The sequence below is a fragment of the Eretmochelys imbricata genome, chromosome 10 (assembly GCF_965152235.1).
Source record: "Eretmochelys imbricata isolate rEreImb1 chromosome 10, rEreImb1.hap1, whole genome shotgun sequence".
Lineage (NCBI taxonomy): Eukaryota > Metazoa > Chordata > Testudines > Cheloniidae > Eretmochelys > Eretmochelys imbricata.
In genome coordinates this window covers 32,886,409-32,951,736 of record NC_135581.1, presented here as the reverse complement: position 1 = coordinate 32,951,736, position 65,328 = coordinate 32,886,409, and the positions used below count along the sequence as shown (strand labels likewise).

The 65,328-nt window shown below is 46.9% G+C and overlaps 1 protein-coding gene across 1 annotated transcript; it reads left to right on the top strand.

Moving 5' to 3' along the window:
• Positions 1-27,172: 27,172 nt before the first annotated feature.
• Positions 27,173-64,687, top strand: LOC144271194 (uncharacterized). Its single transcript, XM_077828373.1, has 3 exons — positions 27,173-27,293; positions 32,484-33,661; positions 63,830-64,687. The coding sequence occupies exons 2-3, from the start codon at positions 32,543-32,545 to the stop codon at positions 64,685-64,687; spliced, it is 1,977 nt and encodes a 658-aa protein (XP_077684499.1). The 5' UTR covers positions 27,173-27,293; positions 32,484-32,542.
• The last annotated feature ends 641 nt before the right edge of the window (positions 64,688-65,328 follow it).

The following is a 65,328-nucleotide window of genomic DNA, read 5'->3' as shown; positions in this document are numbered from 1 at the left end:
ACGATCTTGAGTGGCTCTCTAAACTTAAAAAGAAAGGAGTACTTGTGGCACCTTAGAGATTAACAAATTTATATGAGCATAAGCTTTCGTGAGCTACATGCATCCAATGAAGTGAGCTGTAGCTCACAAAAGCTTATGCTCAAATAAATTTGTTCGTCTCTAAGGTGCCACAAGTCCTCCTTTTCTTTTTGCGAATACAGACTAACACGGCTGCTACTCTGAAACCTCTCTAAACTTAGATTGTCCTTGTTATACAAATTGTCTTTGTTATGCAAAGCTTGGGAAGGCTGAGAAGAGCCACACGGGAGTTCGGATGCTTAGCATCTGTGTACTGTTCCCTTTCATCTGCTTTTGGATTAGCTGTGTCTTGTACATTGTGTTGCGCTGCATTGTGCTGTGACCTTGGTTGCTGTTATCCTCAAAACCAGCGGCAAACCAGTTTCCCTTGCTTGGGTGTCACATGCCTTCCTGAACAAATACAGTTGCATGGCCCAGTGTGTTGGCCCCATTGCAGACGTGACAGTACAGACAGGTTAAATAGTTAAGCAGCTGTGAGGATATGTATGCTGTGGCTTTAAATCTGTAACAGGAAGCTAGGCAAGGGAGCAGGGCTGGGTAAGATTCTAAGTAGAAATTCAGCAGGGAAGCAGAGAGAGAGAATGGCTTTAGGGATAATACTGTTTTCCTTGTTCTAATAAAGTTCCTTGTTCAGCGTTGGGAGAAATCAACTCTCTCTCTGATTGGTTACCACTGTCACATGCCAGTTCCTTGTTCAGTGTTGGAAGAAAGGACTCTCTCTCTCTCTCCTTTACCACTGTCACATGATGAGGGTTGTTGCTGCAGCTGCCTGTTTTCTTCCCAGGAGCCTAGACTGAGCAACTGCTGCTTCCCTCCTCTCCTCTCTACACTATCTGCCTTATTTAAAGAACCTTCTGTTACTAGCCATGCTGGGGACTGTCTCCGACTGTAACTAGCCTCCTAGGGGAAGCTCCGGACTCTGCAAATGCTAACTCCTGAGATGGAAATTCCAGGTAATTGAGAGAACTTGGGGAAAGTGATTCTGTAAAAATGCTTCACCTCCCCCATCTCTGCTCCATGTGTGTCTGTGAGTCACAGATCTGCTGCTTTATTGGCACACACAGGCTCTTAGCTGATCCAGATATTGGAGCGAGCATGTATGCAGAAATGGAACAATAACCAACTCTCCCAGCTGGAGGGGGAGGAGAGAGAAAGGAAGGAGATTGAAGGGGATAGGAAAAATAAAAAAAGAGCTGACGAGGTCCAAGAATAGTGCTGCCCAGACCCGTTACTGCCTCATCCCTGGGCAGATTTAGTCTAACAGGAGTGAGACTAAAAGGCAGTGCCCTGTCTCTGCCTAATAATGATGCTGCTTCAGGGACACTCCCCACAGTGTAGCTGTTTATTCTTCTCTTTGACAGTGTTTAGTTCAGGCTCTGTTAAAGGGACATGATACACATGTCTGTGCATTTAGTGCTGGTGGAAGGTGCTGGGTCTGCACCATAGTAAAGGCACCAAGCAATTCCCAGTGGCAAAGTGTAGATTTTTGTACCCAAGCTGGTAAAGCAGAGCTCAGAAGTTTGACTCCGCCACTGCCTGAAAGTTAATGGACCTGTGCCATGAGCTCAAGCAGTAGAGGCTCGTGCCCTTAGCTTAAGAGGTCTTGGGCTTGATCTCCCAGCTGTGGTGTTGTTACGAGCAGCAGCCTCATAAATCCTGTCGTGGGGGACAAAGACCCACATGGGGTTACTATGGGTCACACATGGACACACAGTGGGCACAGGATGGAGCTATGAAGTGTGTTTTCTGTAGGCTGCTTCCTTCTGAGTCGTTATTGACAGGGAGAGAGCAGCAGTCTGTATGGGGCGAGGGAAGTGGGTCTGGAGTGTGGGCACCCTGGGTATAAAGGCCCAGCTGGGAATGATGAGTCTAAGCCAGGATTCATGGGAGCTATTATTGTTCCAGGGTGCATAAGGTAAGGGAATCTGGGCCAAACCTGGGAGCCCCTTCCCTGCCCAGTGGAGTTGAAGCAGGCAGGGAGCTGGGGATACTTGTTCCAGCTGCCAGCATTTGAGGAAGTGGTCATGTCTTTCTCCTAGGCAGAAAGGGGCCCTGAGGGTAACTCTGCGGGGACACTGCAGGAGAGTGACGGGTTTCCTCATGAGTGTTAGGAACTTTGTGGTCTCTGAAGCTCCCAAGGTTGCTTCTCTGGCCCCTGGCCCTGGCTGGTGGAAATATCATATGCATTCTACTTCAAGCAACCCATAAATGCTCAAGTAATTTCTGGGCTGGGAGGGGTGTCAGCCCCTCTGTGGGGGGCTGGGGCAGTTGGGCTCAGAGGAATTCCCACTGCTGCCCCATTCTAGGCAGATGTTCTCCGTATTCTTGCTGTGCTCTGGTAAATACTGTGTTCACCAGGGAACTCCCTTTTGCTCCTTAGTGCTCTCCTACCATCCTTCCCTTTTCCCTTATTTTGCTCTTTCCCCTCTCTCATGCTGCTGTCTCTCTCCCTCTCCCTTTTCTTTCCTTCTCTTTCCATCCTCCCTTCCTTCCCTGACCCAAGCTCTCTCCCCCCTCCATTCTTTACTATCATCCTCAGCCCTGGCCAAGATTTTCTCCACCTCTTCCCCAGCCCAGTCTCTCACTCAGCCTCCCAAAATCACCACTCTCCACTCACACCCCCCCATGACGGTCACATCCCCCCCCCCCCCCCCCCCCCCGCAACTCCTATACCAGGTACCTTGTCACTACAGACCAAACCACTCACACACTCGTCATCCCAGCACTCTGCCCTACATCTCCCACACAACATTCACCTCCCCATTCACACCCCCAAGTCACACTCCAGCCCAATGCCCTTCCTGCCCAGCAGCAGCTTCCATTGAGGTTGTTCCCAGCCCTCCCCACCACATGGAAGAACTGGAGTAGCCGAGAGAGTCTTCCCTGACCCCCATGTGGGGAGCAGGAACTGGCCTCTCTCCCCCTCCCCATGTTGAAGGGGAACTCTGAGTCCCAGATCATTGTCTTTCTCCCTGTGGTGGGGTAAGGGTGGAGGCAGTCCTGCTAGACAGATAAGTGGGAGCAGGCAGTGCTAGTAGAGAGCAATCACTGCTCCTGCACTGCTGCAGCCCCAGCCAAGGGGCCACCTGTTGGGGCCCATTCCAACCATGCTTTCTGCCCTGATGGCCCCAATGCCTTTGTCACCTCCCATACCGTCCCTCTGGGAAGGAGGTTGAGAGACATTGCACTGCTGCTGATCTCCCTCTGCTCAGGGCTTCCAAGGGGGACAGAACTAGGACATTGTCCTGCCTGGGGTCCCTCCGCCCCAAGGGCTGGTTCTGGTCTCTAATAGGCCTGGTTAGAGATGTGCAAGTGGCTTGTTTTTGCTTTTTGTCAAGTCCCTCAGTGTGTGGAGATCCCTGAATTTTGTATGCGGCACAACACACTTCCCAGGAGGTATTTCCTTTCTGTGCAGGTGAAATGTTCCCTCAGCAAAGAGAGGGGCTGGGTTTTAAACCCCAGAGGGATCTGTGTAGCAAATCTGTGGTGAAGAGGTGACAAGCCCTGATCTTGCCCATTTCTCCTCCCCTGAGCAGGATTTCCCATTCCCAAACAAGACATGATCTCCAGCCGGGAATGAGAGGAAGAGCTGCGGGTCCCCACTCTCCAGAGCTACGATGAAAAGGAGATGCTGAGTGGCACCTGTGCAGGTGAGGAATAAACTAAACCATTTGGGAACTGTCAGTGAATGAGGTGAAAATCTGGGTTTGCCGAAGTGCTGCCATGAGCTCCCAGCATCCCAGGTGAACAGGAATAGCAAACGGGCGATTCAGAGGGTGTAGCTGTGGAGTCTGTGCTTGTGTGTAGAGGGACTAGATGAATGGTGCATTAAGTCTGCCTATTTCTGTTCTCTGCAAGGGTTGTGTGGCTGGGCCTTGAGGCCATGAATAGGCCAGATGAGACTGGGATGCTTGTGCCTCAGTGAGAGCTATGTGGCTTGGACTTTTGGGTCTGTGTTCAGCCTCAGTGGTTGAAGTCTCTGTGGGGTGAATATGTCACTGGTACTGAGAGCTGGCCAGTGAGGCTTAGGTGATAAGTCAGATGCCAAGGGGAGAAGGAGGGGGAGGATGGGGTGGGACTTTTGAACTGATGAACTGGAGCAGCAAACAGGGGTGTTTTGGAGGCACAAAACTAAAATAGTCAGGCAGCCTTCAGTTAGTTGTGGCCCCTTCTCCACAGGGCCGTCTTTATGAAAACATAGGGTGTCCAAACAGAACAAAACCTGCCATAGCGAAACAAAGACGGAAACTGCAACCAATGGTCTCCCCATGTAGACCTCAGGGTGGGACTCCAGCTCAGACCCAGCTGTTCCCCCATCTCCCAGGCAGCCCTTTATATGTCCCTTGCTCCCTCTAAGCAGCAGGGTTAATTGGCTGCTGCATTAACCTGTTAGGGTCTCGGCTAGGGAGTGCCTTTTTACCCTGTCATGCACTCCTGCAAGTGTGGCAAAGGGCACGCTCTGTGAAAACGTCACCTGCCCCTTATGGGGAAAAAAATTGGTGTTTCCATGTGCTGTGGTGCACCAAGAAGTAAATGGCTGCAGGGCGTGAGTCTGGGGTTGTCATCTTTCATAGCCTGCAGCTATTTAAGGGGGGCCTGGTCCGTGACCAGGGTGAAGGGTGCTTCCAGGAGGTAGTATCATAATGTCTTCACTGCCCACTTCGCTGCAAGACTTTCCTTTCCTATATTGGAATAGTTCTTCTTCTGTGGGAGAAGCTTCCTACTGAGATTTAGGATGGGGTGTTCTCCATCCTCCGTCACCTGCAATACAACCATCCCAAGTCCCACCTCAGAGGCATCACTTTGTAGTATGACTCCTTTTGTAAAATCTGGACTCAGCAGGTCCAGTTTACTACACAAGATGCGCTTGACTGCGCCAAATGTACCTGCACAAGCCGGTGTCCATTGGACATTTTGAGGGGCTTGTCCTTTAGGGGGTCTGGGAGGGGTGCTGTTAGGGGAAAACCTGGAGACAAAGCATCTGTGATACCCTGATAACCCCAGGAATGTCTTCGCCTGCCTTTTGGTGGGCAGGGATTGGGAACTCTAGCGGGACTTTCACTTAGCTGGCCAAGGGTCAGATTCACCCATTCTCCAAGGTCTAAGTGTTAAATTTTGGTACTACTCACCTTGCACTTAGGCCTGCTTCCCTTAGAAACTTCAGCAATCCTCTGGAGATGCTCTCCCCATGGACTAGAATAGATTACAGCATTGTTGAGCTAGGCAGCAGCATACTGCCGAGAGGGCCGTAATGCCCTGTCCATTAGCCACTGGAAGGTGGCAGGCACCCCACAGAATCTAAATGGGAGGGTTCAGAACTGACATAGGCCAAAATGGGGTAGCAAATTTTCTATGGATTCTGGTGCCAGAGGAATTTGCCAGTAGCTTTAGTATGGTCGAATGTGGTCATGAACTGGGCCCTATCCAGCAACTCATCTACATCAGCATGGGATTTGAGCTGAACTTTGACATGGCATTAGAACATAAGAATGTAGGAACAGCCATACTGGTCAGACCAATGGTCCATCTAGCTCAATATCCTGTCTTCTGACTGTGGCCAATGCCAGGTGCTTCAGAGGGAATGAACACAACAGACAATCATCAAGTGATCCATCCCCTGTCACCCATTCCCAGCTACTGGCAAAGAGGCTAGGGACACCATTCCGTCTTGGCTAATAGCCTATCCTCCATGAATTTATCTAGTTCTTTTTTGAACCTTGTTATAGTCTTGGCCTTCTCAACATCCTCTGGCAAGGAGTTCCACAGGTTGACTCTGCATTGGGTGAAGAAATACTTCCTTTTGTTTGTGTTAAACCTGCTGCCTATTAATTTCATTTGGTGACTCCTAGTTCTTGTGTTATGAGAAGGAGTAAATAACACTTCCTTATTTACTTTCTCCAAACCAGTCATGATTTTATAGACCTCTATCATATCCCCCCTTAGTCGTCTCTTTTCCCAGCTGAAAAGTCCAGTCTTCTTAATATTTGCTCAAACAGAAGCTGTTCAATACCCCTAATAATTTTTGTTGCCCTTTTCTGAACCTTTTCCAATTCCAATATATCTTTTTTGAGATGGGACTACCACATCTGCACGCAGTTTTCAAGATGTGGCCATACCATAGATTTATATGGAGGCAATATGATATTCTCTGTCTTATTATCTATCCCTTCCCTAATGATTCCCTTTTGTTCGCATTCTGTTCGCTTTTTTGATTGCTGCTGTACATTGAGTGAATGTTTTCAGAGAACCATCCACAGTGACTCCAAGATCTCTTGAGTGGTAACACCTAATTTAGACCTCATCATTATATATTAACTGTTCTAACATCAACACAAAACATGAACGCTATTGTCTGACTTGGGAACTAGAACAATTGGGCTGCACCATTCACTTTGCAACTCCTCGACTACCCCTCGTTCTAACCTATTTTCTATCTCCCTCTTGAAAATCTCCCATGTTCATTCAGGGATTTAGAAGCCTCTCTTCTGTGCACTGACTCCTGGGATAATTTGTATGTGGTGCTCTAGGAGGTGAGTGTTCACAGGCCTGGTGGTGAAGACATCATTAAAGTTCTGGACTAGCTTTCAGGTTTACTCTCTCTGCTAGCTGCAGGTTAGTCTCCCAGAGTTAGACTTTAAGGTCAGAAGGGACCATTATGATCATCTAGTCTGACCTCCTGCACAACGCAGGCCACAGAATCTCACCCACCCACTCCTGTAATAAACCCCTAACCAATGTCTGAGCTGTTGAAGTCCTCAAACCATGGTTTAAAGACTTCAAGGTGCAGAGAATCCTCCAGCAAGTGACCTGTGACCCACGCTGCAGAGGTAGGTGAAAAACCCCCAGAGCCTCTGCCAATCTGCGCTGGAGGAAAATTCCTTCCCGACCCCAAATATGGCGATCAGCTAAATCCTGAGTATGTGGGCAAGACTCACCAGCCAGATGCCCAAGAAAGAATTCTCTGTAGTAACTCGGATCACACCTCATCTAACATCCCATCATAGGCCATTGAGCATATTTACCGCTAATTGTCAAAGATCAATTAATTGCCAAATTTAGGCTATCCCATCATACCATCCCCTCCATAAACTTATCAAGCTTAGTCTTGAAGCCAGATATGTCTTTTGCCCCCACTGCTTCCCTTGGAAGGCTGTTCCAGAACTTCACTCCTCTGATGGTTAGAAACCTTCGCCTAATTTCAAGTCTAAACTTCCTGATGGCCAGTTTATATCCATTTGTTCTTGTGTCCACATTGGTACTGAGCTTAACTAATTCCTCTCCCTCCCTGGTATTTATCCCTCTGATATATTTATAGAGAGCAATCATATCTCCCCTCAGCCTTCTTTTGGTTAGGCTAAACAAGCCAAGCTCCTTGAGTCTCCTTGCAAAAGACAGGTTTTCCATTCCTCAGATCATCCTAGTAGCCCTTCTCTGTAGCTGTTCCAGTTTGAATTCATCCTTCTTAAACATGGGAGACCAGAACTGCACACAGTATTCCAGATGAGGTCTCACCAGTGCCTTGTATAACAGTACTAACACCTCCTTATCTCTACTGAAAATACCTCACCTGATGCATCCCAAGACCGCATTAGCTTTTTTCACGACCATATCACATTGGCGGCTCATAGTCATCCTGTGATCAACCAATACTCCGAGGTCCTTCTCCTCCTCTGTTACTTCCAACTGATGAGTCCCCAGCTTATAACAAAAATTCTTGTTATTAATCCCTAAATGCATGACCTTGTATTTTTCACTGTTACATTTCATCCTATTGCTATTACTCCAGTTTACGAGGTCATCCAGATCTTCCTGTATGATATCCCGGTCCTTCTCTATATTGGCAATACCTCCCAGCTTTGTGTCATCCACAGACTTTATTAGCACACTCCCACTTTTTGTGCCAAGGTCAGTAATAAAAAGATTAAATAAGATTGGTCCCAAAACTGATCCCTGAGGAACTCCCACTGGTAACCTCCCTCCAGCCTGACAGTTCACCTTTCACCCATCGTAGTCTCCCCTTTAACCAGTTCCAGTTTAACCAGTCCATCTTTCAATTTTCATATTGATCCCCATCTTTTCCAATTTAACTAATAATTCTCCATGTGGAACCGTATCAAATGCCTTACTGAAATCGAGGTAAATTAGATTCACTGCGTTTCCTTTGCCTAAAAAATCTGTTACCTTCTCAAAGACGGAGATCAGGTTGGTTTGGCATGATCTACCTTTTGTAAAACCACGTTGTATTTTGTCCCAATTACCACTGACCTCAATGTCCTTAACTACTTTCTCCTTCAAAACCTTTTCCAAGACCTTGCATACTACAGATGTCAAACTAACAGGCCTGTAGTTGCCAGAATCACGTTTTTTCCCTTTCTTAAAAATAGGAACTACGTTAGCAATTCTCCACTCATACGGTACAACCCCTGAGTTTACAGATTCATTAAAAATTCTTGCTGATGGGCTTGCAATTTCATGTGCCAGTTCCTTTAATATTCTTGGATGAAGATTATCTCGGGCCCCCCGATTTAGTCCCATTAAGCTGTTCGAGTTTGGCTTCTACCTTGGATGTGGTAAAATCTACCTCTATATCCTCAGTCCCATTTGTCATCCTACAGTTATCCTTAAGCTCCTCATTAGCCTCATTAAAGACTGAGGCAAAGTATTTGTTTAGATATTGGGCTATGCCTAGATTATCCTTAACCTCCACTCCATCCTCAGTGTTTAGCAGTCCCACTTCTTCTTTCTATGTTTTCTTCTTAATTATATGGCTATAGAACCTTTTACTATTGGTTTTAATTCCCTTTGCAAGGTCCAACTCTACATGGCTTTTGGCCTTTCTCACTGTATTCCTATATGTTCTGACCTCAATAAAGTAGCTTTCCTTGCTGATCTCTCCCATCTTCCATTCCTTGTAGACTTTCTGCCTTTTCTTAATCACCTCTCTGAGATGCTTGTTCATCCAGCTTGGTCTACAACTCCCGCCTATGAATTTTTTTCCCCTTTCTTGGGATGCAGGGTTCTGATAGTTTCTGCAACTTTGACTTGAAGTAATTCCAGGCCTCCTCTGCCTTTAGATCCACAAGTTCTTCAGTCCAATCCACTTCCCTAACTAATTTCCTTAATTTTTTAAAGTTAGCTCTTTTGAAATCAAAATTCCTAATCACAGATCTATTTTTGTTTACCCTTCCATTTAGTTTGAACTGAATTATCTCATGATCACTCGAACCAAGGTCGTCCCCTACAACCATTTCTTAGAATTTCATAGAATATCAGGGTTGGAAGGGACCTCAGGAGGTCATCTAGTCCAACCCCCTGCTCAAAGCAGGACCAATCCCCAATTTTTGCCCCAGATCCCTAAATGGCCCCCTCAAGGATTGAACTCACAACCCTGGGTTTAGCAGGCCAATGCTCAAACCACTGAGCAATCCCTCCTTCTATAAGGTCTTCACTACTCACCAAAGCCAAATCTAAAATGGCATCCCCTCTTGCTGGTTCAGCAACTACTTGGTGAAGGAATCCATCAGCTATCGCATCCAGGAAAATCTGAGCCCTTTTATTATTACTAGCACTCGTCCTCCAGTCTATATCTGGGAAGTTAAAGTCTCCCGTGATCACGCAGTTTTCCGTTAGTATTTACTTCATTAAAAACATTAAAGCGGTCTCTATCCATATCCAAATCGGATCCCGGCGGTCTATAGCACACCCCAGGCGCTATCCCAGGGGAGGCTCTAGTAGCTTTCTTCCTCAATGTGATTTTTGCTCAGACAGACTGTCTTATCCATTTCATCACTTCTTATTTCTTTACATTCTACCTCATCATTGTTATACAATGCTAGTCCACCACCTTTTGCCTTTATTTCTGTCTTTCCTAAACAGCACATACCCTTCAATACCTGTACTCCAGTCGTTACTACTATTCCACCATGTTTCTGTTATCCCTACAATATCTGGTTTCACTTCCTGCACCAGTAGCTCTAGTTCCTCCATTTTGTTACCTAGGCTACTGGCATTAGTGTACAAATATCTTAATTTTTGCTGTTTGGCTTCGCTCACATTCTTTACACGATTAGGCACAGACATTCTATCGCCAGTATCACCTATTAGACTGGTATCTACACTACCCTTCCTCCGTATGTCCATTCCTCTACTCACGGCTGTATCCGTTCTTACTTCGTTTTCTTCCCTTTCAATGCTAAAATCCGGCGTGGAGATTACCTGGACATCTCCCAGCCATCTCCCCCAAATTCCTAGTTTAAAGCTCTCTTGATCAGTTGTGCCAGCCTCCATCCTAGAAGTCCATTTCCCTCCCTACTCAGGTGAAGTCCATCCCAAGAAAACAATCCTCTGTCCATGAATGCCTCCCAGTGGCCATACATCCCAAAGCCCTCCTTATAGCACCACTGCCTGAGCCATCTGCTGATCATCATAATCTTGTCACATCTTTTCTTGCCATTCTCTAAGAACAGGCAGAATCCCACTGAAGATCACCTGAGCCTCGATTTCCTTAAGCGTTTTCCCCAGCCTGGCATAGTCTCCCTTGATATATTACAGCTAGATTCTCGCTGGATCATTTGTTCCCACATGAAGGACAATCTGTGGATTCTTTTCCACTCCCGTTAGGATCCTCTTCAGCCTCAGGTCCACATCCCATATCTTAGCACCCGGCAGAACACCCTTCTGTTCTCTGGATCATCTTTAAAGGCCTGTCTATTTTTCTCAGTAAGGAGTCTCCAATCATGTAGACCTGCCTTTTCCTGGTCATGGTGCGATTCTCGGGTCTATCCCCTAGTCCCTCTGGCTGCAAGTCCTCTCGATTCCTATTCTCCCTTGCAATCCTCTGCAACCCATCCTGTATCCTCCCGGGGCTCATATTTGGTGTTGTTATCTCCATTGACTCTTCCCCTCTTCCTATAGAACTAGCTGCTCTTCTCTTCTTCCTTGTCCTCCCACCTTCAGTGACCACCTGCTGTGCCCCTTCTTCATTTTTCAACTCTGCAAACCTGTTCCTGAGCTCTATTTCTCCTTCACTAGCCCGTCTTTTCCTCTGCCTGGTTCTCTTAGTCACGTGCTTCCACTGTCCACTTTCCTCACCCAGCAGTCTCCCCTCAGAGTTCTTTGATCCTACTTCCATCTGCAAGTCTGAGCTTTTCCCTTCAGCCTGCTCATGTCTTTGCTCCATCATCCACTTGAAACACCTTCTAAACTCAACCAGAGTTTCCACCTGCATCTCCAATCCTTGGATCTTTTCTTCCATCAGCTCTATCAGGCAGCACTTAATGCAGACAAAACTCTTACCAGGTACCCCCTTCAGGATCATGTACATGCCTCAGCTTCCACATCCAGTCATCTTCATTGTGCCTTCCACTGCTTGGGTCACTACCACTGCTGCCTCTGTATCTGTCATAGCCTTCTCACCTAAGTCCTGTTAGTCCGGGAAATACAAAACAAAACAAAACAAACCCCCAACAAGCACCACAATACTCCCAGAACACCACACACTCCCTTCACTAGCCTGTCTATTCCTCTGCCTGGTTCTCCTAGTCTTCCCCTCAAACTCCCCTGCAGACCCCTGCCTCTGGTACCTGAGGGCCCAAGTCTAATTCTTGTTGAACAGGGTGGATAAACATGGCCTCACAGTTCTTTCAGGGCTTTAGTACATTCACTCAGTAGATCTACTAACCAAATCTCACAAGCTAACTCCCCTACTCAGCGCACTGTCTTACAGGGCCTCTGCCCTTTAGCTAGTAGTTTGCTCTCAGAGCTAGGTAGTAATAACATCATTCTCTGTTGATACACCATCAGCGCCACATTTCTATTATAATATAGCTCCTGTGAGTTTTGCAAAGCCTGAAAATTCTGCCGGACAAAGGCGGCCCTATCAAGTCCATCCATTCCTGCAGATTTGGGACATACTGCACAACATTCTCAGCTTTGGTCCCAACAAGCTTCCTACACAAGATCCAGAATTCCACAGGGCTCCCTTCCATGCACCATCTTAAAAGGAGAGAACCCCATGGAAGACTGAGGCACTTCCCTGATGGCAAACAGTAGATACAGCCGGAGTTTGTTCTAGTTGTGGGATTTGGCTCTTATGAACTTGAGCAGCATTTCTTGGAGGATCCGATTAAAACATTCCACCAACTCATATGTTTGGGGGTGGTAGGCCGATGTTCTTATGGACTTTATTTCAAGTAGAAAGCAAACTTCTCATGATAACCTTGACATGAAGGTGCTGTCTTGATTGGTTAATATCACCCTGGGAATACCTACCCAAGAGATGATTTTAGCAACTCATTGGTGACTAATTAGGCTGACATTGATTGCAAAAGAATGGCTTTGGGGTACCAGATGGTGTAATCTACAATGACTAAAATATAGCAGCACCCACTAATCCTCAGGTCAGGGGGGTTCAGCTAAATATACCCCAATGCGCTCAAATGGAGCATCTACCAAGGGGAAAGAGGAACCAAGGGGGTCCTTTGGGTAGATTTGGAACTCATTAGCTGGCATTTGGAACAGGAGTTGCAATAGTTCTTGATCTTTTGGTATTCCCCAGGCCAGAAGAAATAAGAAATAAGCCCATATCCATTCCTGTTTTTTTTCCATCCCCTAAGTGGCCAGACCATGGTATTTCATGGCCCAGCCTGTGTACTTTGTTCCTAAAGGCCCTGGAGACCAAATGTATCCCCATTTGGGGCTGTTTGGCCACCTGAATCAGGAAATATCCCTCTATCTCGAAGTGAGAATATTTTGCATCCCATATCGCATCCACAGGGCTCTGTTCCCCCGTGGCTAATGGTCCGTACAGCTGGTTAACACCCTATGATTTTTCTGCTCTTACACAAAGTCACTGGAACAGGCAAGAGACTGATCATCCAGCAGTGGGAGGTGCTGGAAGAAGCAACACTTGTGTGGACTTCTTAGGGGTGTTCAAACTGCACTGGGTGATTGTGTCCTTGCACGATTATTTCACTGGTTCTAGCTTGGGGGACTGTAGGGCCCCTAGGACCTTGGATTTCTGCAGTTGTTGATGCCAGGGAATTTGACCCTGCAGAGGTATTTCCAGGCAGGTCAGTGTCGTATTAGTTGGCAGCAGATTTTTTTTGGCCCATCTCCCTGGGCCCTAACATGTCACTAGAGCTTGTTCCAGGCAAGGTGACGCTCTTCACTTGTTTTCTGGGTCAGATTTGTAGGGCCTCAGAGCTCAGGGTCAGCAAAGGGAAGATCTTTCCCAGCAGTACATCCACTCTGTCCCTCTTCCCCAGGCAAGTTAGCATCTGGGCATGACTGGTTTGCCTCTTGTAGCAGGCCAGTTACCAGGCCCCAGTAGCAGCCCAGCACCACTGGGTATGACCGTTCTTTTGCCATGGTCACCACCAACTCTGTAGACCTCCTATTTACAGACAGCTTAAGTCCAGTAATGGGGGAGGGTGGGAAATCTCTATGGGTACACCCTATAAAAAACATTCCCTCAATCAGTGGGAAATTCGGGCCCAGTAGCTGCTCACGTATGAATGTCTGGAGTCAGCCAGTCCCTGGAAACTCCACCCCTTTGACTATATCGGGGACAACAAGAGCACTGGGATTCCCAAGGAGTGCTGAGGGCTTGGGGAAGCAGGCTATGGCATAGTCACATCCACATTGATGCAAGAGTGGTGGCTATGGCCTTCCTGCTCACAGGTGAAGCTCATCCGGCCCCTTCCTGCCCCTAGGGGTGGGCAAACTATGGCCTGAGGGCTGCACCCAGCCCTCCAGACATTTTAATCCGGCCTTCAAGATCCCGCTGGGGAGCAGGGTCCAGGGCTTGTCCTGCTCCAGTGCTCCAGCCAGGGAGTGGGGTCTGGGGCTTTCCCCGCTCTGGTGCTTCAGCCGGGGAGCAGGATCAGGGGCTTGCCCCACTCCGTGCAGCTCCTGGAAGAAGCAGCATGTCCTCCCTCCAGCTCCTATGCAAAGGGGCAGCCAGGGGGCTCCACACGCTGCCCCCACCCCTAGCACTGCCCCCGCAGCTCCCATTGGCCAGGAACCATAGCCAATGGGAGCTGCAGGGGCAGCACCTGTGGAAGGGGCAGTGCGCATCGCTGCCTGGCCACGCCTCCCCATAGAAGCAGGAGAGGGGACATGTCGCTGCTTCTGGGAGCTGTTTGAGGTAAGCCCTGCCCAGAACCTGCACTCCTGACGCCCCACGCCCCAACCCCCTGCCCCAGCCCTGATCCCCCTCCCTCCCTCTGAACCCCTCGGTTCCACCCTCCTGCACCCCCAACCCCTCATCTCCAGCCCCACCCCGGAGTCCGCACCCCCAGCCAGAGCCCTCACCTCCTCCCGCACCCCAACCCCCAATTTCATGAGCATTCATGGCCCGTCTTACAATTTCCATACCCAGATGTGGCCCTTGGGCCAAAAAGTTTGCCCACCCCTGTACTAGCCTCTGCTAGTAAGATTTCTGCATCTCCCATCAGCCTCCCTTCCAATCTGTTCACAGCAAGACAAAACCAAAAATGTCACTGTTTTTGTGCCAGGGCAAGTCTGAGTCCAGGCTTAGTCAGGGATGTGTTTCTGCTTCCTTGGGGATTGGAGCCTCTCTATGCATTCCCTCCAGTCCTACTGCTACACAGTTTCTTCAAGAAGCTGAGGAAGGCACATGCCAGGCTGATACCTATAGTCCCAGCATGCTTGAGACACCACTGGTTGTCAGACCTCCAGATTCTCTCGATACAGCCTCCAATGGCACTACCATTGTTCAGGCCTTACTATCACTGAACCATGACCAAAGTTCTCCACCCCAACCCTCACGATCACCACCTCACAGCAAGGGAGTTGAGTGGTTGAACCCAGGGGAAAGAGCCTGCTCTCAAGGAGTTCAAAACATTCTTATCAGTAGCAGAAAGGTTTCCACCAGGACAACTAACCTTGCAAACTGGAAGAGATTTTCCATCTGGCCACTAGATACTCTCTCTCCCCATCTAAAATGCAGGAATATCCACTGCAATTGAAGGAGTTGGGCGTCTTCATGAGCTCAATAAAAGTTCATTTATCATCCAACTCAGCAATCCACTCTCCCATTTAAGAACATTTGGTTTTCTCACATTCCATGGTCGGGAGATTTCTGAAGGAACTAATGAGGATTTATCCTCCCATTCATGAACCCATCCCTCCCTTGGATCTTGTCATGGTATTTTTGCCACTGGTCTCCCCCTCTTTTTCTCTTATGTCTAAAAAGACAGCCTTCTTGGTAGTGACCATGTCAGAGTGGAAGAGCTACAGTATCTGATGGTGGGGCCTCCATACATGGTGTTTGGATAAAGATAAAATTTCTTTAAGACTTTACCTCCAAATTCCTAAGTAAAGTGGTATCTGACTTTCACCTTCTGATATTCTTTCCAAAGCCTCATAGCCATAAAGATGAAGAGAGACTCCACACATTAGATGTGCTATGAGCTCTCTCTTTCTATATTGACAGTACCAAACAAATTAGATCCTCACTGAGACTGATGTGCAGAAAGGATGGGAGATCAGCGTCTTCTGCACAGAGAATTTCAAACTGGATAGCTTTCTGCATCAGGACTTAGACTCAGACTTTAAGACCAGAAGGGCCATCATGATCATCTAGTCTGACCTCCTGCACGTCACAGACTGCAGAACCTCATGCCCCACTCTTGTAATAGCCCATAACCTCTGGCTGAGTTACTGAAGTCCTCAAGTTACAGAGACTCTGCCATTTACTTTAGTTCAAACCAACAAGTGACCCAGGCCCCACACTGCAAGCAAAGGCAAAAAAACCTCAGGTCTCTGCCAATCTGACCTGGGGGGAGAAATTCCTTTTCAACCCCAAATATGGTGATTAGTTAAACCCTGAGCATGTGGGCAAGACCCACCAGCCAGATATTTGGTAAAGAATTCACTGTAGTAACTCAGAACCCTCCCCATCTAGTGTCCCATCTCCACTGGTTTGAAATATTTACTAATTGCAGTTGCAGATTGGCCATATGCCATTGTAGGCAACCTCCTCATACCATCCCCTGCATAAATGTATCAAGCTCAGTCTTGAAACAAATTGAGTTTTTTTGGTCCCCACTACTTCCTTTGGAAGGCTGTTCCAGAACTTCATTCCTCTGAGGGTTAGATACATTTGTCTAATATCAAGCCTAAACTTGTTGATGGCCAAAAACATCCGCTCAATGTGTAGCAGAAGTCAAAAAAGCGCATAGAATGTTAGGAACCATTAGAGAGACATGGTGGGTAAGGTGATATATTTCACTGGATTTCAAAGGACAGAATCAACTTGATTATTTTTATTGACTAATATAAATAAATCAGTCTCTGTCAGGGCTCCCTTTAAATAGTCTGCTGTGATTTTTTAAAATGTCCTGTAAAATTTGTTGCTGGCATGTTTTTGCTCTATTGTTTGTTTAGAAGGCTATTTTCGGTGGGTCTGAGAGCAGCAACAGCAGCAATTAGGGGTCACCTGTAATGATGGTAGGTATCTCATGTTCATACGGAAATATGATTTTCAAGTTGTATCCCTTTCAGTGCCCCTTCCTAAGATGTCCTTTCTCTCCAATGACTCATCTCTGGATTCTCATTTCAATGCACCAGGTGATAGGATTATGAGTGAAAATGAGGAGCATGCCCACCAGGAAGGTCCTGAGTTCATGGAACCATGTGGCACATTATCTGGACTATCTCAAAAGAATATTTCCCAGAGTCCTGAGCAGAGCAAAGCCTGTGAGGGTCAGCACAAATCAGAAAGGCATCAGACAACTGCTCCAGAGAAGAGGCAAGGTAAATCAACTGCTTGTGAAAGAGGTTTCAGGAAACTGCCAGACATTGACCAGCTGGGAAACCCCACTATGGGGAGATCAACAGTATGTGGTGACTGTGGGAAAAGCTTCAGGGTGAGCTCAAACTTCAGACAGCATCAGAGAATCCACACTGGAGAGAAACCCTTTGGATGTGCCGAGTGTGGGGAAAGCTTCCGGCAGCGGTCACACCTTATTCAGCATCAGACAAAGCACACGGGGGAGAGACCTTATGAATGTACTGAGTGTGGGAAAAGTTTCACTGTGAGCTCAAACCTTATTCGGCATCAGATAATCCACACTGGAGAGAAACCCTATAAATGTGCCAAATGCAGGAAGAGCTTTAGTGGGAACTCACAGCTTATCCAGCACCAGAGAATCCACACGGGTGAGAAACCCTATGAATGCGGTGACTGTGGGAAGAGCTTCAGTGTGAGCTCAGCCCTTACTCGTCATCAGCGAACCCACACTGGAGAGAAACCTTATGAATGCACCATGTGTGGGAAAAGCTTCAGTCAGAGCTCAGACCTTATGAAACATCAGAGAATTCACACAGGAGAGAGGCCCTACGAATGCACTGACTGTGGAAAGAGCTTCTGTGTGAGCTCTCATCTTATTCAGCATCAGAGAATCCACACAGGAGAGCGACCCTATGAGTGTGCCAATTGTGGAAAAAGCTTCAGTCAGAGCTCAGACCTTATGAAACATCAGAGGATCCATACAGGAGAGAGACCGTATGAATGTGCTGAGTGTGGAAAGAGCTTTAGTTGGAGCTCAGCACTTATCAAACATAGCAGAATCCACACAGGGGAGAGACCCTATGAATGCGAAGGGTGTGGGAAAAGCTTCAGTCAGAGCTCGCACCTTGTTCAGCATCAGAGAATCCACATGGGAGGGAATCCCTGAGAATGGGCTAAGGGTGGGGAAGGCTTCGTGTCAGATATTCTTCCCAATGGATAGAAGCCAAATGTGTTTCTTTGGGCCTGTAGGGCTCTGACCTGTTCATAGAGAATGAAAAGTGGATTGTTGAGGATGGAGTGTAGGTGGTTGAGTTAGACAAAGAGGAATGGTTAGTGCAGGGAGATGAATCGTTTAGAGGAATGTGTGGTGGGAGCCAGAGGAGGAACCAGGAGATGCTGGAGGGGATGGATCATTTGGGAGGGAGGGAGACCTGTTAGTGTAATTAGGCAGAAGTCACTTTCATGGGGTATTAATAAATACATTTAGGAGAAAAGGTAAACTTGCCCATTTCTCTGTGCACGGGGTGGGCTTCAGACAAGTTATAGAAGGAATTTCACAGTCAAGTGGAGGCTTTATAGGGACTGCACGGCTTATTGCTGTGGGATGGAATGACACCTACTCCTGGCTCCTGTAGGGAGGGTCTTCTGCAGGTCAGAGTGGGGTGCAAAGATTCTTTCCCAGCTCTGCCACTTACTTGTTTTACAACCTCAGGTAACTCACTCCACTTCTCTGTGCCTTTGTTTCCCCATTTGTAAAACTGGGATAAGAATCACCCACCTCACATACTATTTAAAGTAGACTCACAGAGTCATAAGAATTGGGGCCACATTAAATTCTGCACAGAGAGGAATAGAATGGTCCCTGCCCAGAAGAATTTATATAGTCTAAAAAACTAGATTCTTTTTCTAGGATTCTCTTCTCTTTGTTTATAGGTGTTGGGGGGTTTTGAGACCTTTTTCATTTGTTATTTTAAAAACTTAGTTTGACCTCAGTCTTGTTACTTAGGTTTTCATATTTGGCGTACAGCAAAGCTACGCTAAGGTGATTAGACTCAAGCATAGGGAGTGACTGTAGAATGTACCACACATTTAAAGTTACACATCAAACCTCTTTTATATACAATTACACATTACATTACATTTACTATATGTTGCGTTACATGTTTTGAGATTGGCTTGGTTACTTTGTAGGAACCAATCCCTGTACAGCAGGGGTGGGCAAACTTTTTGGCCCGAGGGCCACATCTGGGTATAGAAATTGTATGGCGGGCCATGAATGCTCATGAAATTGGGGTTGGGATTTGGGAGGGGGTGAGGGCTCCAGGGTGGGGCCAGCAATGAAGAGTTCAAGGTGAGGGAAGGGGCTCTGGGCTGGGGCAGAGGGGTTTGGAGGGTGGGAGGGGGATCAGGGCTGGGGCAGGGGGTGGTGCACGAGGGCTCTGGCTGGAGTGCAGGCTCTGGGGTGGGGCTCAGGATAAGGGGTTTGGGATGCAGGAGGGTGCTCCAGGCTCAGATCAAGGGTTTTGGATGGTGGTATGGGAATCAGGGCTGGGACAGGGGGTTGGGGCCTGGGGAGGTGGCTCAGAGATGCAGGCTTGGGACATTGCTTACCTCAAGCAGCTCCCTGAAGCAGCAGCATGTCCCTCTCCGGCTCCTATGCTGAAGCGCAGCCAGGAGGTTTTACTGCGCACTGCCCTGTCCACAGGCGCTGCCCCTGCAGCTTCCATTGGCCATGGTTTCTGGCCAATGGGAGCTGTGGGGGTGGCGCTAGGGGTGGGGGCAGCATGCAGAACAGAGCCCCCTGGCTGCCCCTACGCATAGGAGCTGGAGGGATGACATGCCGTGGCCCCTGACCCTGCTCCCCAGCTGGAGTGGGGCAAGCCCCCGACCTTGCTCCCCAGCGGGAGCTCGAGGGCTGGATTAAAATGGCTGGTGGGACAGATGCGGCCCATGGGCCGTAGTTTGCCCACCCCTGCTGATCAGCATGCTTTGTGCATGCACTGTCTGTGTATGACTTACTCTTTACCTCATCTTATGTTTCAGGTTTATTTTATTCATTATTATTTTATCCATTGTAAATAGTTCCTTGAGTGTTCCTCCTTATTTCAGTTAGTATAGACATTTTGTTTCCAGCCTGCTAATCCACTTACCTCCTTAATCCTGTCTCCCAAGAAATGAGGCCTCACCCATGTCCAATTACTCATGTCAAGCCAGGTGTACATTCCTCTGCTTTTGTTTGTGTTTTATATATATTTTATTTTTTTGTATTTTGGGGAGGGGGGTTGTGCTTTCAAAAAAAAAGTTTATTAATTAGCAATATATTTTAAGATTATAGTAGTTATAATTATTTGAATTATTATTAATATTAGTCTTAAAGTATAAACCAGGGAGTGCAAGCTTACTTTTTATATATAGCCTACCAGGGTGTAATTTTATATTATAAATTACTTGTTTTTCTTTCAGAGTAACAGCCGTGTTAGTCTGTATTCGCAAAAAGAAAAGGAGTACTTGTGGCACCTTAGAGACTAACCAATTTATTTGAGCATGAGCTTTCGTGAGCTACAGCTCACTTCATCAGATGCATACCGTGGAAACTGCAGCAGACTTTATATATACACAGAGAATATGAAACAATACCTCCTCCCACCCCACTGTCCTGCTGGTAATAGCTTATCTAAAGTAATCGTCAGGTTAGGCCGTTTCCAGCACAAATCCAGGTTTTCTCACCCTCCACCCCCCCCCCACAAATTCACTCTCCTGCTGGTGATAGCCCATCCAAAGTGACAACTCTTTACACAATGTGCATGATAATGAAGTTAGGCCATTTCCTGCACAAATCCAGGTTCTCTCACTCCCTCACCCCCCTCCAAAAACCCACCCCCATACACACACAGACTCACTCTCCTGCTGGTAATAGCTCGTCCAAACTGACCACTCTCCAAGTTTAAATCCAAGTTAAACCAGAACATCTGGGGGGGGGGGGGGTAAGGAAAAAACAAGAGGAAATAGGCTACCTTGCATAATGACTTAGCCACTCCCAGTCTCTATTTAAGCCTAAATTAATAGTATCCAATTTGCAAATGAATTCCAATTCAGCAGTTTCTCGCTGGAGTCTGGATTTGAAGTTTTTTTGTTTTAAGATAGCGACCTTCATGTCTGTGATTGCGTGACCAGAGAGATTGAAGTGTTCTCCGACTGGTTTATGAATGTTATAATTCTTGACATCTGATTTGTGTCCATTTATTCTTTTACGTAGAGACTGTCCAGTTTGACCAATGTACATGGCAGAGGGGCATTGCTGGCACATGATGGCATAAATCACATTGGTGGATGTGCAGGTGAACGAGCCTCTGATAGTGTGGCTGATGTTATTAGGCCCTGTGATGGTGTCCCCTGAATAGATATGTGGGCACAATTGGCAACGGGCTTTGTTGCAAGGATAAGTTCCTGGGTTAGTGGTTCTGTTGTTTGGTATGTGGTTGTTGGTGAGTATTTGCTTCAGGTTGCGGGGCTGTCTGTAGGCAAGGACTGGCCTGTCTCCCAAGATTTGTGAGAGTGTTGGGTCATCCTTTAGGATAGGTTGTAGATCCTTAATAATGCGTTGGAGGGGTTTTAGTTGGGGGCTGAAGGTGACGGCTAGTGGCGTTCTGTTATTTTCTTTGTTAGGCCTGTCCTGTAGTAGGTAACTTCTGGGAACTCTTCTGGCTCTATCAATCTGTTTCTTTACTTCCGCAGGTGGGTATTGTAGTTGTAAGAAAGCTTGACAGAGATCTTGTAGGTGTTTGTCTCTGTCTGAGGGGTTGGAGCAAATGCGGTTGTATCGCAGAGCTTGGCTGTAGACGATGGATCGTGTGGTGTGGTCAGGGTGAAAGCTGGAGGCATGCAGGTAGGAATAGCGGTCAGTAGGTTTCCGGTATAGGGTGGTGTTTATGTGACCATTGTTTATTAGCACTGTAGTGTCCAGGAAGTGGATCTCTTGTGTGGACTGGACCAGGCTGAGGTTGATGGTGGGATGGAAATTGTTGAAATCATGGTGGAATTCCTCAAGGGCTTCTTTTCCATGGGTCCAGATGATGAAGATGTCATCAATATAGCGCAAGTAGAGTAGGGGCTTTAGGGGACGAGAGCTGAGGAAGCGTTGTTCTAAATCAGCCATAAAATGTGCGAGAAACTGCTGAATTGGAATTCATTTGCAAATTGGATACTATTAATTTAGGCTTAAATAGAGACTGGGAGTGGCTAAGTCATTATGCAAGGTAGCCTATTTCCTCTTGTTTTTTCCTACCCCCCCCCCCCCCCAGATGTTCTGGTTTAACTTGGATTTAAACTTGGAGAGTGGTCAGTTTGGACGAGCTATTACCAGCAGGAGAGTGAGTCTGTGTGTGTATGGGGGTGGGTTTTTGGAGGGGGGTGAGGGAGTGAGAGAACCTGGATTTGTGCAGGAAATGGCCTAACTTCATTATCATGCACATTGTGTAAAGAGTTGTCACTTTGGATGGGCTATCACCAGCAGGAGAGTGAATTTGTGGGGGGGGGTGGAGGGTGAGAAAACCTGGATTTGTGCTGGAAATGGCCTAACCTGACGATTACTTTAGATAAGCTATTACCAGCAGGACAGTGGGGTGGGAGGAGGTATTGTTTCATATTCTCTGTGTATATATAAAGTCTGCTGCAGTTTCCACGGTATGCATCTGATGAAGTGAGCTGTAGCTCACGAAAGCTCATGCTCAAATAAATTGGTTAGTCTCTAAGGTGCCACAAGTACTCCTTTTCTTTTTGTTTTTCTTTCAAAGTATATTTTTGTAATGTTAACTTTTTGCTTTTATTTGAATTACACTTTAAAAAACTGGTAGGGGACATAATGTTTTTATTTATTACTACAGGAAATTTAGGTGTGAAGTAGCACATAAATTAATGAATATAACATTTTGGGGGGGGTTATATTGGAAGTGGTTTTCTTTAGCTATTACACAGGACTTTCCATTTTTAGTATAGATAGGTTTATTTTACTAATGTTTTAACATTTTTAACTGTACTGTGCATTTTGGAGGTAGATTTCTTTTTTAAAGTGAACCCACATGCTAGCAGTTTTGTGTGTGTGACATTACACTTGCATGTGTAAGTGTTTTTAGGGTCAAACAGCAGTACAATTTGGGGTGGGGGTTAGACTTTGCATTGTTTGAGGAGGGAAAACAAACTTTTTTTTTTACACTGTACGGATTGCAGTGCTTTTACATTTAATTTTATGATATTGGACTCTTGTTGTTTGTTTTTTTTATTTTGCACTAACTGATGTTACTTTTTTGTAAAAAATTTTTAATTTTTTTGTGATGATAAAAGAGGGCAAGTTTTTTGTTTTTTGTTTTGCTTTATATTACTTAAGGCTGTTTTTACTTTGTATAGCATCTATTTTTTAAATACTACAAGTGTTGTTATTAGAACATATTGACTTAATTTTATATTTTTAAAGTAATTATAACATTATTGAATGGTTCCCATGGGTGTTCCCCCTTATTTTAGCTAGTACAGACATTCTGTTTCCAGCCTGCTAATTCATTACCTCCCTAATCCTGTCTCCCAAAAAACAAGGCCTCACTAATGTCCAATTACTCATGTTAAGCCAGGCCTACCGTAAGGTAGGTCTCAGCTTCCTTATTACTAAGATTTTTCTTGGAGCTTTGAGATTGGGACTAGACTTCTTTTCCTTTTTCTCTAGGCTGAGGTGAACTTTCTGAAAATGAGGGCTTTAGAGAGCATCAGAGTTTAATTCTAGTTTCATAAAACAGTCTTTATCCTTTATTAAAATTCCTAATAAAAACTTGTTTTAAAAACTCCTTTGTGTCCTCCAGTTTCCTGGAAATGTTTTCAGTATCTGAGATGTTTGTGACAAATTCCCAAGGAGACAAATTTTCCCCTTACTCACTTATCTCTCCACAATCAGGAATAAGGGATATGTGTGCACTAAACAGCTTGCTCAGACCCTGGCTACTTGAAGGAAATTTCCACCAATGTAATGAAGGTACACGGATGCTAACCCCTGATGCAGACAAGCTGCATGGCACAAAGTGAGGCTTTGATTGGGTTGTTCAGTTTGGTAACACTAATGTTGGGATACATGTATGACTTTCCTTAATGTAGATAGGGCATTAGAGCTAGAATGGCTACTTCCTGAGAGCCTGGACGTATGAACTCTTCCAGCTGGGGCACAACTTGTCTCCTCCCTGGCAGCAGTATCTGCTCCTGTCTCCCCTCTGTTGATTCCATTTCTCTTTAGGAATTTAATTAACTGGTTTTATTTAAACAGAACAGCCAGAGCTCCTTTCAGAGGTTCTGGCCAGACTCCCTCCCAGGCTTCTGGTATTAATCAGCTGACCACCTCCTGTCCCACTTTTCTGGTACTTTTTGGAATACTCAGTTCCCTGGTGTGTTTCCCTGTTACTCCACTGGCCCATCTTCTGTGTCAAAGTTGCATCTTAGAGGTTCTGGCTATATAGATGGGACCACTGAATTTCAACAGCTGGTCTCTGATTGCATATCAGTCTACTTGTCTTTGCGCAGGACAGCAAACAACTAACATCACTGGACAAAATATCTGACTCTTGTTTACAATCTAAAATTATTAGTTAAATCATCTTAGTCTGGTATTTTAGAATAGACTCATATATGTCATCTAAATAGGAGAGAAACAAAACCATTCTGACGAGGGAATTTCTCCAGGATCTCTTGAAGAGAAAGTGAGATTTCATTCCTGAACTAGATAAATGGGGTTGGAAGGACTGATGATGACAGAAAAATAATCCAAAGGAGCCTAGACAGAATGGACATTTGAGCAGGAAATTACAAAATGGGAATGAATTTCAGGGGAAATTTGAAATCTTAATGATGAATTGGAAGCACAGATAGTGGGAGGATGAAAACCAGAAAGCAGCAATGGGAGAAAGGGAGAGGATGGAGGGGGCAGCAATCTTGCTATATTTGTGTTATGATACAAGGATCATGTACACAAAGGCCTCATAGCATGAAACAAGGAAGGGAAACGAGGTACCCCTTTCTTCACCCTCATCAAGAGACAGGGAGGGGGCAGACAATAGCAATGGGAGAGCTGGGGGTTGGGGAAGGAACTCACTGCAGGAGGAATGGCCTTTCTTCTTCTTCCTGAAATCAGTGCATGAGGGGAGGAGTTCCTGGGGCGGTCAGAGGTGGAAATTGTGGGGTAAGCAGGGTCTCTCCAGATGCTTAGCAGAGGGCCTATCTTTAACTGCTTGCCTTAATGGCATAGGAGAAGGAATGTTGCCCTGAATAAAGCACCATAGTCCTTGACATCCCCAGCACACATTATTTGCAGTGGGTGTGGAGAGGGATGGTCTGGAGGAGGTAAATGTAGCTTGAACCCATGCGGAAAGCCAGTGCCCAAGCTGGTACATTAATAAAATCACCTAGTGGTGAAGCAAGATGTGTGTGTGCTTCTCTGTGCTCATCTGACTCCAGCATGTTATCTTACCAGCAGAGCCCGTAAAATGGGGTTAAGGCCTGGAGCAGGGCTAGAGGAAACAATGTGATGGGTCTGACCTTCCTGGAATGAAATGTCTCCCCAAACAATCTTGTCTGCAATGGTGTTGTAGCCATGTTGGTCCCAGAATATTAGCGAGACAAGGAGGGTGAGGTAGTATCTTTTATTGAACCATCTTCTGTTGGTGAGAGAGACAAGCTTTTGAGCCCCACACAGTTCTTCTTCAGGATCTGAAGTTGGTCCAATAAAAGATAATACCTCATCTATCTCGGCTCCCCAGACAATAACAGTTTGGCAGCAGTAGCCTACAATAGTTAAGGTTGAAGCCTGATTTTTGAACCCTCTTTACCCAAGATTTCCAAAAAAAGAACTGTATCCCCTGAAAATTTCATGTGCAGTATCTCATCTCTGAGCAGAGTTTGCTAGGCAGTTTGGTAAAATTCAGAAAAGGAGTTTTAAATAGTGGAGGTTCTCACAAGGTCCCTGTTCACTCTATAACTCCCCCCTCACTTGCTCTGGCTCAGCCTGACTCCAGACCAGATGCCTGGGAGAGAGGAGTTAGACCCCCCCTCAAGGCTGTCAGTTGAAAGGGAAGAGAGGGGGGCAGAGAGAGCCAGAGGGGAAGGGAGCATCCAGCCCCCCTCACAGAGTGACTATTTTTTCAATTTTCCCAATCCTAAATTGGAAAACTCTGTCAAGTTAGGTTCCCACAGGGCCTACTGCAGCATTGTGAAGGGAATGACTGCCCTAGGGACAGCTCGGCTGGCTACCTCAGCCGCCATAGCCTACAGCCTGATTCCTGAAAGTTACTTCAGCCAGAAGGAAAAGCAGAAAGCTTATATCTAAGAGCATTTTCCCAAGATTCAGACTATCTCTTGGAGCTGAAAAACTATTTTTGAGATCCAGACTGCTTTGCAGATCATCGGATCCCTCAGACAAGACAGACATAGGACCACAGTGCCTGCAACATCTGTAAGTGCAGCACTGACAGGTACCTGGAGCTAGGAGGGGTCAGTACAATGGGAGTAAGGGCTGGAGCAGGGTTGGAGGATAGAATGTATTCAGTCTGATGCTCCCATTGTCCTTCCTAATAAGAAATGTGTCACAGCTACATTACAGTATCAAAATTATTCAAGGCTTTATGTCACAGCTTATTTTATATGCTTCTCTGTAACATTTTAGTTATCTGTACTAAAACATCCCTATCTAAAGCTTCTTTGCTCTTTTCTGAGTGCTGTATTCCTCGATTTGTAAATGTTGTGAATCCTGCAAATCTTGGTAATTGTATTTTTCCCCTCTCGCTGAAATAATGTTTCATTGGGAATGTAAAAAGAAAAGGAGTACTTGTGGCACCTTAGAGACTAACCAATTTATTTGAGCATAAGCTTTCGTGAGCTACAGCTCACTTCATCGGATGAAGCTCACAAAAGCTTATGCTCAAATAAATTGGTTAGTCTCTAAGGTGCCACAAGTACTCCTTTTCTTTTTGCGAATACAGACTAACACGGCTGTTACTCTGAAACCTGTCATTTGGAATGTGTCATTGAATATATAAATACCTGCTTTTCCCCAGTCTTCAAAGTCCCTTTTACTCTACAAACATAGATAGTCTCGTTTTTATATGTTGGTAATAGAGACTATTGAAAGGGCTTTAATTTCTTTGCAAGAGAATCCCATTTTTATAGTTAACGTAATAGTTTAAATATGGATATTAGCCTATATATTTTTCCCTGCTCAGTGACCACCCAGTGGTTCTCCTTTGTATGCTCCTTAGCTGCTCTTATGGGCTGGCTTGTTAGTTACAAATAATGTAAGTGTCACAAAGGAAGTTAGGGGCTGTTTGTTCGATAATCGTTCCGATCCCCTTCTTCGTCCCTGGGATCAATGTCCCTCTCTGTGATTTGTTAACACTGTCACATGACACTCCCTTGCTTAGCAGGGGAGAAACTGTGATTCCTTAGCAATGTCACATGATAAGGGCTAGCTACTGCTGCTGCCTGGTTTCTTCGCAGAGCCCCCAGCTGGTCCAGGCCGTCCGCTCTCCTCTCCTCGGCTGTGCGCCCGGGAGGAAGGCTTCAATTACTAGCCTAGCCAAGCTGGGGACTGTCTCAGGCTGTAACTAGCTCCCTAGGACTCTCCAAACGCCAACTCCTGAGCCGGAGACTCAAGGTAACTGAGAGATCTCGGGTAAAGTGCGTCAGTAAAAACACCCCCCCCCCCCGCCCCCAGCTGCCCCATCTCCGCTTCCTATGTGTTTGCGAGTCCCAGACCGGCTGGCTTTATTGACATCCCCTTAGCGCCCACAGGCGCTGACCCAGTTATAGGACAGCAAGTACACCCGGAAATGGAGCAATAACCAAGTCCCCCAGCTGAAGAGGGAAGGGGTTAGAAGGAAAGAGAGGGGAAGGAAAAATAAGAAAAGGGGTGATAAACTCCAAGAGAAGTGCTGCCCAGAGCTGTCATTGTATCATCGAGAAGAGTTAATCTAAAAGGAGGCAGAGTAAAAGGCAGTGCCCTATCTCTGTTTAGTAATTATGCTGATGAAAGATTATGCTGCCCTCCCAGACCAGGGAAACCACCCACAGTGGAGCCAGTTATTCTGCTCTCTCCCAGTGTTTTGTTCAGGCTCTGTTAAAAGGAGGTTACACAAATGTCTTGGTTCATTTAGTCCTGTGGAAGACGCAGGGTCTGCACAGTAGCAGAGGGACAAGCAAGTGGTATCTGTTCAAAAGAGCCTGAGGGGACTTCAGCTTCAAAATGGACTGAAACCCTTTATAAAATCTCCCCGGTTGCCCTGATCTGAACAACATCCATGTGTTACTCTGTCCATAGGCGCTGACTCCGTGGGTGCTCCGGGGCTCTGCAACCAGCGGCAGCTCTCCACCCTTCCCCCACCGCCACAGCTTGCCTTCGCCCTTGCCGCCTCCTCCTCCTCCTCCCTGAGCGCGCCAGGTGCCCGCTTCTCCCCCCCCCCCCCAGCGCTTGCCGCAGCAAAACAGCTGAGGGGAGGCGGAAAGCAGCACGCTCAAGGGAGGAGGCAGGGCCGGGGTGTGGATTTAGGGAGGGATCCAATAGGGGCAGGGAGGGGGTAGAGTTGAGGCAGGGACTTTGGGGGAAGGGGTTGGAATGGGGGCGGGGAGGGGGGCACGAGCACCCACTGGCGCCATGAGAAGTTGGCCCCTGTGACTCTGCCCGATTTCCCCCGGAGAGCCAGGGGAAGTGAAATGACTGCAGGGGAGCTGGCTTGGGGAACTGTTAATGGAGATGTCAGGAAAAGGGTGAGGAAGCAATAAATTCAAGAAGGCAGGAGTGAGACATTATCCAGTGTTGCCAACTCTCATAACTGGTGTTTCTCTTAAAGCTCCAGCTTTGTGATTATGTGCGAATCTGTTGTCATTTAAAACATGACCTCTAAAGGCTCAAAAACCAGAAGGCAAATAAATTTGTTTTTAAAAATTACATGATATTTGAACACTTAGGTTAGCAATGCTTTAATTAAGGGGTAGAGGCAGCTTTTCAGGACAGGTGAGTGGGAGCGGGCAGTGCCAGCATAGAACAGGTGACCACTACACCGGGGTGGGCAAACTTTTGGCCTGAGAGCCACACTGGGTTTCCAAAACTGTATGGAGGGCTAGGGAGGGAAGGCTGTGCCTCTCCAAACAGCCTGGCCCCCACCTCCTGTCTTCCCCCTCCCACTTCCCACCCCCTGACTTCCCCCCTCACAACCCCTGACTCATCCAACGCTCCCAGTCCCCTGACTGCCCCAACCCCTATCCACACCCCTGCCCCCTGACAGGCCCCCCGGGCCTCCCATGCCTATCCAACCACCCCGTTCCCTGTCCCCTGACCTCCACCCCATCCAACCACACCCTGCTCCCTGTCCCCTGACTGCCCCCCGGGACCTCCTGCCCCTTATCCAACCCTCCTGCCCCCTTACCATGCCACTCAGAGCAGCAGGAGTGGCAGCCGTGCTGCCCAGCCCAGCCATGCCGCTGCGCTGCCCAGCAGGAGCTCGCAGCCCAGAGCACTGGCGTCACGGCGAGGTGAGGCTGCAAGGGAGGGGCCGGGGGCTAGTCTCCCTGGCTGGGAGCTCAAGGGCCAGGCAGGATGTGGCCTGTGGACCATAGTTTGCTCATCTCTGCACTACACACAGCAAATGTCTTGTGCCTGCGGGGAAAGATTGTCACCTCCTATTTCTTCCCTTTGGGAAGGAGTGTCAGAGAGGCCACATCTCCTTCTGCCCAGGGCTTCCAGCGGGGAGAGAACTGACATTAACCTGTCTGGTTACTCACACACATAGAATCGCTGTCCCCTCCACTCCCCAGGCTTTTTGTGTTTTCTGATGGGCTCTGGTCTCTGCCAGTAAGATCTTTGCAAGTTGCTTAGTATTGTTCTCCTCCTAAGTCCCCCAATTTATGAAGAGCCAACTCTCCTACTGGGGACACAACACACATCTGACTTTAGCACAGGTATTTCCCTTCCATGCAACTAAAACGTCCCTCAGTAAAGAGAGTCCTGATCTTGCCCATTTCTCCTCCCTTGATCAGGATTTCCAGTTATCAAACCAGAGATGATCTGCCACATGGAACAAAAGGGAGAGCTGTTGATCCCCTCTTTCCAGGGCTATGAGGAAACAGTGAGACTAAATTGCACCTCCACAGGTGAGACATTAGATAAACTAGGGAATAGTCAAAAAGAAAAGGAGTACTTGTGGCACCTTAGAGACTAACAAATTTATTTGAGCATAAGCTTTCGTGAGCTACAGCTCACTTCATCGGATGCATGTGAGCATAATGAAAATCTGGAATTCCCTCAGACCTGTTGTGAGTTCTCACCACTTTGTCTTGTCTAACTCAGACCACTGTTGTTACCAGTCTTTTTTGAGTCTTTAAACATGTCCCTCATGCGTGTGAGATCAGAATCTTTCACCAGTCCATTGGGGCTGCCCCTGCATATCCTTGTGTCATCCATCTGAGTTCATAAAGAGCCGAGTGGCTACAACTGTTCCTGACTTCCCCCTTACTGCCCTTGGCAGCAAGATGGAACTCGGTGGTGTCCGCCTTCTACTGTGCATCATTTTTTCTCTCTAACTCTTAATAATTGGTGAGTTTGGGTTAGTCAACCAGTCATCTTTTTGTTAATTAAAAAAAGGTTTCTTTGTTATCTCCTTGTGTCTTTGTCACTATCACCTTGAATAGGGAATTCAAAGCCTTTGGGCTTTAAGCCTTGTCCATCTTGTAGTGGACTTATTCCCCTGGCTGACAGCCACTGACTGCTGTTGCTTATTTTGTTTGTGTGAGAACCATGTGCCTGATAGGTGTTTGATCTGCTAGCCCTTCTCATCAAGAGCCTGTCAGTCGAGAGATACTCATCTGAAGCTGTTACTCCTGGAACAGTCAAGGAGAGGAACATCTCATCCAGAAGAATGCGCCTCTGACACTAAAAGAGGACCTGCGGCCTTGAAATCATATCCAGCCAGTGCTCCAGTGAGTGGAAAGCCAACACCTAAGACCAGTATCAGTACTAGTGTTAGGTAATCCCTGGATTCCTAATCCACACCTGGCACCATTGGGAGTGTCAAAGACCAACCCTGCCTCCTCCACACTATGGCAAGGCAGGTCAGCGCATCAGTCAGAAGACTCCTGGCACCTATCTGCCTCCCCATAAAAGGAAAAATCTAAGAGGCCTAAGAAGAATCATATCCCTTCTGCCTCCTCAGGAGCCAAACATTAAGCCATCTCCTACCGCGGGGCTAATGTGGCAGGAATGCCTGCATGCTCAGTATCAAGCAAAGTCAAATCAACCCGGTGCCAGAGTCCAAAACCAGGCAGTTTTACTAGACACTGAAGCCCTTGGTACCAGAACAAGCACTGGTGGTTGAATCAATTGTGGTGCCAGCAGACAGCCTGTTGGCTTCAGTCACCATATCACTGGTAGCTTCTGTCATCATCAAGATCACTACTTACAGCATATTCCTTCTCCTCTCTTGACCATGCTTTTTCTCCCTCCTCTAGGTAGAAACCATCCCCAGTTTCTTCTCCCTGTGCAACTGGGTCAGATGATAGGTCACCTTCTCACCATATAACTCCTTATCCTAGGGCCCCATCTCACCCTTCACATTCTGCTTGGCCTTCACCTTGGCTTACTCAACCCTATCAGCCTTTTCCTTTTAATATTCCCTCTTGGCAACACTTTAGAGAATGAAGCCCTCCCTCCAAAGCTTGCCCCTCTCATTCATCTATGCAATGGTGAAGATCTAGCTCTGCTGCTGCTGCTTTTGACTTCTCATACTGAGATGTCCCTACCTAGACCTTCTTCAATAGCTAGGGAAGAGGTGGAAGAATACTTGATCAGCAGTTTCTAGATCCAGCCTCTCCAATGGACCTCTCATCTTCCTCTCCTGAGGCAGCAGTATCTTCAGCACGATTACTGGCCTCAGATGTCTTTAAAGCCTTTCAGGATCTGCTATTCAGAATCACTGAGACACTGGAAATTGAGACTTCAGTGGTTCAACAGACAGGCCCACAGATTATTTGATACCCTCTGTCTAGAAATGCCCATTAACAAAGGCATATTGAAACCAGACAAAGCCCTCTGGCAAACCCCAACTAGACAACCCAAACTGCTGAATATGCAGAGCAGGCTGGATTGAGTTAAATTGTAGAAGATTAGGGTTGGAAGAGACCTCAGGAGGTCATCCAGTCCAACCCCTTGCTCACAGCAGGACCAACCCCAACTAAATCATCCCAGCCAGGGCTTTTCAAAGTAATTTAAATCTCTGATTTAAATCATGGTTTAAATTAGCAAGCAGGAAATCTTGATTTAAATAGTTAATTTTAATCTTGTTTTGCATTTGTACTTTTTAGTTACTTTCCTAAAGAAATGTTAAGTCTCATGGTTGGTATAACTATTAAAAATATAGTGCTTTTCAACCAAATATAGCCTTTACACGAAATTTGGTACTTTTTACTAACCAGGAGTATACACTATATCTATAGGCATTTATTTAAACAAAAAATAAAATGTAGCCATGGTAGGACAAGTAGCTGGAGGGAGCCACCTGGCATGCTTGTCTGTCCAAGACCATAAACATGTATTCAGGGTGGCTAGCCCATCCTGCTGCTGGGGCTGCATTCTGTTTTTAGCATGCTAACTTAGATGAGAACTAGCATGAATATGTCTCCACAAGCTGGGAACTACACCCCCAGGCTTGAAGTGTAGACATACCCTGTGGGGTCACATGTAACAAGTGCAGGTGTCATATGTTCATATGTAAATAAGATTTTCAAGATGAGTCCTTGTTCTAAGGTTTCGTTTCTCTCCTGTGACTTATCTCTGGATTCTCATTTTATTGACTAGGTGATGGGATTGTGAGTGAGAATGAGGAGGAGAATCCACACCAGGAAGGTCCTGAGTCAATGGAACCACAGGACAAGTTATCACGAATGCTCCAAAGGAATATTTCCCAGAGTCCTGAACAGGGCAAAGCCTGTGGCGGTCAACGCAGATCGGAACGGCATCTGCAAACTCTTCCAGGGAAGAGACAAAGTAAATCAACTGCATGTGAAAGAACTTTCAGGAAACTGCCAGACATTGTCCAACAGGGAAATTCAATGAGGAGGAAATCAATAATGTGTGATGACTGTGGGAAAAGCTTCAGGGTGAGTTCAAACCTCAGACAGCACCAGAGAATCCACACTGGAGAGAAACCCTTTGGATGTGCCGAGTGTGGGGAAAATTTCCGACAACGATCACACCTTATTCAGCATCAAAGAATCCACACAGGGGAGAGACCCTATGAATGTTCTGAATGTGGGAAAAGCTTCAGTATGAGTTCAAAACTCATTCGGCATCAGATAATCCACACAGGAGAAAAACCCTATAAATGTGCCGAATGTGGCAAGAGCTTTAGTGGGAACTGGCAGCTAATCCAGCATCAGAGAATCCACACAGGAGAGAGACCCTACGAATGTGGTGACTGTGGGAAGACTTTCAGTGTGAGCTCAGCCCTTACTCGTCATCAGAGAACCCACACTGGAGAGAAGCCTTATGAATGTGCCGAGTGCAGCAAAACCTTCAGTCAGAGCTCAGAGCTTATGAAACATCAAAGAGTCCACACAGGCGAGAAGCCCTATGAGTGTGCTGAGTGTGGGAAGAGCTTCAGTGTGAGCTCTGCCCTCATTCAGCATCAGAGATTCCACATGGGGGAAAGACCTTATGAATGTGCTGAGTGTGGGAAAAGCTTCACAGTGAGCTCACACCTCATTCAGCACCGGCGATTCCACACGGGGGAAAGGCCCTATGAATGTGCTGACTGTGGGAAAAGCTTCCTTTGGAGATCAGCCCTTCTTCGACATCGGAGAATCCACACAGGAGAGAGACCCTATGAATGCACTGAATGTGGGGAAAGCTTCCGTCAGAGTGCGCATCTTATCCAGCATCGCCGAATCCACACTGGGGAGAAACCCTATGAATGTGCCAACTGTGGGAAAGGCTTCACTGTGAGCTCTGCCCTTATTCGACATCAGAGAATCCACATTGTGGGGGAGCCCTAAGAGCTGTCTGAAAATGGAGAAAACTTCATATCTGATATCCTTCCAGGGTCTCCCAGTGGATGGAAGCCAGTTGTGTTTCCACTTTGGGGCCACAGGGCTCTTCCCTTTTCATAGTGAATGAAAAATGCCTTGCTGAGGATGGAGTGTAGGTGGTTGAGTTAGACAAAGAGGCAGTGTTGGTGCTGGAAGAAGAGTCATGTAGGGCCCTAGGGTGTAGGGAGAAATGCATGGTAGGAGCCAGAGGAGGGACCAGGAGGTGCTGGGGGGGGGGTCATTTGGGTGATGGAAGGGGGAAGTATGTACTGTAATTAAGGGGAAGTCATTTTAGTCATTTTTAATAAATATATTTAAGAGGAATGAAAAAATGAGCACAGGGAGGGCACCAGACAATTTATAGTGGGAAATAAGTGGAGCATCTTCTAGCAGATTGAGCAGAAGGTGGAAAGTCAACACTCTTGGGTCCTATTCCCAATTCTGTCACAGACTTGTTTGGTAATTCTGGGCAGCTCACTTCCTCACTGTGCCTTTGTTCTCCCCCCTCCACCCCCATCTGTAAAACGGAGACTATAATAATAATGATAATCACTCTCACAGGAGGATTTTATTATTTAATGTCTATATTAAAGTAGTGACCAGAGGCCTCATCAGGAATTGGGGCTATATTGTACTAGGTGGTGCACAATGAGGTTTGCACAGTTCTTGCCCGGAAGAGTTTACAATGTAAGAAACCAGCTTCCTTCTCTGGGATTCTGTAGCCCTTGTTACTGACAAGAATTTTTCTTGAAGTTATGAACTTTGAGGATTCTTTTTGTGAGTGCAGGGAGCATGGTTGTGTGTTTTTATTTGTGTGTGTGTTTTGAAATATGGATTTCACAGGGTATCTGAGTTTAATTTTAGTTTCAAAAAACATTATCTTTATTGTTTTTTTAAAGTTCTAATAAAAAGTTGTTTAAAATGATCGGTGTTTCCTGCTGTGTCAAGAGTCCCTACATCCTCTTTCCTTGATACTCAGCTAGCCCATTTTCTATCTCAAAGACTCCCTTGGAGGTTCTGGCTCTATAGATGGGGCTTATAGTTGCATCTCAATATCTGGGCTCTGATTACATTCACCCACTTGTCTTTGTACAGGTCAGCAAACAACTGGGATTATTGGAGAAAACGTGTGACACGTGTTAAAATCTAAAATTATTAGACAAATCATTTTAATTTGATGTTTTATACTAGCCTCACCCACTTAGTCTGAACGGGAGCAAAAGGCATTGCCACCTTCTTTTACCCCTCAAAATGCATTCAACCCCTCCCTCACCTCCCTCTCATAAATATCAAAACAAAAAACAAAAACCTGAAACCAATCAACTTAAAATGTGTTAATTTAAAAAAAAACACTCTAAGCTGATTTTTTATACTGAAAAGGGAGTAGTGACAGACTCCATCAAGGCCATTAGGACTAATGCTATTGATTTCACATGGAAGGTGCTCAGATACTAGCATGATGGGTGGCAGTATAAACCCTTATGGGTGTGTCTAAATGGGAGGGGTTTAGTCTGCATTAACTCAAGTTAGTCCAGTGTGAAAATGTCTGCGTATACACAACACAGTTCGTCACAGCGCATGAATGCCACATTTATCACAAGCTCTGGAATTCTCTTTCAAAGTGTATTGTTTGATGCAAATCAAGTTAGGTCCCTTGTTTGTCTGCACTGTTTTGGCAGTCTTCCAACTTCTATCCCACACTGCTTTGTGGGTGTCCATTATTGACCTGTCTGTTTACCTGTGTGCCCTCCACTGCTCTGGGGTCAAGTTGATCAGATGTTCCTTCCTGCATTTAAAAACTGGCAAAGGCCCAGAAGTTGCCCACTTGCTCCTGGATTTGGCTGTAGCAGTGTTGCTGTAATGCTATTTCAGAAACTTTGGAACATGCAATTTCTGTTATGAACTGGGGACGCATTACTTGGAAGTAACAGATGAGGACCTGGCACATGAAATTGCAAGTCCATTAGCAAGAATTTTTAATCAATCTGTAAACTCAGGGGTTGTACCGTATGAGTGGAGAATTGCTAACATAGTTCCTATTTTTAAGAAAGGTTAAAAAAGCAATCCGGGTAACTACAGGCCTGTTAGTTTGACATCTGTATGCAAGGTCTTGGAAAAAATTTTGAAGGAGAAAGTAGTTAAGGACATTGAGGTCAGTGGTAATTGGGACAAAATACAACATGGCTTTACAAAAGGTAGATCATGCCAAACCAACCTGATCTCCTTCTTTGAGAAGGTAACATTTTTTTAGACAAAAGGAAAGCAGTGGCTCTAATTTACCTCAATTTCAGTAAGGCATTTGATACCGTTCCACATGAAGAATTATTAGTTAAATTGGAAAAGATGGGGATCAATATGCAAATTGAAAGGTGGATAAGGCACTGGTTAAAGGGGAGACTACAGCAGGTCACACTGAAAGGTGAACTGTCAGACTGGAAGGAGGTTACTAGTGGAGTTCCTCAGGGATCAGTTTTGGGACCAATCTTATTTAATCTTTTTATTACTGACCTTGGCACAAAAAGTGGGAGTGTGCTAATAAAGTTTGTGGATGACACAAAGCTGAGAGGTATTGCCAATATAGAGAAGGACCGGGATATCATACAGGAAGATCTGGATGACCTCGTAAACTGGAGTAATAGCAATAGGATGAAATTTAATAGTGAAAAGTGCAAGGTCATGCATTTAGGGATTAATAACAAGAATTTCTGTTATAAGCTGGGGACGCATTACTTGGAAGTGACAGAGGAGGAGGAGAAGGACCTTGGAGTATTGGTTGATCACAGGATGACTATGAGCCGCCAATGTGATATGGCCGTGAAAAAAGCTAATGCGGTCTTGGGATGCATCAGGTGAGGTATTTCCAGTCGAGATAAGGAGGTGTTAGTACCGTTATACAAGGCACTGGTGAGACCTCATCTGGAATACTGTGTGTGCAGTTCTGGTCTCTCATGTTTAAGAAGGATGAATCAAACAGGTACAGAGAAGGTCTACTAGGATGATCCGAGGAATGGAAAACCTGTTTTATGAAAGGAGAATCAATAAGCTTGGCTTGTTTAGCCTAACTAAAAGAAGGCTGAGGGGAGATATGATTGCTCCCTATAAATATATCAGAGGGATAAATACCATGGAGGGAGAAGAATTATTTAAGCTCAGTACCAATGTGGACACAAGAACAAATGGATATAACCTGGCCATCAGGAAGTTTAGACTTGAAATTAGTCGAAGGTTTCTAACCATCAAAGGAGTGAAGTTCTGGGAAGCAGTGGGGGCAAAAGATATATCTGGCTTCGAGATTAAACTTGATAAATTTATGGAGGAGATGACATGATGGGATAGCCTAATTTTGGCAATTAATTGATATTCAACCACTAGAGGTAGATATGCCCAGTGGCCTCTGATGGGATGTTAGATGTGGTGTGATCTGAGTTATTACAGAGAATTCTTTCCTGGGTGTCTGGCTGGTGAGTCTTGCCCACATGCTCAGGGTTTAGCTGATCGCCATATTTGGGGTCGGGAAGGAATTTTCCCCCAGGGCAGATTGGCAGCAGCCCCGGGGGTTTTTCACCTTCCTCTGCAGCGTGGGGCACAGGTCACTTGCTGGAGGATTCTCTGCACCCTGAAGTCTTTAAACCACGATTTGAGGACTTCAGTAACTCAGACATAAGTTAGGGGTTTGTTACAGGAGTTGGTGGGTGAGATTCCTTGGCCTGCGTTTTGCAGGAGGTCAGACTAGATGATCATAATGGTCCCTTCTGATCTTAAAGTCTATGATTCTATTATTCTATGCCTTTTGGAGTGTTGAGACCTCATAGCCATCTGGGGAGAAGTGTTGGTGCAACTATCTTATGTGGTAAGTCACTGGAATAAAGATCTTTTTGTGGATGTGGCTAAGGAGATGTCTGCAAGGGATTACAACTGGGTGCCTACCAATGCTGAGCAAACAGCTCAGGGGTATTTACACTAAAACCAGGGTGTGACTTGGGGGAGCATCCTGGAACCCCCATATTCCTCATTTTTGTATTATTGTGATCTTACATCTAAAGCATGCCTTGAAAAGTATCGGAGAAAGGTTATGATCTGCTGAAAGTCATTTCTCTATCTATATATGTGTATCATTAATGCATATGAAGTTATGAGAATTGTGTTGTATGATGGTCACTAAAACGTGCTGTAAATTAGGGACTCAGCCAGACATTAGCTCCCCAGAGGCAACCGTAAGGAAAGTAGCCAGCACCGAGGTGGGGGTGTCAATCAACCCTTCAATAACCATTGTCCAGCAAAGGAGCTACAATGCAATGACTCACCTGCATGAGGCCACACTAGGGGAATTGCTCAGCCTTGCCTGGAGACTCAGCAATGCCCATCAGACATGCCTGGACTTGTATTTTCCACCACATGGACAGAGAGTATAAAACAGACACAGTGACCACGTGCTTGGCCTTTTCTCCTGCCCCCGCCTATGCTGCAAACAACAAAGACACCGAGAAGAAGGCTGAAAACTCCAACAAAGGAGACTGGCCCAGATTTAAGGGACAAATCTGTATATTAAGGACTGCAATATCTAATGGGGCGAGAAAAACTGCTTAATCTAGATGTTGCCCAGTCTAATAGAGTTGAGAGTTTAGACTGCGTGCTTATATTTTATTTCTTTTGGTAACTAACTCTGACCTTTTTGCTTATCACTTAATATCACTTAAAATCTATCTTTTGTAATCAATACACTTCTTTAATTGTTTATCTTTAGAAGTGAGTTTGTCTTGAAATGTGTGGTAAATCCACTCAGGTTTTACAAAGGCTGGTGTATATCCACTTTCCATTGATGAAGTGGTGAACTGATTAATAAATCTGCATTGCTCGTCTTCAGCAGTGCAAGATGATATATATCTAAGGTACAGGTGCTGGGGGGATTTGGTTCTGGTGCCTTTCTCTGTGTGATTCATGAGTGGCTCTGGGAGCATTCATGCAATATAGCTGAGTGTGGGGTTCTACATGCTGTTGTGCTGCGTGATCACAGCACCTGGAGGGGTTTGCTGCTGGTCATTAGCAAGGCATTGTGAGAGACAGCCAAGGCTGGAGAGAGTTCAGGGGGCACAGCAGTCCCACAGTCCCAGGCTGCATCCTGGGAATCCCGTCACACAGGGATGGCAGGAAATAGTGTGGATGTGGACATATAGTGTGTCCATTTTGGGGGAGCTGGACAAGATTTTATGCAATTACATCACTACTGAACCCAAGGAGGTTGTAGACCCTGTGACCCAAAAGCCCCTCAATCCCCCAAGGATGAGCAGAAAGTCATTGGAGGAGGGACACAATGAAGATAAGGTGAAGAGATCTCCCTGGAAACCCAGGATTTCCTCAGATCAGGACCCTCAGGGCAGCCCTGTAGGCTGTGAGGCCAATTCCCAGTCAGAAACCCAGGCCGGGACTCTGGAGGCATATCCTATAGAGGGAACCTCGGCAAGTAAGTGTCTATCTTCATCATATATTACTATACTATACTGCTGTGGTACCTTCTGTTCTGTTCCACAGCCACAGCCATTTTTCACAGATGTGAAGTAGAAGCCTTTCTGAGTCTCTAGCCCTCACCTCACCTCCCTCAGCCAACTCTCGCGCACGCCTGCTCCCTCCTGCATATACATTTTCATAATGGTGGCTCCTCTTGCTGAACAGTTGGCTTCTGTCACATCCTAGAGTCCTGATCATCAAATGATTGCAAGACCATGCAACGGAGGGCACATACCGATTTACCTATTTTCCTTTCCCTTCCTGCCTTTGTCTGCCCAGTGAACCACCCCCACCCCACTGCCCAACCCTGTTTGTCTGCTCAAAATGTCAGCCAGCAGCATAGGGCAGCCACAACCTCTACCCCACCTCCCCTCTTCTCCCACAGCATAGTCTAACAATGAAAACATGCAATTCTGGGAAATTCAACTGTTTATTGAAACAGTGGTTACAGGGAAAGAAGTTCATTTATTATTCTCCGTTTATGTGAAGTAGACATGGGCATTGCGTATCCATACAGGTACTAAGACTACAACTCCCTATAGCAACGCTTTTAATGGCTTTTCACACACTTGCATAAAGAAAGCCTGGGAACAGTGAATGCTTCAGTCAGTAAGTGCAAAACCCTCTCTATTTTTCTCTTCACTTTCACCATGTCTGCAGGAGAGATAAAGCAGAATCTGAGACTGAGAAATTGCTCAGTTTTGGTCTGAAAATTATGAGGGATAGCTGCATGAACATTCTTCCCAGTATAACTCGCAATTTCCTTTCACTCCTGCAGCACTTTGGGGAGAGGACTGTAATGGGGTGTACAGACGGGGAAGGAGAGTCTCTCCTGTTTACGAGCAAGCAGCTTGATCACAACCCATTATGATATGGGGCATTGCAGGTTGGTACACTCCCACTGCAGCTCTGGAGCTATTTCAACACATATTTCTAAAAAGATCACCTTTGTCATCCTGAAATTCTCTTGTCACTGTTGTTCATCCTAGGTCTGCAGTGCAATCCTTTCCCACCAATCAATGTTGTTTTCCCAAGTCCAGAAACAGCATTGTACCACTTGAAACTGCCCCAGGAACCACGCTTGTAGTAGCAGTTGCTTGGTATTACCCTCCCCACCCCCCTTCATCATCCTTGTCCTACTTCCTCCACCACCACTGAAGCGGTCGCTGCTGTTTCTGGAGGAGCTGCTGCCACATCATCTGCTTGGTGGGCTAGCCGTAGATGGGTCAGGAGTCCCAGGGGATCTGTCAGGGGGCGAGAAGCGGGCAGGGGGGGAAAGGGGGATAGGAGGTGGGGGCTGGGCCTCGCCTGGCTTTTTTGGGGAGACACAGCCTCCCCTAACCAGCCCTCCATACAATTTTGGAAACCCCATGTGGCCCTCAGGCCAAAAAGTTTGCCCGCCCCTGTGCTATATGCATCCCATAATGTGCAGTGAGAAAAATCCCAGTATGCACACAGCTCAGCAGCAAAGCAAAGGATCATGGGATATCCCCTAAGACTCATGCTTATTACGCAGCAGACCCCCACCGTGTGCATGCCATAATGTAAACTGAAGTGGGTACACCCGTTCTGTAGGCATGCTATTAGTGTTGCTTCCTTATTGTGTGTTACCTAAAGCTTGCCAAATAGCTGCTGATTAAATCCCCTGTGTAGACAAACCCTAAAATAGAAACAGAACTGTCCTGTCCAGGAAATGGGAAATTTCTCTAAGATCTCTTTGGGAGAAAGAAAGGGTTGGGAGCCGTGGTGACATAAGAATGGCCATACTGGGTCTTCCAATAGTGACCAATGCCAGGTGCTTCAGAGGGAATTAACAGAACAGGTCATCATCAAGTGATCCATTCCCCTGTCACCCATTCCCAGCTTCTGGAAAACAAAGGCTAGGGACACCATCCCTAATAGCCATTGATGGACCTATCCTCCATGAATTTATCTAGTTCTTTTTTGAATTGTTATAACTTGGCCTTCACAACATCCTCTGACAAAGAGTTCCATAGGTTGACTGTGCGATGTGTGAAGAAATACTTCCTTTTGTTTGTTTTAAACGTGCTGCCTATTAATTTCATTTGGTGACCCCTAGTTCTTGTGTTGTGAGAAGGAATAAATAACACTTCCTTATTTACTTTCTCCAAACCAGTCATTATTCTATAGGTGACAGAGGATTAATCCAAAGGGGCCTAGGGAGACTGGAAATATGGTCAGAAGATTACAAAACAGGAATGCATTTGGGGGGAAATGTAAAATTTTAATGGTGAATCAGAAAAACAGCTATTCAGTGGGAGGTGAAATGTGCAGAAGAAGCAATGGGCAAAAGAGACCTAGAGTTGGGAATGAGCAGCAAACGTGCTATATTTATAATGAGATATAGGGTCAGCATATGCAAAAGGCATATAGCATGAAGGGGAAACCAGCTACTCCTTTCTCTGTGTTCCCTTCTGAAGTTTTGAGGAGAAGGGATGTGATGGGAGATTCAGGTGAGGATCACTGCTGGGACAGTGTTTCTTCTTCCTGAAAAGGTGTTTGTGTAGGTGGCAGGGGGGGCATGCCTGGTGCACCTTTCCCTGCAAGGAGGTTAGAGGTGCAATTACGAGTAAGGAGAGAAAGGGCTCGCCATATACTTTGTACCAAGGCTGTGTTTGCGATGCTTCTTTTGATGGGATAGGAGACGAGTGTTGATCTGAATGTAGTATTGTGGTCCTTAGAGTTCCTATGCCAGATTAGTTGTGGTGGTGTGGAGAGGGTGGTCTGGAGGAAGTGGATGTAGTATGTATCACCAGGAGAACCAGTGAGCAAGCTGACATGTTAATGAAGTCAACTAGCCGTGAAGCAAGAAAGGAGGTCTCAGGAAGTGGGGGCTATCACTGTGCTCATCTGACACTAGTGTGTTATCTCCCCTAAAATGGCTGAAAGCACCAGAATGGGGGTGCCAGATCCTTCATTTCCCCTCTCCTCCCCAACTCTTTTTTTTTTTTCTTTTGGTAGCAGCAACAGGAATGAGAATTTGTCATTCCCTGTCCTGCTACAGGGAGGTCCCATCCCTCTGTCCTGAGCAGGAACATAGAGGTATCTGCTTACAGCTAGGAGGGGGTCAGTAAAATGGGGGAAAGTGCTGGCACAGGGTTAGAGGGTAGAATGTATTGGCTGTAGTGTTCCCTCTGACAAGAAATGTCGTCCCAAACAGTCTGACAGCAGTAGTCTTTCCATAGTCAAGGTTGAATCCTGATTTTTAAACCCTCTTCACCCCAACTTCCCCCTCACAAAAAATGGGATCCCATTGAAATGTCACACGCCCTATCTCATCCCGGAGCAGAGTTTGCTGTGAAGTTTGGTAAAAGTCAGAAATGGTGTTTCAAATAGCAGAGGTTCTCACAACGTCCCTGTTTACCCTGCAACAACCCCCTGGCTTTCTCAGGCTCATCTGAACTCCAGCCCATCCAACTCGTGTTGTTTGGAAGGCCTTTGAGGGAAAGGGGCCTCAGGCTGTGTTTCTGGGGTGCATGGGATGGATTGCAGCATTACAACGCTATAGGGAACTAGATATACATGTCTACAGCCTGACACCTACTGGCTTTGCTGAGCCATGGGGATGGGGATGGGCTTTATGGATTTGTTGGAGGGAAATGCTACAGCACCTGAAGAGTAAACAAGCCAGTGGGATGAGCCATCTGACCCCTACGGGAATGTCTCATCATGGAAAGATGTGTCCTTGTCAGAATTTTACCTCAGTTTTTTTTAACTTAAGCCTCCAATCTCTCCCGTGCTCTCACCTCTGAGAATCCCTATGGCTATTTTCTGATTTTTATGTCAGAAAAAAAAGCACTGAATTATGTGAAATTCTCTAGAATTTATCCATGGACAGCCCCACAGGGAAATGGAACTTTCCACCTATCTCTCACAATAGCATGTTCTGGCTGCTCAGGCAGTGGCTGAATCAGAGCAGGGGGGTAGCTGGGGTGGAACATTTCTCTTGCTTTAAAGCAATTGAATTAATGCAAGCACCAATTTCTCCCTTTGATCCCAAACAGAAAGTGGCCTACCCTCCTTTCCTAGTATTGACTGTATAGTCAGAGCATAGAAACAGGATAGGCAGATATACAATGGAAAACTTGATACTCACAAGTGACAACGGCCTGTTTGAATGTAACTTAGGAATAAAAAAGTACACCAAATAGACACTACAGTGGTGGGGACACATAAATTCCTGGATTAATAAGAGGAGGTTGTTCTTGGGGCTGGAGGTGCATACTTAATTGCTGGAGTAGGGGGAAGGCTGAGCTGGGATGCAGAATTAATTAAGTAGAATATGAGTTTGGGGAGAAGCTGTGAATTCTCCGTGCCATCAGACAGTGTTTTAGACAACCTTTTATGATTTGATCTCAGCTGAGTCTTGTAGTGAGAGCTCCTGCAACAGGGGCCCAAATCCCCTTGTTCTATACCAGTGATAACTCAGACTGCGGCTCGCGAGCGGAAATTGGTTCTGTAATGTGTCTCCTTTGGCTCTTTGCAGCACATGATATTAAAACAGTGTGTGATTTAATTACAGTAGAACCTCTGCATTATGTACACCAGAGTTACAAAACTGACCGGTCAACCACACACCTCCTTTGGAACCAGAAATACGCAGTCAGGCAGCAGAGATGAAATAAAAAAGCAAATACTGTACAGCACAGTACTGTGTTAAATGTAAACTACTAAAAAATAAATTGAAAGTCTAAAGAAAGAGTTGACAAAGTAAGGAGACTGTTTCTGTGCTTGTTTCATTTAAATTGAGATGGTTAAATCATCATTTTTATTCTGCATAGTAAAGTTTCAAAGCTGTAGTAAGTCAATGTTCGGTTGTAAACTTTTGAAAGAACCACCATAACATTTTGTTCAGAGTTACAAACATTTCAGAGCTACAAACAACCTCCATTCCCAAGGTATTTGTCCCTCTGAGGTTCTACAGTATTAACGAATCAAGTGCCCATCTTTAAAAAAGGAAAGAAGGAGAACCTGGGGAACTACAAACCGGTCAGCCTCACCTCAGTCCCTGGAAAAATCATGGAGCAGGTCCTCAAGGAATCCATTTTGAAGCACTTGGAGGAGAGGAAGGTGATCAGGAACAGTCAACATGGATTCATCAAGGGCAAGTCATGCCTGACCAACCTGATTGCCTTCTATGATGGGATAACTGGCTCTGTGGATATGGGGAAAGCGGTGGATGTGATATATCTTGACTTTAGCAAAGCTTTTGATACGGTCTCCCACAGTATTCTTGCCAGCAAGTTAAAAAAGTATGGACTGGATGAATGGACTATAAGGTGGATAGAAAGCTGGCTAGATTGTTGTGCTCAAAGGGTAGTGATCAAGGGCTCGATGTCTACTTGGCAGCCGGTATCAAGTGGAATACGCTAGGGGTCGGTCCTAGGGCCGGTTTTGTTCAACATCTTTATTAATGATCTGGATGATGGGATGGATTTCATCCTCAGCAAGTTCACAGATGACACTAAGCTGGGGGAAGAGATAGATATGCTGGACGGTAGGGGTAGGGTCCAGAGTGACCTAGACAAATTGGAGGATTGGGCCAAAAGAAATCTGATGAGATTCAACAAGCACAAGTGCAGAGTCCTGCACTTAGGATGGAAGACTCCCATGCACCACTACAGGCTAGGGACCGACTGTCTAAGCGACAGTTCTGCAGAAAAGGACCTGGGGATTACAGTGGAGAAGCTGGATATGAGTCAGCAGTGTGCCCTTGTTGCCAAGAAGGCTAATGGCATATTGGGCTGTATTAGTAGGAGCACTGCCAGCAGATCGAGGGAAGTGATTATTCCCCTCTATTCCGCACTGGTGAGGCAACATCTTGAGTATTGCGTCCAGTTTTGGGCCCCCCCACTACAGAAAGGATGTGGACAAATTGGAGAGAGTCCAGTGGAGGGCAATGAAAATGATCAGGAGGCTGGGGCACATGACTTATGAGGAGAGGCTGAGGGAACTGGGCTTGTTTAGTTTGCAGAAGAGAAGAGTGAGGGGGGATTTGATAGCAGCCTTCAACTATCTGAAGGGGGGTTCCAAAGAGGATGGAGCTAGGCTGTTCTCAGTGGTGGCAGATGACAGAACAAGGAGCAATGGTCTCAAGTTGAAGTGTGGGAGGTCTAGGTGGAATAGGTGGAATAGGAAACACTATTTCACTAGGAGGGTGGTGAAGCACTGGAATGGGTTACCTAGGGAGGTGGTGGAATCTCCATCCTTAGAGGTTTTTAAGACCCAGCTTGACAAAGCCTTGGCTGGGATGATTTAGTTGGTGTTGGTCCTGCTTTGAGCAGGGGGTTGGACTAGATGACCTCCTGAGGTCTCTTCCAACCCTAATCTTCTATGATTCTATGATCAAAGTTATTAACCAATCAGAATGCTTTTACTGTTATTAACCAATTAAGTTGTCAACTTGCACTGTTATTAACTTAGTTGTTGTGAATATAATATATAAACTAAATATTTCCGGGGGCATACTGTTTTTAAATATGAATAGTACTGTAACCCTGCTGCCCATCAGAGTTGGCAGCAACAAGGGACGGGTTCAGTATTTAGGGGTTCCTTTTCAATAACACAATGCAAAACGGGCTCGAGCCCCCGCCCAATGACCTTGGATAATTACGTACCACCCCCCTGGGTGCTTCTAAGAGGCAATACTTCCCCTCTTGCAAGCACAGAGTCTGAATGTAGCAAAAGCCTTTTAATAAAGGAGGGAAACAATGCAGCATTAGGTTCGGGAAACGCAATAAACAGGATTCATAACACAAACCATGAGCAAAAGACCCACCGCCAAATAAGTTGGGCAGTGTCCTTTTCCCCTCAGGGTCTTAAGTCCAGCAACCCAAAAGTCCCCCCACTCACAGTTGCTGTCCTTGGTCAGTGCAGCCCTAGAGTTCAGAAGTTCATTGGTAGAGTTCACCTCCCAGCCTGGGTGGAGGTATGGAGGCACCTTACACTCTCCGCTGCTCGGGCCCTCGACAGCTGATTGCCACATCTGTCTGTGGGGTGCTGCTCCCGTCCTCTCCGCCAGCCGTCCCGCTAGCCGCGCCTCTCCACCAGCCGCCCAGCTGGCCATGCCTCTCCGCCAGCCGTCCCGCTAGCCACGCCTCTCCGCCAGCCGCCCAGCTGGCCATGCCTCTCCGCCAGCCATCCTGCTAGCCACGCCTCTCCACCAGCCGCCCAGCTGGCCATGCCTCTCCGCCAGCCATCCTGCTAGCCGCGCCTCTCCACCAGCCGCCCAGCTGGCCATGCCTCTCCGCCAGCCGTCCCGCTAGCCGCGCCTCTCCGCCAGCCATCCTGCTAGCCGTGCCCCTCCGCCAGCCATCCTGCTAGCCGCGCCTCTCCGCCAGCCGCCCAGCTGGCCATGCCTCTCCGCCAGCCATCCTGCTAGCCGCGCCTCTCCACGAGCCACCCAGCTGGCCATGCCTCTCCGCCAGCCATCCTGCTAGCCGCGCCTCTCCACCAGCCGCCCAGCTGGCCATGCCTCTCTGCCAGCCATCCTGCTAGCCGCGCCCCTCCGCCAGCCATCCTGCTAGCCGCGCCTCTCCGCCAGCCGCCCAGCTGGCCATGCCTCTCCGCCAGCCATCCTGCTAGCCGCGCCTCTCCACGAGCCACCCAGCTGGCCATGCCTCTCTGCCAGCCATCCTGCTAGCCGCGCCTCTCCGCCAGCCATCCTGCTAGCCGCGCCTCTCCACGAGCCACCCAGCTGGCCATGCCTCTCCGCCAGCCATCCTGCTAGCCGCGCCTCTCCACCAGCCGCCCAGCTGGCCATGCCTCTCTGCCAGCCATCCTGCTAGCCGCGCCCCTCCGCCAGCCATCCTGCTAGCCGCGCCTCTCCGCCAGCCGCCCAGCTGGCCATGCCTCTCCGCCAGCCGCCCAGCTGGCCATGCCTCTCCGCCAGCCATCCTGCTAGCCGCGCCTCTCCACGAGCCACCCAGCTGGCCATGCCTCTCTGCCAGCCATCCTGCTAGCCGCGCCCCTCCGCCAGCCATCCTGCTAGCCGCGCCTCTCCGCCAGCCGCCCAGCTGGCCATGCCTCTCCGCCAGCCATCCTGCTAGCCGCGCCTCTCCACGAGCCACCCAGCTGGCCATGCCTCTCTGCCAGCCATCCTGCTAGCCGCGCCTCTCCGCCAGCCATCCTGCTAGCCGCGCCTCTCCGCCAGCTGCTCAGTTGGCTGTGTGTCTCCACTAGCCATCCAGCTGCCCATGCCTCTCCGCCAGCCATCCCGCTAGCCGCGCCCCTCCGCCAGGCGCCCAGCTGGCCATGCCTCTCTGCCAGCCATCCTGCTAGCCGCGCCTCTCCACCAGCCACCCAGCTGGCTGCACTTCTCCACTAGCTGTCCTGCTATCAGCTCACCAATATGTCTTCAGGCCCACGCTACTTAACACAGCTCTCTGTGATTTCAACTCTCAGTGATTTCAGCTGTTAGTAGGGGAGCCTCACTGCTGGTGCACCTGCTCTCTGCTGGTGCACCTATAGTCTTCTTGCATCAGAACCACTAGCCCAGAGTAGGTCTAATGCTTAGACCTAGGTATCAGTGATTTCAGCTCTGCAGCATGTAACAAGACTCTCACTTGAGTCTAAATTAGCTCTATTCTTACACAGTGGAGAGAGGAAGGATCAAGGTGGTGTTTAGAACCCTTAAAAGGGGCCCATACTACCAGGTACAAATACCTATCCCCAACCTCTCTCAATTCACTGGGCTTTGGAACCCATGCCCCTTGCCTAGTGAGTGCTGCTTAGTTGAGGGTGAGTCCCTTAGTCATAAAATGCCAAGTACAGTTCTACTGTCCTTGATTCACGTAACCGGGATAACAACCCTTTATTACTCCTGCCCCAATAAGGGTGCTAGGCAGGTTGGGTGTGCCCATGCAAAAGAGATCAGCCCCTGAAGTCCTTTTCCATAGCTCACCACCAGATGTCAAGGGAGACTCACTCTGACTGCTTACATTACTATAGTAGATGAAACAATGAATTCACACTACTGAGTACCATTCTATACATTTGGGAGAATGGGCAGCTCTGAAATTGTTGCACGCACTGGGCGTGGGCAAGAGGAATTCAAACATCAAAAGATAACCAAAAACATGATATAATATTTTTTTAAGTCTCTTGATTTTTTGGGGTCTGACTCATGATTCTGAACTATTGAGGGTGTTAATACTGTGGTTACTCCCACTGCCCTGCTATGTTGGGCTCACTGCACAGCCAATGTTGTCTACTCAGTGAATGAAATAGTGGCTTCTGGTGACTAACAGGGTATCTGCTGGCACTTGAAAAATTTTGACTGTAGCTGATCATGTCACTAAGCTACATTTAGAAATGCCCCAAAATAGGAGTGCTTGGGATAATATAACAGGTACTGGCATAATAAAATCATAGGACTGGAAGGGACCTCGAGAGGTCATCTAGTCCAGTTCCCTGCACTCATGGCAGAACTAAGTATTATCTAGACCATTCTTGACAGATGTTAGTCTAACCTACTATTAAAAATCTCCAATGATGGGGATTCCACAACCTCCCTAGGCAATTTATTCCAGTGTTTAACTACCCTGATAGTTAGGAAGTTTCTCCTAATGTCCACCCAAACCTCCCTTGCTGCATTTAAGCCCATTGCTTCTTGTCCTATCCTCAGAGGTTAAGAAGAACAATTATTCTCCCTCCTCCTTGTAACAACCTTTTATGTATTTGAAAACTGTTATTATGTCCCCTCTCAGTCGTCTCTTTTCCAGACTAAACAAACCAAATTTTTTCAATCTTCCTTCACAGGTCATGTTGTCTAGACCTTTAATCATTTTTGTTGCTCTTCTCTGGGCTTTCTCCAATTTGTCCACATCTTTCCTGAAATGTGGCACCCAGAACTGGACACAATACTCCAGTTGAGGCCTAATCAGCATGGAGTAGAGCAGAAGAATTACTTCTCATGTCTTGCTTACAACACTCCTGTTAATACACCCCAGAATGATGTTTGCTTTTTTTGCAACAGTGTTACATTGTTGACTCATATTTAGCTTGTGTTCCACTGTGACCCCCAGATCCCTTTCCGCAGTACTCCTTCCTAGGCAGTCATTTCCCGTTTACTGAAGTATTACCTTAAATCTTGTCTGTCTCTACCATTGCGTCGCTGGAGAGCTTTACCGAGAATGCTCCCCAGCTTCCTAAGACAGATTTAAAGAACAGAACCTATATTTAACAAATTACAACAGAAAAGATCCAGCTGAGAAAGCAGTTTCAGCACTCATCCAGATCTGGTCATCATCTGGTTTTGAGAGGTGGGTTTTTGTTTGGTGGATTCGTCTACATCAGCGGTTGGCAACCTTTCAGAAGTGGTGTGCTGCGTCTTCATTTATTCGCTCAGATTTAAGGTTTTGTGTGCCGGTAATAAGAATCCATGTGATCCATGCTGAACTGCGCCCCCTCTTGGCCCTGTCTGCACCCCTCACTGCCCCAGGCTGGGGCCAGAGGGCCATAGCTGGGGGAAGCTGCAGAGCCCCAGGCCGGCAGCCGGGACCCCAGGCCAGCAGCAAAGCTCCCCAGACAAGTGGCTGTGACCCAGGGCCAGCAGAGGGCTGAGCGAGGCCAGCGACTGGAACCCTGACTAGCAGGGGGCTGGTGGCTGGTATCCCAGGCCAGCAGCTGAGCCCCCTGGACTGGTGGCCGAGACTGGGGCCTGGCAGCGGGCTGAGGGGGCGCGTGGCCAGAACCCCAGCTGGCAGTGGGCCAGCGGCCGGTACCCCAGGCCGGCAGCAAAGCCCCTGGGACCAGTGCTGTGACCCAGGGCTGGCAGCGGGCTGAGTGGGGCTAGCAGATGGAACCCTGGCTGGTAGAGGACCGGTGGACAGTACCCCAGGCCGGCAGTGGAGCTCCCGGGACCAGTGGCCAGGACCCGGGCAGTGTGAGTGCCACTAAAAATCAACTCGTGTGCCGCCTTTGGCACGTGTGCAATAGGTTGCCTACCCCTAGTCTAGATTATCCAATCGCAAAGGTGTAGCCTTCTCTTCAGTTAGTTCAGGATTTATTCACAACAGCATTTGCTCCTGTCACTAAAATTGTGATGGAAGTGCCATTGCTATCAGGGTCACACAGTAATTCAGCTGGGTTTGGAATGAGCTGAAGATGCTGCCATTTCTTTTGTGCTTAGTACCTTGATCCCTGTAGGATCTTAGAGTACACATCTTATGTCCACTAACAACAGCTGGTGATGTCAATATTTTTCCTCATTCCTTTTTTTCAGAACTGATCTCCTGGTTTAAGCTTGGACAAGCTTTGTTCTGCATTCTAAACATCCCTCCGTTTCTGGGTCTGGTTCTATTTTGTGTTATCTCTGCTATTTTAGATATGTACAAGTGGCATATTAAAGTGCCCATGTGAGGGTTCCCTCCCCACTCTGAACTCTGGGGTATAGATGTGGGGACCCGCATGAAAGACCCCCTAAGCTTATTTCTACCATCTTAGGTTAAAAACTTCCCCAAGGCACAAATTCTTCCTTGTCCTTGGACTGTATTGCTGTCACCACCAAGTGAGTTAGACAAAGATTTAGGAAAAGGACCACTTGGAGTTCCTGTTTCCCCAAAATATCCCCCCAAACCCCTTCACCGCCTGTCCTGGGGAGGCTTGAGAATAATATACCAACCAAATAGGTAAACAAGGTGAGCACAGACCAGACCCTTGAGTTTTTAGGATGCTAAAAACCAATTAGGTTCTTAAAAGCAGAACTTTATTATAAAGAAAAAAGTAAAAGAAGCGCCTTTGTAAAATCAGGATGGAAGGTAATTTTACAGGGTAATAAGATTTAAAACACAGAGCATTCTCCTCTTGGCAAAACTTCAAAGTTACAAAAAACAGGAATAAACCTCTTGCTTAGCATAGGGAAAATTCACAAGCTGAAACAAAAGACAATCTAACGCATTTCCTTGCTTTTACTTACAATTTTTGTAATCTTAATTCAGGTAGGCTTTTAGGAGAGGGTTTTTTTTTTCCCCTGCCTGGTCCCTCTTTCTGTCCCGAGAGAGCACACAAAGAGAGCACAAACAAAACCTCCCCCACAGATTTGAAAGGATCTTCTTTCCTTATTGGTCCTTTTGGTTAGGTGCCAACCAGGTTATTTGAGCTTCGTAACCCCTTACAGGTAAAGGAGGGATTTTATGCTTCAGGTGGCACAACATATTTCTAAGCACATCTGATTTTCCCAAGAGCTAGTTCCCTTACATGCACATGAAATGTCCCCCCAATATATAGGAGAGACAAGGTGGTTAAAGTAATACTTTTTATTGGAACAACTTCTGTTGGTGAAAGAGACAAGCTTTCAAGCTTCACAGACCTCTTCCTCAGGTCTGAGAACCTCCCAATATATAGACAGAAGTTGGGTTTAAAATCATGGAGAGTTCTTTTTAGCAAATAATAAGTGAAGCTATGACAAAATCTTGATCTTGCTCATTTCTCCTCCTCTAAACAGGATTTTCTATCCCCAAAACTGACAAGCTCTCTCACATGGAATAAGAGAACAAGTAAAGCCATGGATCTCCAGGGCTATGAGGAAAGGTCATTTCTGAGTGGTACCTAAAAATTAAGTGCTGAAAGTTAGAAAATGCCAGCTATAAAGTTGCACGTGCAATCTTAAATTGGTCTCCCTCTGTGTATGCATTATGATGCATTCTTTAAGTCCATGATAACATACTTTTTCTTCTGGACCCCTGCCTCATGCAGTGCACAGCATGGAATCACACAGAAGCAGAATTAAAGAATTAAACCTGGAATTTCCAACTTTGGAGTGCTTGAATTTACAACCTAATTTTTAACATAGTTTTTATATGTAATATGATTTGAACACTGTATTTACTCTAGCTTTTTTGTTTTCTAATATAAAATAGATGTATTTTGCAGGCTTTTACACCTGTGTTTGCTACTTGTATGGCGGAACTTGAAATAGGAAAACAATACATTATTTTATAAGTTTATTCTGTTTTCACAAGTCTTTGTCCAGATTGCTTGTAGCCTTAGTTTGGTGAGGAGAAAGGAGAAAACAAGGAGCCACTCCTGAGCTTTTCATCATGTCTTTTTGCAAAAACAAGAATGTCATCATTGTATTTCAGCACATTATTCAGAGGACTCATTATTTGTCTCCAAATATCTTGCAATGTTTCTGCAGCCAATAGTATTCCAAATGACAATTTTTGATAGAATCAGAGGCCAATGTGAGTAGATGCAGCTAGGGTATAGTTCTGACAGATGGTAACTCTTAACGTTGTCCAGTTTTGAGAAGAATGCAACTCCATTATCGTCATATTAATATCCTGTCCAGAGTTGGTCTAATATGGCATTCTCATTGAATTGCAACATTCGGCTAATGTATGGCATACTGTATCTTTGGTTTGTCTTCTGGGGATTACTTCTTTTGGAGATATTAATAGGAAAGTTCTTTCTCTTTCTGACCTTCCCAGTTATCTTAATTTCTTGGGCAGTTACATTTTCTGACATGAATAAGAATGCTCAGGTATTCCTGATTTAGAGATCTGATGTATCTCTATGTAAATTAACTTGGAAATCCTTTGTTTTACTAAAGCCATAAAATAGTCTTGTCCTCTAATAGTCTACAAATATTGTATTTTATTGTTATCAGAATTTTGGACAACCGTTGTATTTACAACATTTTTAATTTTAGTGTAGAAGCAAATAAGTGTACATGTGATACTTGACAGGTTTCAGAGTAGCAGCCGTGTTAGTCTGTATCCGCAAAAAGAAAAGGAGTACTTGTGGCACCTTAGAGACTAACCAATTTATTTGAGCATAAGCTTTCGTGAGCTACAGCTCACTTCATCGGATGCATTCAGTGGACTACAGCTCACTTCATCGGATGCATTCAATACCACTGAATGCATCCAATGAAGTGAGCTGTAGCTCACGAAAGCTTATGCTCAAATAAATTGGTTAGTCTCTAAGGTGCCACTAGTACTCCTTTTCTTTATGTGATACTTGAGTGACACAGAACTCATTGCATCCGATGAAGTGAGCTGTAGCTCACGAAAGCTTATGCTCAAATAAATTTGTTAGTCTCTAAGATGCCACAAGTACTCCTTTTCTTTTTACAGAACTCATTGATTCTGTGGCCAGTGCACTCCTTTGTCACTGTTTTGTTGAATGAACCCATCAAACCTAGCGGTTTCTCATTTCCATACAATAAAATCGTTCTCTTTGTTGGCACTAGTTTAGTCTTGTTCAGAGCAGAGAGTTGTTATGCCTTTGCCTATTATTTAACATTTAAAGAACATCAAAATGAGCCAGTGGTTGCATCTAGACAAATCCCTTGTTCAGCTCTGGGAAAAAGGGATTCTGTGAGTTGCTGCTATTGTCACATGACAATTCCTGGTTCCTTAGCATTACCACTGTCACGTGACAAGGGCTAGTGCTCCCTCTGCTGAGACTGCCGCTGCTGCCTTATTTTTTACCAGGAGCCCGAGCACGGTAGCTGCGGTTCACTTTCTTCTCTTCCTGTTTTGCATGGTAAGATTTTTCTGTTCCAAGCAAGGTGGGGGATAGTTTCAGACTGTAACTAGCTTCTTTCGGAGCGAAGACTCCAGGTAACCGAGAGAACTTGGGGAACGTGATTGTAAATCTGTGCCTTCCAGGGGTGGCAGGTTTATATAATTTTTGGTGGTGCCCAGAACCCGCCCCTGCCCAAACTCCACCCCCCACCTGCCTAAGGCTCTGGGAGGGAGTTTGGATGGGGGAGGAGGTCTGGGGTGCAGGCCCTATGCTGGGGCAGGGGATTGGGGTGCAGGGTGCAGACTCTCGGAGAGGGTGCAGAGGGAGGGGCGGTGAGGGCTGTGGGGTATGGCTGCAGATGAGGAGTTTGGGGTGTAGGAGGGGCTCAGGGTGAGAGTAGGGGTGTAGGGGGTGAGGGCTCTGTCTGGGGTTGGCGGGTTTGGGGTGTTAGAGAGGCTCAGGGCTGGGGCAGAGGGTTGGAGTGCAGGGGGATGAGGGCTCTGACTGGGACTGGAGATAAGGTGTCTGGGGTGCTGGAGGGGCTCAGGGCTCGGGCAGAGGGTTAGGGTGTGGGGGGATGAGGGTGCTGGCTGGGACTGGAGATGAGGGGTTTGTGGTGTTGGAGAGGCTCAGGGCTAAGGCAGGGGGTTGGAGTGCAGGGGGATGAGGGCTCTGGCTAGGACTGGGGATAAGGTGTTTGGGGTGGTGGAGGGGCTCAGGGCTAGGGTAGAGGGTTGAGGGTGTGTGTGTGGGGGTTAAAGCTCTGGCTGGGGGTGTGGGCTCTGGGGTGGGGCAGGGCTGGGGATGAGTTTAGGGTGCAGGCAGGCTGCTCTGGGACAGGGCCCAGAGAGGAGGACTCCCCCAGCCCTTTCCCTGCTGGCAGCAGTGAACTCTGGGGGAGGAGCCCCCCTTTCCCACCCCCTCAGCAGCACATTCATCCCCACCACTGTCACTGCATGTGCTCCTAGGGCCTCTCTCAGGTCCAGGAATCTCCCTCGCCTCCCCCATGGTGGGTGTAGGGGGGTGCTGCGTGCGCCTCCTCCCCTGCTGTTGCCCCTGATTGTAGCCTCACTGGAAGTGAGCAATGAGGCTGCCTCCTTGCTCAGCATGGGGCAGGAGCAATGACTGCGGGCGGGGGGGCCCCTGTGCTGGTGAAGGGTCCCGCCGGAAAAGGGAAGGGTCTGAGGTGGAAGGGCAGGCTCACAGTCAGTCTTCCCTGGCAGTCGGGAGGGCAAGGGGGGCAGTAGGACCCTGCGGCAGCAGTTGCTGCAGGGAGGCAGCATGGAACTGCACAGCAGAGGCGGGGACACTCTGCTCCGGTGGGTGGGGGCAGCAAGGGGAGGCCAGGGGACACTTGTAGGAGGCGAGGTGTGAGGTGGTGGCAGGTGGGCGGGGTCGGGGGACACCCAGCCCCAAATATTGGTGGAGCTGGGCCTCTGGGCTCTGAATATTGCTGATGCCAAGGCACCACGGGCCAATATAAATTGCCGCCTATGGCCCCTTCCACCCCCCATGTCTGCTCCATGTGTGACTGTACCGCTCAGATCTGCTGACTTCACTGACACTCACACACAGGTTCTTGGTCCTGTTAGCACATGCAGGAGCCAATCCAGGTAGGGGAGCGCCTATGCACCCGGAAATGGAAGTCACCAAATCTCCCAGCAGAGTGGGAGGAGATAGAAAGGAAGAGGGACTGAAAGAGACAGGAAAAATAATGAGAGGTGATGAGCTCCCAGTGCTACCCAGTCCTGTTACTGCATCATCACTGTGCAAATTGAGAGGAACAAGAGTAAAAAGGCAGTGCCCTATCTCTGTCTAGTAACCATACAGCAGAGGAAATGCACTGCTCTTAGGGACATTGTCAGGGAAGCTCTCCAAAGTGTAGCGTTTTATTCTGCTCCTCTACAGAAATTTGTTCAGTCTGTTAAAGGGAGGTTACACAAATGTCTTGGTTCATTTAGTTCCGGGGAAGATGCTGGGTCTGGACTGTAGTAAAGGGACCAAGTGGTTTTCAATATCAGAGTTTAGAATATCTGTGCCCAAGGAAAGCCTGAGGAGAATTTAGCTTTAAAATGGACCAAAACCCTTTATCACCCTGACAGGTTGTAGAATAGCTTCCTGTGTGTCACTCCAGATTACCTGTTATATTAATTTAGATGGAATATACGGGCTAAGATAACCCAGTCACTAAACAGTAAGAAGATCTGAAGTTTGGTATACAGAGACCTCAGCCTGGTTAGTACCATGGCAAATGCACCATTTTAACCTTTTATTAAAGATATAGAAAAGGAAAAACAGTTAAAGTGTTGAAATGTAAAGTATTAAGTAAGGCTTTCATTTTAACAACATTTCTTCTTCCCTTTCTCTCTAGCTGGAGAGAGTTTTAAAGGCAAAACCCCCTTGTTGACAATCTCTTAGATAGTATCAAAGGTGGTAATAACTATCCTTTGGGGAAAAGACAGGAAGTTAGTTGAGGTGGGCTGGAGCTATTGTGTTAAAGACCCATCCCATTTCATCTCAGGTGGTATTTTGGATTCAGCTAGAGCTGGTAGGGAGGGTGATGTCATTTGTATCCCTCTTGCTACGGGAGGAAGCACAGGCAGGAATGTCTGTGAAGGGAGGGCTCCTGCCTCATACTGAGAATGAGGGGTGATCAGCAGGTTATCTCAAGTGCTTGTATACGAATGCACAAAGCCTTGGAAACAAGCAGGGAGAACTGGAGGTCCTGGTGATGTCAAGGAATTATGACGTGATTGGAATAACAGAAACTTGGTGGGATAACTCACATGACTGGAGTACTGTCATGGATGGTTATAAACTGTTCAGGCAGGGCAGAAAAGGTGGGGAAGTAGCATTGTATGTAAGGGAGCAGTATGACTGCTCAGAGCTCCGGTACGAAACTGCAGAAAAACCTGAGTCTCTCTGGATTAAGTTTAAAAGTGTGAGCAACAAGAGTGATGTAGTGGTGGGAGTCTGCTATAGACCACCGGACCAGGGGGATGAGGTGGATGAGGCTTTCTTCCGGCAGCTCGCAGAAACTGCGAGATCGCACGCCCTGATTCTCATGGGTGACTTTAATTTTCCTGATATCTGCTGGGAGAGCAATACAGCGGTGCATAGACAATCCAGGAAGTTTTTGGAAAGCGTAAGGGACAATTTCCTGGTGCAAGTGCTAGAGGAGCCAACTGGGGGGGAGCTTTTCTTGACCTGCTGCTCACAAACCGGGAAGAATTAGTAGGGGAAGCAAAAGTGGATGGGAATCTGGGAGGCAGTGACCATGAGTTGGTTGAGTTCAGGATCCTGACACAGGGAAGAAAGGTAAGCAGCAGGGTACGGACCCTGGACTTCAGGAAAGCAGACTTCGACTCCCTCAGGGAACGGATGGGTAGGATCCCCTGGGGGACTAACATGAAGGGGAAAGGAGTCCAGGAGAGCTGGCTGTATTTCAAGGAATCCCTGTTGAGGTTACAGGGACAAACCATCCCGATGTGTCGAAAGAATAGTAAATATGGCAGGCGACCAGCTTGGCTTAACGGTGAAATCCTAGCGGATTTTAAACATAAAAAACAAGCTTACAAGAAGTGGAAGTTTGCACATATGACCAGGGAAGAGTATAAAAATATTGCTCGGGCATGTAGGAATGAAATCAGGAGGGCCAAATCGCACCTGGAGCTGCAGCTAGCGAGAGATGTTAAGAGTAACAAGAAGGGTTTCTTCAGGTATGTTGGCAACAAGAAGAAAGCCAAGGAAAGTGTGGGCCCCTTACTGAATGAGGGAGGCAACCTAGTGACAGAGGATGTGGAAAAAGCTAATGTACTCAATGCTTTTTTTGCCTCTGTCTTCACTAACAAGGTCAGCTCCCAGACTACTGCGCTGGGCATCACAACATGGGGAATAGATGGCCAGCCGTCTGTGGAGAAAGAGGTGGTTAGGGACTATTTAGAAAAGCTGAACGTGCACAAGTCCATGGGGCCGGATGAGTTGCATCCGAGAGTGCTAAAGGAACTGGCGGCTGTGATTGCAGAGCCATTGGCCATTATCTTTGAAAACTCGTGGCGAACGGGGGAAGTCCCGGATGACTGGAAAAAGGCTAATGTAGTGCCAATCTTTAAAAAAGGGAAGAAGGAGGATCCTGGGAACTACAGGCCAGTCAGCCTCACTTCAGTCCCCGGAAAAATCATGGAGCAGGTCCTCAAAGAATCAATCCTGAAGCACTTACATGAGAGGAAAGTGATCAGGAACAGTCAGCATGGATTCACCAAGGGAAGGTCATGCCTGACTAATCTAATCACCTTCTGTGATGAGATTACTGGTTCTGTGGATGAAGGGAAAGCAGTGGATGTATTGTTTCTTGACTTTAGCAAAGCTTTTGACACGGTCTCCCACAGTATTCTTGTCAGCAAGTTAAAGAAGTACGGGCTGGATGAATGCACTATAAGGTGGGTAGAAAGTTGGCTAGATTGTCGGGCTCAACGGGTAGTGATCAATGGCTCCATGTCTAGTTGGCAGCCGGTGTCAAGTGGAGTACCCCAGGGGTTGGTCCTGGGGCCGGTTTTGTTCAATATCTTCATAAATGATCTGGAGGATGGTGTGGATTGCACTCTCAGCAAATTTGCGGATGATACTAAACTGGGAGGAGTGGTAGATACGCTGGAGGGCAGGGATAGGATACAGAGGGACCTAGACAAACTGGAGGATTGGGCCAAAAGAAATCTGATGAGATTCAATAAGGATAAGTGCAGGGTCCTGCACTTAGGACGGAAGAACCCAATGCACCGCTACAGACTAGGGACCGAATGGCTAGGCAGCAGTTCTGCGGGAAAGGACCTAGGGGTGACAGTGGACGAGAAGCTGGATATGAGTCAGCAGTGTGCCCTTGTTGCCAAGAAGGCCAATGGCATTTTGGGATGTATAAGTAGGGGCATAGCGAGCAGATCGAGGGACGTGATCGTCCCCCTCTATTCGACATTGGTGAGGCCTCATCTGGAGTACTGTGTCCAGTTTTGGGCCCCACACTACAAGAAGAATGTGGATAAATTGGAGAGAGTCCAGCGAAGGGCAACAAAAATGATTAGGGGTCTGGAACACATGACTTATGAGGAGAGGCTAAGGGAACTGCGATTATTTAGTCTGCAGAAGAGAAGAATGAGGGGGGATTTGATAGCTGCTTTCAACTACCTGAGAGGTGGTTCCAAAGAGGTTGGTTCTAGACTATTCTCAGTGGTAGAAGAGGACAGGACAAGGAGTAATGGTCTCAAGTTGCAGTGGGGGAGGTTTAGGTTGGATATTAGGAAAAACTTTTTCACTAGGAGGGTGGTGAAACACTGGAATGTGTTGCCTAGGGAGGTGGTGGAATCTCCTTCCTTAGAAGTTTTTAAGGTCAGGCTTGACAAAGCCCTGGCTGGGATGATTTAATTGGGGATGGGTCCTGCTTTTGAGCAGGGGGTTGAACTAGATGACCTCCTGAGGTTCCTTCCAACCCTGATATTCTATGATTCTATGATTCCATGCTAGCCTGGTCTAGTCAGGAAATCTCTTGGGATGACAAAAACTCAGCATCCCAAGAGGTGGTGGGGGGTAGCAGCTGTGATGGTGAAGTTTGCTTCAGTAGTGTCTCTCTGTTCTTCTATCTATTCTAGTCCTCCCAAAGTCTCTTTCTTTCAGGACCAAAAAAAGGGAGTGATGCATGCCAGTGACGCTTGAGGAAGCAGCTATGTGTTTAACCTAGGCAGAGAGGGACCTTTAAGGTGGGAGGGGCCCTCTGCAAAGACTTTGAGCAGGAGAATGACCAGATTCTGCTATCAGTGGTGAAGGATTTATTTGTCCATGTTTAGTAGGAGCTTTGTGGTCTCTGGTGTTCCCAGGGTGACTTTAGCTCTGCGTTCTTCTCTGGTTCCTGGAAGGTAGAAACAGTCTACGCAATATCTTTCAAGCAGCCCAAAAATAACTGAGTAATTTGTGTTTGTCTCTTCTTTGGAGTTTTTCTTTCTTTTTTCCCTTTCCTGTATGTATGTATGTTTCTTTCTTTCTTTCTTTCTTTCTTTCTTTTTCTTCCCACTCTCATTTTATGCTCTATCCCTCTCCCTGCTTATTTCCTTCTCTCTCAGTCCCCCTTGCCTTTCCTGAATCATGCTTTCTCCTCCCTTTCCCCCTCTTCTCTCTTAATATTTTACCCCACTCTTCATCCTTTAATACTCTCTTCACCTCCCCACCAACAGTTTCCTCACCTTCCTCACTCAGCCCAGTTTCTCATTCAGATGTCCCAAATTGCCACTCTTAGGTCATGACCCCCCCCATTCCAGTCTACCCCACACAAATCATACATCATCCACGCTGTCACATACAGACCTAGCCACTTACACACCAGTCATCCTGCCATTCTACCCCTCAGGCCCATATCTCTCACACATTAGTCACCTTACTATTCAGACCCCCCAGTCACACGCCAACCTACTTTCTTCTTTGGCTAGTGGAATGTCTCCCACAGGGGCCCTGAGGTCGTTCCCAGCAGTCCCATCCACATGGAAGTGGCAGAGATAGTTTTCCCTGGTCTCCATGGAAGAGTAGAGTAAGAGTGGGGAGAACAGGAGTTGGCCTCTTTCCTTCAGGTCAGGGAAAGTCTGAGCCCCTTACTGAATGGGGGAGGCAACCTAGTGACAGAGGATGTGGAAAAAGCTAATGTACTCAATGCTTTTTTTGCCTCTGTCTTCACAAACAAGGTCAGCTCTCAGACTACTGCACTGGGCAGCACAGTATGGGGAGGAGGTGACCAGCCCTCTGTGGAGAAAGAAGTGGTTCAGGACTATTTAGAAAAGCTAGATGAGCACAAGTCCATGGGGCCGGATGCACTGCATCCAACAGTGCTAAAGGAGTTGGCGGATGTGATTGCAGAGCCATTGGTCATTATCTTTGAAAACTCATGACGATTGGGGGAGGTCCCGGATGACTGGAAAAAGGCTAATGTAGCGCCCATCTTTAAAAAAGGGAAGAAGGAGGGTCCGGGGAACTACAGGCCAGTCAGCCTCAGCTCAGTCCCTGGAAAAATCATGGAGCAGGTCTTCAAGGAATCAATTTTGAAGCACTTTGAGGAGAAGAACGTGATCAGGAAAGTCAGCATGGATTCACCAAGGGCAAGTCATGCCTGGCTAACCTAATTGCCTTCTGTGATGAGAACTGGCTCTGTGGATGAGGGGAAAGTAGTGGACCTGTTATTCCTTTACTTTAACAAAGCTTTTGATATGGTCTCTCACAGTATTCTTTCCAGCATGTTAAAGAAGTATGGGATGGATGAATGGACTGTAAGGTGGATAGAAAGCTGGCTAGAACATCAGGCTCAGCAGGTAGTGATCAATGGTTCCGTGTCTAGTTGGCAGCCGGTATCAAGCGGAGTGCCCCAAGGGTCGGTCCTGGGGCCGGTTTTGTTCAATATCTTCATTAATGATCTGGAGAATCACCTGGATTGCACCCTCAGCAAGTTTGCAGATGACACTAAACTGGGAGGAGTGGTAGATACGCTGGAGGGTAGGAATAGGATACAGAGGGCCCTAGACAAATTAGAGGATTGGGCCAAAAGAAATCTGATGAGGTTCAACAAGGACAAGTGCAGAGTCCTGCACTTAGGATGGAAGAATCCCATGCACAGCTACAGACTAGGGACCGAGTGGCTAGGCAGCAGTTCTGCAGAAAATGACCTAGGGAATACAGTGGACGAAAAGCTGGATATGAGTCAACAGTGTGCCTTTGTCGCCAAGAAGGCTAATGGCATTTTGGGCTGTATAGGTAGGAGCATTGCCAGCAGATTGAGGGACATTATCATTCCCCTCTATTCGGCATTGGTGAGGCCTCCTCTGGAGTACTGGGTCCAATTTTGGGCCCCACACTACAAGGAGGATTTGGAAAGAGTCCAGTGGAGGGCAACAAAAATTATTAGGGGGCTGGAGCACATGACATATGAGGAGAGGCTGAAGGAACTGCGATTATTTAGTCTGCAGAAGAGAAGAATGAGGGGGGATTTGATAGCTGCTTTCAACTACCTGAAAGGGGGTTCCAAAGGGGATGGAGCTAGGCTGTTCTCAGTGCTAGCAGATGACAGAACAAGGAGTCATGGTCTCAAGTTGCAGTGGGGGGAGGTTTAGGTTGGATATTAGGAAAAACTTTTTCACTAGGAGGGTGGTGAAGCACTGGAATGCGTTACCTAGGGAGGTGGTGGAATCTCCTTCCTTAGAGGTTTTTAAGGTCAGGCTTGATAAAGCCCTGGCTGGGATGATTTAGTTGGGGATCGGTCCTGCTTTGAGCAGGGGGTTGGACTAGATGACCTCCTGAGGTCCCTTCCAACCCTGATATTCTGTGATTCTATGGACAAGTGAGTGGGAGCAGGCAGTGCTAGCATAGAACAGGACATTGTTCCTTCTCTTCAGCAGCCCTGTGGTCTAGATAGGGGGTCACCACCATCAGCAAATGCCTGGTGGCATGCTCCCTGTTATGTATTCACTCCTGATAGCTCCGAAAGCTTGTGGGAAGAGACTGTATTCCCCTATCTCCTCCATTTGGGAAGGAGGATCAGAGATACCACACAACTGCCAATCTCCCTCTGCCCAGGGCTTCCAAGGGGGAAAAAACTGTGACATTAACCTGTCACTGGTCAGTCACACACATAGAATGGCTGTTCCTCCACTCTTGGGGCTGGTTCTGTTCTCTAGCAGGCCCTGGTCTCTAACCGGCTGGGTTAGAGATGTGCAAATGGCACAGTCATACTCTGCCATAGTCCCCCATGGTGTGGAGATCTCTGAATCCCCTACAAGTGGCACAACACACTTAACAGCACATCTAACTTTCCCAGGAGCTATTTCCTTTCCATGAAGATGAAATGTCCCCCCAGCAAAGAGAGGGCCAGGGTTTTTTGTAGCAAGATGTGACAAACCTTGATCTTGCTCATTTTTCCTACCCTGAGCAGAATTTCCAGTTAAAAAACCAGATATAATCTCCCTCATAGAACGAGAGGAAGAGCCATGGGTTCCTGATCTTCTGGACTACGAGGAAAAGGAGATGCTGAGTGGCACCTGTGCAGGTGAGGAATAAGCTCAACTGTCTGGAGAACTGTCAGTGAGTAGAATAAAACTCTGGAATTCCTCCAAAAATGCTGTGAGCTGGCACCATTTTGTCCCATTATTGTAATCAATACTCATCATGTTCTCAAGACAGATATCTCTGAGGGCTTCCCAGCCATACTGATTAACTTCAGGTGGGCGTCTGTGACCTCACTTGTTGTTCTGCTGAGAGTTCAGATGGAATGTGGAGGGAGAATAGGGCCTCTCCCCCTCTTTGGGGGAAGAATCTGCTCTCAGTTTATGATTTAGTCCTGTTTGAAACCTGGAACGCTTCTAGTCCTGAAACCATATTTCAAGCTAGACTGTGAGCACTCTGGGACAGGGACTCTACTTATTAGTTGTTTGTACAGTGTCTAGGGAGTGGGTCCCTGATTGGGTCTCCCAGGAGCTGTGGTCAACTTGATTTCTTTTAATTGACTAAATTTTAAAAAAATCAATTCTCCCTTTAAAGAATATAACTTAATTTATAACATTTCCTCTAAAATTCGTTACTGGTGCTTTTCTGCTGTGCTGTTTATTCAGAAGGTTCTTTTCACCATTCTTTTACTATCTTATGGGTCACCTGTAAAAAAACAGTAGGTACAATGTGTTCATATGGAAATATGATATTCCCTTTCCCAAGGTTTCCTTTTTCTCCAGTCACTCTTCTCTAGATTCTCATTTTATTCTAACAGGTGATGGGATTGTGAATGAGAATGAGGAGGAGAATCCACACCAGGACAGTCATGAGTCAATGGAACCACATGGCACGTTATCAGGAGCATCCCAAAGGAATATTTCCCAGTGTCCTGAGCAGGATAAAGCTTGTGAGGGTCAGCGCAGATCAGAAAGGCACCAAAGAACTCCTCCAGGAAAGAGACGAGGTAAATCAACTGCATGTGAAATAGGTTTTAGGAAACTGCCAGACATTATCCACCTAGGAAATCCCAAAATGGGGAAATCAATAATATGTGATGACTGTGGGAAAAGTTTCCGGCTGAGATCAAACCTCAGACAGCATCAAAGGATTCACACTGGAGAGAAACCCTTTGGATGTGCTGAGTGTGGGGAAAGCTTCCGGCAGCGCTCACATCTTATTCAGCATAAGACAAAGCACACGGGGGAGAGACCCTATGAATGTACCGAGTGTGGGAAAAGCTTCAGTATGAGCTCAAAACTCATTCGGCATCAGATAATCCACACAGGAGAAAAACCCTATAAATGTGGTGAGTGTGGCAAGAGCTTCATTGGGAACTCACAGCTTATCCTGCACCAGAGAGTCCACACGGGTGAGAGACCCTACAAATGTGGTGACTGTGGGAAGAGCTTCAGTGTGAGCTCAGCCCTTACTCAACATCAGAGAACCCATACTGGAGAGAAACCTTATGAATGCGCCGAGTGTGGGGAAAGCTTCCGGCAGCGCTCGCACCTCATTCAGCATCAGAGAATTCATACGGGTGAGAGACCCTATGAGTGTTCCGAGTGTGGGAAGAGCTTCAGTGTGAGCTCTGCCCTCATTCAGCATCAGAGATTTCACACGGGGGAAAGACCTTATGAGTGTGCTGAGTGTGGGAAAAGCTTCACAGTGAGCTCACACCTGATACAGCACCGGAGAGTTCATACAGGGGAAAAGCCCTATGAATGTGCTGACTGTGGGAAAGGCTTCCTTTGGAGATCAGCCCTTCTCCGACATCAGAGAATCCACACAGGACAGAAACCCTATGAGTGTACTGAGTGTGGTGAAAGCTTCCGTCAGAGCGCGCATCTTATTCAGCATCAGAGAATCCACACTGGGGAGAGACCCTATGAATGTGTCGACTGTGGAAAGGGCTTCACTGTGAGCTCTGCCCTCATTCGACATCAGAGAATCCACATGGGAGGGAAACCCTAAAAATGGGCTGAAAGCTTCATGTCAGATATCCCTCCAGAGTCTCCCAATGGATAGTAGCCAGGCATGTTTCTTGCTTTGAGTCCATAAGGCTCTTCTCTTTTCACAGAGAATGAAAAACGCCTTGCTGAGGATGGTCAAGTTAAACAAAGAGGAAATGTTGGTGTAGAGAGATGAGTCATATAGGGGCCTGAGGTGTAGAGAGGAATGTATGGTGGGAGCCAGAGCTGGAGACCAGGAGGTGCTGTGGGCAGCAGGAGGATGGAGCATTTGGAGATAAAAGGGAAGCTGGTGGTATAATTGGAGAGAAGTCATGTTGTGAAGGTTGTCAATAAACATACATTTAAGAGAAAAGATAAAATTGCCCTTTCCCCTATGCCCAGGATGGGCTTTAGACAATTTATAGTGAGATTTTTCACTGTCAAATGGGGCTTTTGGTGTATTTCAGGACTCATTGCTATGTAATATCAAGATGAGTGGGATAGGAGTAGGGCTGTTTTATTTCTGGCTCTGCTAGGGATTGTTTTCTAGTGGTTTAGAGAAGGAGGTGGAGAGTCAGGGCTCTTGGGTTCTACTTCCAACTCTGTCATTGATTTTTTTTCTGTGACCTTAGCTCACTTCATCTTGCTGTACCTAGGTTTTCC

Excerpts from the sequence above, each read along its gene's own strand:
- LOC144271194 (XM_077828373.1), top strand. The coding sequence starts at position 32,543 with ATGGAACCACAGGACAAGTTATCACGAATGCTCCAAAGGAATATTTCC. Across the intron at positions 33,662-63,829 it reads TTCGACATCAGAGAATCCAC|ACTGGAGAGAAACCCTTTGG; the intron begins ATTGTGGGGGAG and ends CAAAGGATTCAC.